At 35.8% G+C, this 71546-nt stretch overlaps 5 protein-coding genes and 1 long non-coding RNA gene across 7 annotated transcripts; all 6 read left to right on the top strand.

Annotated features, from left to right (window-relative positions):
* The first annotated feature begins 7423 nt into the window (after positions 1-7423).
* On the top strand, positions 7424-9797 carry LOC147548599 (peptide-N4-(N-acetyl-beta-glucosaminyl)asparagine amidase A-like). Its single transcript, XM_086666764.1, has one exon. It carries the CDS (start codon positions 7740-7742, stop codon positions 9648-9650), a length of 1911 nt encoding a protein of 636 aa, XP_086522890.1. The 5' UTR covers positions 7424-7739; the 3' UTR covers positions 9651-9797.
* Positions 9798-17040: 7243 nt separating this feature from the next.
* LOC147548598 (shaggy-related protein kinase eta-like) lies at positions 17041-21106 on the top strand. The gene is made up of 12 exons (XM_086666707.1): positions 17041-17299; positions 17695-17778; positions 17867-17926; positions 18020-18325; positions 18408-18482; positions 18563-18619; positions 19111-19251; positions 19345-19395; positions 19479-19574; positions 19976-20059; positions 20171-20272; positions 20707-21106. Exons 1-12 carry the CDS (start codon positions 17210-17212, stop codon positions 20764-20766), a joined length of 1206 nt encoding a protein of 401 aa, XP_086522833.1. The 5' UTR covers positions 17041-17209; the 3' UTR covers positions 20767-21106.
* A 3493-nt stretch (positions 21107-24599) lies between these two features.
* On the top strand, positions 24600-25127 carry LOC147548597 (uncharacterized). Its single transcript, XM_086668082.1, has one exon. It carries the CDS (start codon positions 24600-24602, stop codon positions 25125-25127), a length of 528 nt encoding a protein of 175 aa, XP_086524208.1.
* Positions 25128-37122: 11995 nt separating this feature from the next.
* On the top strand, positions 37123-41603 carry LOC147548596 (shaggy-related protein kinase eta-like). 2 transcript variants are annotated; one of them, XR_015237067.1, is made up of 13 exons: positions 37123-37733; positions 38115-38198; positions 38287-38346; positions 38440-38745; positions 38828-38902; positions 38983-39039; positions 39628-39768; positions 39862-39912; positions 39996-40091; positions 40494-40577; positions 40689-40790; positions 41206-41453; positions 41574-41603. XR_015237067.1 is itself a non-coding variant. In XM_086666705.1 (13 exons), exons 2-13 carry the CDS (start codon positions 37644-37646, stop codon positions 41260-41262), a joined length of 1203 nt encoding a protein of 400 aa, XP_086522831.1. In that variant the 5' UTR covers positions 37441-37591; positions 37629-37643; the 3' UTR covers positions 41263-41603. The 2 variants fall into 2 exon arrangements, 1 of the variants encoding a protein (XP_086522831.1); XM_086666705.1 differs by having other exon boundaries at positions 37441-37591; positions 37629-37733; positions 41206-41603.
* An 8994-nt stretch (positions 41604-50597) lies between these two features.
* Positions 50598-51732, top strand: LOC147548595 (uncharacterized). Its single transcript, XM_086668080.1, has 3 exons — positions 50598-50867; positions 50962-51187; positions 51284-51732. The coding sequence occupies exons 1-3, from the start codon at positions 50628-50630 to the stop codon at positions 51730-51732; spliced, it is 915 nt and encodes a 304-aa protein (XP_086524206.1). The 5' UTR covers positions 50598-50627.
* A 12490-nt stretch (positions 51733-64222) lies between these two features.
* On the top strand, positions 64223-65101 carry LOC147548594 (uncharacterized). Its single transcript, XR_015238927.1, has 3 exons — positions 64223-64329; positions 64441-64533; positions 64725-65101. It is a non-coding gene; the product is annotated as an uncharacterized LOC147548594 (long non-coding RNA).
* The last annotated feature ends 6445 nt before the right edge of the window (positions 65102-71546 follow it).

Below are 71546 nucleotides of genomic sequence, written 5' to 3'. Positions count from 1 at the left end.
GAATTCTTTAGTTAAGTTTCTTTCTTGTTTGTACACATTTATGTAAAGTTTCCTAAGTATTGTATATTATTTCAACTATAAATGCAGATAAAGGTTCTCGATTTTCTGTACCGAAACCATTCAGTCATCTTTGTTATGGTATCAGAGCTATTAACACTTCAACGAGTTATTAGTCGATCCTTCCCGCTAGTCTCTTGCCAGCATCCTTGATTTTTTTTTTCGGTATTTTTTGTTGTCCCGATTCCAAATCGGATCTCCTCACTGTTGTCGGCATCTCTTATTGGTGTTTACTCTTCTCGGATTTCTTTATCAACATGAATCTCATCGTACCACATACACCTGGTTCTTTGTCAACTGGTTCCTCGCTCTCAATCCCTCACCTCAGCTCAATGATTTGCTGAAGCTGATATCGGATAACTACCTCTTATCGAAGCCTCATATTCTCTCACTCTTGGAGAGTCAACATCTTTTGCATCATCTTGATGGTTCTATTTCTCCCCCTCCACTTACTGTTCAACAACAGGATGGGTCGTTTGTTGTAAATCCGGCATATGAATCTTGGAAAAGTATGGACAAACTAGTTGACACTATTATTTGTAGCTCCTTATCTTCTGAAGTCATGACAGAAATCATGGGTCTCACTCGATCTTCTGATGTCTGGGATCAGTTAACTATTGTCTATGCAAATTCTGGTGTCACACTGGTACTTCATCTAAAGGAGGAAATTAGGTCTCTTTGGCGTGGTAACTCTACCATTTAGGATTATGCTCAAAGATTTCGAGTTCTTCTCGAATCTTTGGAAGCGGTAGGTGTACCAATAGGAGATGACGAAAAAGTATTTTGGTTCCTTAAGGGGCTAAACTCTGACTACAAGTCTTTTGCCTCATCGGTTCTAACTAAACCTCATTTGCCGACTTTTCGTGATCTTCTCCAGATGGTGCTATCACACGATGTTATTACCAAGTCGTTTGATACCACGGTTGCTCCTCACGAGGGAGCTTATTATTCTTCTTCGTATCGACCCCCTCCACGCTGAAGCAATAATCATCAGGATATTGGAAATCAACCAATATGGGTATGTCAATGGTGTAAGAAGATTGGCCATACAGCTGCTCGTTGTTTCAAGTTGACAAAGCAAAATAGAGGTTGTCCTAATGACAATCGCAACTCTAGCCGAGGGGCTTCATCAAATCGTACTCGTGCTTCCTCTCCAACTCATAACCATGATGCTCACACGGTTGTGGACTCTCCTAATGATGATGTTACTACTGCCCTCACTGCTATGACTATAACAGATCCTCATGACCCTTCATGGTATGCTGACAGTGGCGCCTCCACTCACATGTCCTCATCTTCTGGTATGTTTTCTAGTTTAGTTCCTTATCATGGTAATCATCACGTTATTATAAGTGATGGTTCCTCATTGCCTATTTCTCAAAAAGGTTCTCTCATTCTTCATACTTCTCATGGTCGTCTAACTTTACCGAATGTTATTCTTGTCCCTCAACTCAAAAGGAATTTGTTATCTATTAGTCGTATCACTGATGACATAGATTGCCTCCTCACTTTTTCTAAACATGGTTTCACCATTTTTCAGGAGACGGAAGGGTTCTAGCAACCGAAAGTAGGCATGGAAACTTATACACTCTCGATCAACCTCAGTCTGCCCTTTTCTCCTCTACTACGGTGTTTCTTAAAGCTCCTCTAGATATTTGGCATTATCGTCTTGGTAACGTTTCATCCAAAGATTTAGATTTACTTAATAAGAATCGTTTAGTTGAATTTTCTACTAGTCAGACGTCATCATCTTCCAACTCTTGTCTTATGAGCAAGAGTCATCGCATTCTTTTCGATTTAAATCATAAATGAGCAGATTCTCCCTTATTTTTAGTTCATATTGATTTATGGGGACCCTCTCTCGTTGTCTCTTCATCTGGTTTTAAGTAATATGTTTTGTTCGTTGATGACTATAGTAGATTTTTGTGCTTATTCTATCTCCGTATGAAGTCTGCTTTTTTATTCCGTCTTTCTCACTTTTAAAAACTTAGTAGAAAACTACTTCACAACTAAACTAAAAGTTTTGCAAATGGATGGAGGAGTTGAAATTCAAAGTTTCGAGTTTTTATCTCTTTTGACTCAATATGGACTTGAAAGCCGTATTTCATGTCCTTATACTCCTTCTCAGAATGCGCGCGTCGAGCGTTAGCATCGCCACGTAACCGAGACGGGACTGAGTCTTCTTTTTCATAGTAGTGTCCCTAGTAGTTACAGGGTGGAAGCATTTCAAACTACCACCCACCTCATCAACTGCATGTCTCCTCCGATGCTTAATGACCCCTCTCCGTACTCCGTACTCTATAGTCAGGTACCCTCTTATTCTATGCTGCGGTCTTTCGATTTTCTTTGTTTTCCTTATTTATGACCTTATGCTCCCAACAAATTGTCTCCTCGTAGTCTGCCTTGTGTTTTTGTAGGGTACAGTTCTCATAACAAAGGATTCAAGTTTTTTGATCGTACAACCAATCGCATCTATATCTCTCGTCACGTCGTCTTTGATGAATCAATTTTTCCCTTCAAGGTTTTCAGTATATCCTCTTCTTCAGAGGATTTGGTAACTTTTCTTGATCCTTCTTCTTCTCCAATACCATCGACTGACTCACACTCATCTTGTGTAAATTGTTTAGCTGACTCATTTTCTGGCCCAACCTCAGCCTTCCCGCTTAACTCGGACCCTTCGGGATCCCCTCTCTCTCATGTCTTGATTTCCTTGGATGCACATGTATCTGACTCCTCCTTTCATTCTAGCTCTAACGGATCCACTCTTCCTGTTTCATCAACCTCTTCTTCATCATCCCCAGTCAGTATTTCACCCATGGATAGTCCTAGCACTGTTCGGTCTTCGTAGTTCGGCTCAGTTTCATCATCATCAGTGGACTCACCGCCATCTTTTGGTCCTCAAGGCTTTCGTTCCTTGGCAGAGATTATGGCGGCTACGACACCAATTGGGACACCTTCCTCCTTGCCAAGGTATCCGCCTCCCCCTTGAGACCCTAATATTTTTGAATTACCTGCCTCAGTTTTTTTGCAGCTCTCTCTGTTTTGAGGAACCTCGTAGTTACAAGACTGATTTTGTATCTCCTCATTGGTGTAATGCTATGAATGAGGAAATGGCTGCCTTACATAAATAAAATACATGGTCTCTTATCCCACAACATCCTTCCATGAATGTCGTTGGCTCCAAATGGGTTTTTCGTACTAAGTTGAAACCAAATGGCTCCGTTGCTCGTTATAAGGCTTGATTGATTGCTCAAGGCTTCAATCAACAACCTGGATTGGATTTTGATGAGACTTTTAGTCCCATTATGAAGCCTACTACAATTCGGATTTTATTGTTTATGGCAGTGGCATGTAATTTGGGTACGTTACAGTTAGATGTCAAAATGCCTTCTTGAATGGAGATCTTCGGGAGGAGGTTTTTATGGCTCAACCACCAGGTTTTGAACATCCTTCTAAATCAGATTATGTGTGTCGTCTGAATAAATCGCTTTATGGCCTCAAACAAGCTCCACGTGCATGATATTAGCGGTTTAGCACCTTTCTTCTTACTCTTGGCTTTGTGGTAAGCAAATCAGACAGTTCTCTCTTTATTCTTTCAAAATCTTCTAGTAATATTTTTCTTCTATTATATGTGAATTCAAAAGTTATTACTGCTATTTTTGATAAGTTAAGTATGGAGTTTGAGATGAAGAATTTGGGGGGTCTTCATTACTTTCTTGGGATTTAGGCAACACCTACTACTAAGGGTCTTATACTCACTCAGTCCAAGTATGCATCTAATATACTGTCTACTCTTAATTTGGAAGAGGTTAAGCCTTCATCGACTCCTATGGTCGCCGGTCATCATCTCTCAAGTGAGGGAGTTTTGTTACCTGATCCTACTCTCTATCGCAAGATCGTTGGCTCTCTTCAGTAGCTCACTCTGACCAGACCAGATTTGGCTTACTCTGTTAATGTTGCATGTCAGTTTGTGCACGCTCGAACTGTTGATCACTTTCAGGCAGTCAAATGCATTCTTCGCTATGTCAAAGGCACATTTCATCTTGCCTTACATATTAATCGAGACTCTGCCTGTGATACGTTATTTTCTTATGCTGATTCTGATTATGCTAGATGCCCTGACACTCGCCGTTCTACCACAGGTTTCTCTATTTTTCTGGGTTCAAATTTAACTACATGGAGTGCCAGAAAGAAACCAACAGTGTCTCGATCCAGTTCTGAGGCAGAGTACCGTGCCTTAGCTACTGTTGATGTTGATCTCACATGGATTAGTTTTATTCTTCAAGAACTTGGAGTTAATTTGTCTCAACCAGCCTTAATTTATTGTGACAACAAGAATGCAATTTTAATTACTTCGAATCCAGTGTTTCATAGGCGCACAAAGCACATTGAGTTAGATTATCACTTTGTGCGTAAGAAGGTAGCTGCTAGCTCCCTACATGTCAAGTTCATTCCATCTCACTCTCAACTTGCCGATATTCTCACTAAAAGTTTGCCCGACTGCGATTTCTTGAATTGTGTGCCAAATTGAACCTTCGACTTCACCCGACGTTCAATTCAATTTGCGGGAGGGTATTAGGAAGAAAGATCACACCGACCTCACAAGATCGGTGGATTCATTACAATTGGAAAGAGAATCAACTCTTTCCAATGATGCCCAATATGGCTAGAATTCTTTAGTTAAGTTTATTTTTTGTTTGTACACATTTATGTAAAGTTTCCTAAGTATTGTATATTATTTCAACTATAAATACAGATACAGGTTCTCGATTTTCTGTACCGAAACCATTCAGTCATCTTTGTTAGATAGAAGCTGTGGTGGTTACCAGAGGATTAAGAAGGAAGAGAAACACTGATTTTTCTTTTTTCAAATACTAGTCGTTGTCAACGATTGGTTGTTGGCCATAAAGAAATAGATTATACTTAGAGACTAGTCATTTAGGGGTGTAGTGAATGAGGGTTCTCATGAATTCTAGAGACCCCACAAACGTACCGAGCATTCAATTCCAACATTTGAGAGTCACCGAATTTCCAGGTTATTCAAATATGTACATTTGAGACTCACCAAATATCCAGGGCCTTGAAGTGAGAGACAAAAAATTAAGCCACGAACTCTCGCGAATTCGGACTGCAACATAAATGTGTCGTCTAGAGACTAACGAGCAACTATGCGAGGCTTTTTTTTATCACACATGATCTGTACATAATAATACAAGTTGAAATGATAATGTGTTTAATTAATATATTTATATATATCTATATAATAAAACAGAAGGGAAAACGATGACGGGGACAAACATCCTTATTTAATAAGAGATATTGTCTAGAAGCCCTTCCCAAAATTTAAGATATAGTCCTTTGTAGAAATAAAGTAACCTATCTAAAAAAATCTTTCTTAGAAATAAAATATCTAATTTGAGAAAAAAAGGAAACAAAAGATATTGCAAGGGTTAAAAAAAGAAATTGAAATCTCTCTTATAAAATAACTAATTTAAGAAAAAATGAAATAAAAGAAATAAATAATAAGTATAATACCAAAAAATTATGATTTCCACTATATAGAAATAATAAATATTGAAAGTCGTTAAATTTAATTGATACGACTGATATGATATGATTTCAATATCATATGTATTGAAAGTCGTTAAATACATATGATATGATATGATTAACAACAAAAGATTTAGTATTTAAAGTTTGTTTTTTTGCTCAAAAATCTATTACGATTATATAATAACTAGGGTATATCCCGTGCCCTAGGGCACGGACACTTGAGAGAGTAAATTAGTTATTATTTTATTGAGAGAGATTTTTATTAGTTATTATTTTTTTGTATTATTTTTTTTGTTTAATTTCTCTTAGATTAGTTATTATTTTATTCAGAGAGATAAATTTTAATTTTTTTTTTTAACCCTTGAAATTTATTTTGTTTCTTTTTTCTTAAATTAGAATTTTTATTTCTAAGAAGGAAATGATTATTGTTTTTTAAATAGGTAACTTTATTTCTACGAAGGACTATATCTTAAATTTTGGGAAGGGTATACCTCGTGCCCTAGGGCACGAACAGTCGTATCAATTAAATTTAACGACTTTCAATAGTTATTATTGCTATATAGTGGAAATCATAATTTTTTGGTATTATACTTATTATTTATTTCTTTTATTTCATTTTTTCTTAAATTAGTTATTTTATAAGAGATTTCAATTTCTTTTTTTAACCCTTGCAATATCTTTTGTTTCCTTTTTTTCTCAAATTAGATATTTTATTTCTAAGAAAGATTTTTTAGATAAGTTACTTTATTTCTACAAAGGACTATATCTTAAATTTTGGGAAGGGCTTCTAGACAATATCTCTTATTAAATAAGGATGTTTGTCCCAGTCATCGTTTTCCCTTTTGTTTTATAATATAGATATATTATTGTTAAAATGGTAATATATTTTTATAGTATATAATAATAAGATATATTTTCTTTTTGGCCTCCTAATTGTGACCACCTTCTTGGTTGGCTCTATATATTTCGTAATACAAAATTGGTCCCCTTTTATTAACACCATCAATTCACTTTAATGGTCATTTTTTTGTTTCTATAATTGTCTTTCTTGTAAAAGTGATTTTGTAAATTCAAAATTGACCCTCTTTCAAACAAGGGTGGATTTAAAAAAAAAATCTAACTTTTTTAGAACAATTTAAGGGACCAAAATGGAATTCCTGTTAAGAAATTTTAAAAACATGAAAGACACCTAATCTCTCCCTCTCTCTCCTCCGATTTATCACGTTTCTCCTGCACATCGTCACTTGCCACCTCATCATCTTCTCCGGCGGGGGTCGCTGACCGGTCAAATTTTAGAAAAATAACCGTTAATCTTATTTATGTTCATTTTTTTAAAATATTTTTAAATTATATCTCTCGATTAAATTTTTAATTTTTAGTTTCAAACCAATTCCTAGTTGAAAAGTAGAATTAAAATTCTACGCACGTATATTACACCAACACAAAACAAATTAAATTTTGGTTGAAATTTTTTGAGTTTTTTATCTTGCCCCTCAACACTAATTAGTAATTCAGTTTACCCCCTTCAGTAATTAGTAATTAAGTTTATCCCCTTGAAATCAGAATTTTTGGCAAAACTATTATGGACATGTTTGGCATAAGATAATAGAATCATAAGTACATAATGTACAAACAAAATCAATATGTTAATCATATTACCGATCAAATCAAACCATAAAATAAGGAGGAATAATTACGAGGAGTTATATTGAAGGATAATTGCTTTTGATAGTCACATTTATTTCGCGTATGCTAAACACTATCTTTGTGTTTATGTCAAAAATAGCAAATCTAAGAGGTTAAGCTCGGGTGAATTCAATTACGCATTACTGATGGGTAAACTCAATTACCAATTAGTGACAATGGAGAAAGCTTAAAAAAACCCAAAATATTTCAAACAAAATATCCCATGGGATTAAAAAATTTTGAAGGTCTAGAAGGGAGCCCTGATTTGGGAAGGTAATGATTGCTCTAATTAAAAATTAGTATAAATTAGATTTTGTGTGAATCAACCATTCCTCTTTTTGGAACATTTGTCACTGTTCCTATTATACTATGGAATAAAAACAAGAAAACAGAATTCATCTCCTTTTAAAGCTAAGGTTATATTTTGCTCAAAACTATCTCTCATGGCTTCTTCTTATTATTCTTCTTCTTCTCTCTTTCTTCTTGTCCTTATCTACTTTCTCTCTCTTCTTTGCAATTCTCTCCATACCCATGCAAATCTACACAAAGCAAAACTCTTCACAGATTCATTGATCTTCTCTCAAGACTTGAACAACCAAGAAGAGAAAACCCCAATTACAACTTACTTTGAAGTAACCAAACCCATAAAAGTTCCAAAAACAAAACCCTGTTCTTCTCTTGTTCTTCAACATGATTTTGGTTATACATATGGAAAACCACCTGTTCTTGCTAATTATAAACCTCCTTCAAATTGCCCATCTCAAAATTTCTCCAAAATTGTTCTTGAATGGAAAGCAACTAGTAAGGGAAGACAATTTGATAGAATTTTTGGGGTTTGGTTAGGTGGTGTTGAAATTCTTAGAAGTTGTACAGCTGAACCTAGATCTACTGGAATTGTTTGGACTGTTCAAAAAGATATAACTAGGTATTCTTCACTTCTTAGAAATCCACAACTTTTAGCTGTTTATTTGGGTAATCTTATTGATTCAACTTATACAGGTATTTATCATGTTAATTTAACTTTTCATTTTTATCCATATGAACAACAATCTCATAATAATCTTCATCATCATCCTGAAATTGAATTCCCCCCAGCTGATTTAGTCCTACCCATTTCTAGAAATCTTCCTCTGAATGATGGGTTGTGGTTTTTGGTTAATAATTCAACTGAAATTCAGTCAAAACACTTCAAAATACCTCAAAATGCTTACAGAGCTGTGCTTGAGGTTTATGTTTCTTTTCATTCTAGTGATGAATTTTGGTATGGGAATCCACCAAATGAGTATATAATTGCAAAGAATCTTACTAATACACCAGGAAATGGACCTTTTAGAGAAGTTGTTGTTAGTTTAGATGGTGATGGTGTTGCTGCTGTTTGGCCTTTCACTGTGATTTATACTGGAGGAGTTAATCCCCTTCTTTGGAGACCCATTACAGGAATTGGGTCGTTCGATCTACCTTCATATGATATCGAAGTTACACCATTTTTAGGGAAGATTTTGGATGGAAATGATCATGAATTAGGGTTTGGTGTTACAAATGCATTGGATGTGTGGTACATTGATGCAAACTTACATGTTTGGTTGGATGATAAGAGCGAGAAAACTACCGGAAACTTGATAAACTATGGGTTCCCATCTCCTAAAATCTCTGTGATTTCCAAAGAGAAAGGTGTTAGTCAGTCTTTTCTTACTACAGCAACTCGGTCCATATCTTCATCTGGTTGGGTGAATTCATCTCATGGGAATATAACTACTCGTTCGTTTCAAAATTTCCATTTTACAAACTATATGAAGCTTATTGGGAGTACAGATTCTCAGATTGTGAATCAGAAAATAGTTTCCGATTATCATGTCCATGCCAAGCTCCCATCAAAACATTCATATTCGATTGAACGACATCAAAATTTTCCGTTGTATTTACATACTGAAACTGTTGATCAAGGCAATGGCAGTAGCTTAATGACAGCAAACATCTCATTGGGATTCAATGAGAAGGGCTTAAGACATTTATCAGGGTCTGGTGCAGATTTAAGTATCCTGGAGAACTTGCAAAATGGACAAGGTTCTATATTGGTGCAGGAGAATTTAGTAAAAAGTGGAATAGGAAGTACTCAACAATTATACAATTATCGTCGTAGTTCTAATGACTGTTATAAGTGGAATGTGAGTAGTACAAACTATACTATCCTTTATAACATTGTAGGAGATACCTGCGAAAAGGATAAACACTCTATATCAAGTTATGGAGTCAATATATCAAAGCCATATTCTGCACGGAGGGCGTATTTGGAATATGATTTTGCTGCCGGAATTAACAGTCAAGAATTGAGTGGAGAAACAAATTCGGACTAGTTTTTCTTTCTCGACGTTTGTTGTCTCGGAGGCCAAGAGGGACTGAGGGACAAACATAGTGGTTGCTCCTAATAACCATATATGTATTGATGGTCACATTCATATTTAGTCTCATCAATTTATAAAAGGATCTTCATTATTTTAAAATATTAGAGGTTTGTTAAACCCAATCTTGCCAAGGCAAATCCGAGTGTGGTTTAAGGCAATGTGTGCTTAAGAGGTAATGCCTCAACCATTGTTTAACCCATCGACGGCAAGTGCCATTAGATAGCCACCTGCCCGATTCGACCAACGACCTGAACTGATTTTCTCTCTTTCTCTCTCTTTCCTTCTTCATCTTTGCTTCCTTCTTCATCTTCTTCTTTCTTATTGTTCTTCCTTCTTCTTCTTTCCTTCTTCTCTCTCATCTCTCTATTCGCCGTCGAAGGGCTTGAAGGTTCAATACCTCACCCAGACTTTAAATTCATTTCCTTAAATTACAAAAACACTTTAATGACTTGAGCGTCACAGTGGGTTCTAAGTTTTTAGCATGTATTGTGTCATCAATCACACAAGGAGAGTTCATCATCTGACCATCACCAAAAACATAACGATATCATCAAAGGCTTATTTTGTTGTGTTGGTTTTAGCTTGCAAATTTTGTATTGAAAAACTTTGAAAAAGATTTTGGAATATCTAAAAGAATAGTTAGAGCTACTTTGTTTAGAAAGATCTACCAATAATCTATTTCTTCTGTAAAATCTGTTATGTACAATAGGTAACTATGTGGACAGGGCCGGTTCTGAATTTTTGGTGGCCCGAAGTGAACTGAGATTACGAAGCCCTTTAAAAAAATATAAATGTGGTATGCCATCCAAGTAAAACTTTGATCGACGCTTCGAGAAACAAGAAAATCTTTTAGGGCACTAAATTATGAAAGAATGTTGTGGATTTTGTCTCATTTTCTAGGACAACAAAACTTTTTTTTCTTCTTCTTCTCCTCTAATCCTCCAGCCACCATTTCCAACCACGACCATCATTTATCTTTCCTCTCTTCTCTCTCTTCTTCTCTCTCTGAACTTTTTTTTTTAAAACAATCTCTCCTCTCCCCCTAGATCTGCTCTGGTTCACTTGATCTAGAGAGAGGAGAGATACTATTTTTTTTTATGTTTGAAGGTCGTCGGCAGGAAAATTGGTCGGCCGCCGAACTTTCGCCGGCGAAGACGATGAGGTGGCGAGAAAGTGAGGTGGCAGAGAGAGGTAATGAGATGGAGGAGAGAGAAATGATGACTGGTTAACAGAGTCATAACGGTAACTCAAAAAGGAGGTCATTTAAGTATTTTTGATAAAGTAGGAGGCTAGGCAGGAAGCTGGTCACAAAGTTGGAGGCTATTTGGGAAATAACCCTATTAGCTTTTAGAGACCAATTTCAAACTAAAGGTTATATAAGAATCTACCGACAACTCAATGAATGAAAAATAGTGAAAAATATTACTTTTTAGGGACCAATTTTCATATGGTATGTTAACACGATATATATGAGTTGGCTCGCTACATAGTTGGAAGCTTAAGGAGCTACCGATTAAGGGCAAGTAAAGTTTTCTCTTTGTTTAATCATTTCTTTAGGCCGCGGCTTTGAGGAATAAAAAAAAAAATCTCTGGAGAATAAAAATTCTCTACAAAATTGGTCAACCGAGATTGACTTTTTTTCATATCTATTTGTTGTTATAGGGCTCCCAATTTTAGAGTTAAACAAAACTAAATTTTTAGAAGATCCTATAAACGAATTTAGAAAGAACTTTTATGAATTTAAGCAAAATCTTTCTAGGGTTCTAAACCCTAAACTCTTTCCAAGTTTCTTCTTTTCTACATCTTATTTTTCAAAGCTTTGTTTTCTTCTAATCACTAAACCCTAAAAACATAGGAGAATAACCTAATATGTTTAGAAGTGAACATGTTTTAGGGTTTCAAAATTAATTGATTTTTAGGGTTTATAATGTGTTTATCTTGGGGAGGATTAATGGAGGAAGAAACTTGCTTTGGACATCCCATAGAAGATGTATTAAGAACTTCAAAATATTTTGTTTAATGATTTCTAAAATTTAGAATATTTTTTTCCTCTTTATCTCTTTAACTTTATTGTTGATTTTAGAGAAATAAGGTTAGTATGTATTTGAGATGTGGGGAAGATGAGTAAGAGAAGTGATAGAGAAGGAAAAAAGATAAGATGAATAAGTTTTTTCTCCGGAGAAGAAGAAAGAAGAGGGGAAGAAGAAAGAGGTGTAAGTTATAAAAAAATTGTGTTCCCCATAAAAAATTATTCCCTAGAGATTTCATAAAAAACATGGATTCCCCGAAAAATTTATTCCCCGGAGATTTTTATTTATTCTCCAAAGCCGCGGCCTTTCTTTAACCCTCCTGGTACATTGTAGTGGGAGTTCAATTTTTTTTAATAAATCTGTTGCACTAATGTTCTTATAATACTTTATGTTTTCTTTTCATTACAGTACTTGTTAGGGTATAGTGTGAAATTAAAAGGACAAAATTGGCACGTAACAAGAAAGAATCAAACAACAAAGGGAATAGCGATTTCAACAAAAAAAAAAAAGGGAATAGCTTTGCCCTCGTAGCCGTACAGGTAACTAATTTGCTTGAATTAATGAATCGTGTGGGTCCCACGTTGTGGGTTTCCCAATCCCGTAAATTGTGGCCCTTTTTTTTTTATGAGATAATTGTGGCCCATTTGATAAACAAAAGTTGAGTTGGGGGCCCTTAACTGATAATGTAATAGGTTTGGCCCGTGGTTGATGCTCGAGAAAATATTAGAGGTTGGGGGCCCTTAAATTTGGTGAACCAAAGCGAGGTTTTGCTCACATTGGGCCCAGGATCGGGCATGTATGTGGAAGTTATCCTAGTGACTATCTCTTGATCTTGAGAAGAATAGACATATATTATTCTCTTTATTTTTTTCTTTTGTTATTAAACTAGCTAGTTTTATTGATGTTGATTTTTAGGTAGTCATTAGATTCGAGATAGAACTAGAGATTGCAAGAGAGATAAATTAAAAACAAATTTCCTTGTCGTGGTTTCTCCCTTCTTCTTTGTTCATCACAAAAATATATTGCACTCAGTTATAAAGAGATATGCAACTACGAAAAAAAATGTTAATAAAGAGTATATGAGGTATCTTAGATTAATGTCCCACATCGAATATAATAATATTAGTGTTCTCTTATAGAGTCTATATAAAGGCTTCAAGTGTAATAGCTAAGATATCAATCCCAATCAACGTTATTTTCCCTCTCATATTATGTATCTATCATGGTATCAGAACATTATTACTCTAACGAGTTCGATCCTAGGGTTTCCGACTAACTGGCGGTGGTAGCTCCGTCAATGGCTACCATCCGCCAGAATATTATCGGTTTAGTTATCTAATTTACTTTTTGTATCCAAATAAATTAGAATTTTTTTGTAGTCAAGTTTAGTTTCAAAATTTTTTTATTCTTTATGTAAGTCTTCAACAATGTATGATTTTCACCATTAAAAGCTTGAAGGTTTGAAGATCAATGTCTAACTCTTAGATCTATTTATCCCTACTTGTTAATAGTAGGATATGAAGATTTAAAAGAGTAAAGAAAACAACTTTTTTGGTTCAACTTTAATGGTGGCCTTCGATCTTTTCAAACCCACAATGTCAAAAACCAAACTCTACCCCATGAGCTTCTTCTTCTTCTTCTTCTTCTTCTTCTTCTTCTTCTTGGTGGTTGTTTTTCACAAAATGTTATTCTTCTTCTTCAAGAAAACTCAAAATCAACAATAGAACCATTTTCAAACTCAGATTCTTCTAATGGCTTCTTTCTCTTTTCATTCTCTACTTCCCCTTTGTCTGATCCATCACTCTATCATCTCACTATTTATGTAATTTCTTTACTTTCTCCCTCTTAAAAAAACCTCTCTGTGTTCATCTCTGAAATTTAACATTCTTCTTCATCTTTATTGTTCTCTCTCTCTATCTCTCTCTCTCTCTCTCTCTGTAGAAAAGAAAAGAACAGAAAAGATGCATTACGAGAGTGAATCATGGGGTTCTTCTCATATAGACCCCTTGGAGAGAATTGAAAGAGTTGCATCTGGAAGTGTTGTAGTTATCTTTAACATTAGTTCTTGTTGTATGTGTCAAGCCATTTAATCAAACTATTTGCCCTTTAACTTCAGTACAATAGTTTGCCCTAGTTAAACCTTATGATTCTCTTCCAACTTCAAATTGACAAAACATCTTTCTCCCTCTCTCTCTAATTTGTTGAAACAGATCGATTTCTAAAAATCGAGTTTGATTTCTAAGACTTGGTAAAGAGAAATCAATTTCAAATTTATAAAATCTTCTTTTCTTCTTATTCTCAGAAAAAGATCTTTCTTTCTTTCACTCTCTCAGCTTCTCTCTCTAGGCTTTTTAGTTTGAGTTTCTCTCTCTATAAATTATTATAAAATTGGGGTTAGTGGACAAAAAGAAGATGATTAAAGTAGACAAAGAAGAAAGAATGGGGAAGGAGATTTAGGGTTCAACTTTCAAATTTATTTTAGTCTGTGGGTGCTTGTAAAATTTTCAAATGACCAAGTTTAAAGTTGCTGGGCCGGGCCTTTTTCCCGGTGTGATCTTAAGTTCATGGAATCTGTTGTGCTTAACGTGTTATTATGCTGTGTGGTGGTGTGCTAAAAAAAAGAACAACTTCTCTTTGCCACATCTCTCCACTATTTTTCAAGCCCAGGTGGCCTAAGCTATTAAGCTTTTCTCTTTCAATTCTTTTCTCTCTCAAGCCCAAGTGGGCCAAGCTATGAAGCTTTTTATCTCAAGCCCAAGTGGGCCAAGCTATTAAGCTTGTCTCTTTTCAACTCTTTCTCTCTCAAACACAAGTGGGCCAAGCTACTAAACTTTTCTTTTTTAATTCTTCTCTCAAGCTCAAGTGGGTCAAGCTAATAGGCTTCTCTTTTTCAAATCTTTCTCTTTCAAGCCCAAGTGGGTCAAGCTGTTAAGCTTTACTCTCTCAAGCCCAAGTGGGCCAAACACTCAACGTTTTTTTTCATCTTTCTTTCTCATTCTCAAGTGGGTCTAGCTATCAATGCTTCTTCTTTCTTTTTCAAGCCCAAGTAGGCAAAACTACCACTATTCTACACTTATTTCTCTCAAGCACCATAACAAGCACATATCAAAGCAACACAAACATTATCAGTGAAAGAAATTGAAGCATCATAAGGTGGTATCCACACAAACTTATGGCCTTCCACACTTGCAAGTCCCATTAGTTTGAGGGAGAGTTCATGGAAGATGCCAAATCACCATTGACTAATGAAGTACAAGGAAAGAACAAAAGTTGTTTTGCATTTAGGTAATTTTATTTTGTTTGTAGATGTTATTATATTGAGTACAGATTTATTGTAGCAAACCATTGTACTTATCGATATCTTGATAAGTACATTAGTTTGAGGGGGAATGTTAGAGAATAGAGAGTATATGAGGTATCTTAAATGAATAGTCCCACATTGGATAGACTAATATTAATGTTCTCTTATAGAGCCTACATAAAGTCTTTAAGTGTAATAGTTAAGATATCAATCTCAATCAAACACTATTTTCCCTCTCATATTATTTATCTATCAAAAGGAAACAAAAAGTGCGAGATCAAGAGAAAGAGAAAGAGATGGAGTTGCAAGAAATATGGAGAAGAAGAATGAAACGTGAGAGAGAAAATGAAGATGAGATAGTGGATTAGTCAGAGATTATCGAGAGATACATTATTAAGAGCATCTCCAATGTAAGACTCAATTAGAAAAAACTCAGAAGTGCCACCTAAGATTTTTTTAGTTTTTATGATGAATGAGAGATAATGAATTGGTCAAAGATTAATGAAAGAGAGAGAGATGGAGATAATGAATTGGTCTGAGATTAATGAGAGATACATGTAGGACTAGTTGAATTTTTTTTATTAAAGATTCTCTGAGAGAAAAAGAATTAAGGAGAACCAAATCTACAATTAATGAAGACATAATTATGTAGAGTGAATTAATTAACATAAAGATAATTAAGGTGAAATTTAAGAAAATTAGGAGAGAGAAATCTGAAACCTTTGTGAATCTAATAGGGAGAGAGATAGTGTTATATATAATCAAGAAGTGATTTTAGGGGAAAAATCAATACGGAGATGAATAAGAGTTTTGGTGTTATTTAAGATATCGTATAAAATAAAGTATTAGATTTTGGATAATTTTTACCCAACTTTTACAAGAAAACATGAAAAACTTCTTGGAGATTAATTTGTATCGGCGGCATGGGATGAGTTTGATTTTTTTGAGCATAATTGTCGATGTTATTTTCATCAAATCATCAAGCAATTTGAGGTTTAGCATGGTTGAATCCCTTTAGTTGTCGTTTGAATTTAAACTTTTAGGGATTTTCAACGTTTTTTGTTTAAAGCAAATTTATGTTGTTGTTTGAAATTAACTTTTTAGGATTTTCAAATTGCTTTATGTCAAACTTAAAAGTTTTTGTAAAACGTTTTGCATGCCTTTGCAGACGGTTTGTAAACATTTGCAACAACTTTACAATAGTTTGCAAGTTGTTTGCAAGTCTTTGAAAGAACTTCCAAAAGCTTTTGCAAGAAATTACAAAATTGTTTGCAAGAACTTGTAAGAGCCTTGCAACAGCTTTGCAGACTGCTTGTTAGAACTTGCAAACAGTGTTTGTTAGAGCTTGCAAACTGTTTGCAAGCTTTTGCAAGAGCTTGTAAAATGTTCGCGAGAGTTTTGCAAACGTTTGCAAGCAGTTTGAATCAAAACATCATTAGAATGTTATATTTTCGATCTTTGTATCTTAGGTTTGCAAGTCAATATAACCTTGTTTACAACATTACAAACTTTCTATCACAAATAATTTACAAGCAATGCAAACAATTGCAACTACTATCGCAAAGTATCACAAACCATCCCAAAACCTACTGCGAAGAATGACAAAAGTTTACAAACAATCATAAAACCTACTCCAATGCATCACAAAGGTTCTCAAAACATTGCAAAGGATTTGTGAACTTCTTTTTGTTGAAATAAGGATTCGTGAACTTGAACTGAATTTCGGTTAGGTTATCTTCCTTTACCCTACCTTCAATGTTAATGGACGAACAAATTTATTTTAGGATTCTGAATCATTTTCAAACTTAAATGAAGAACAACAACCCATAATCTGATCTATATTAGACAATTGAAATCAACAATCTCGCATGTATTAGAAACTCAATTAAAATTGAGAATCAACAATCTCTTCGACTTCATTCATTTTTTAGTACAAAAAAAAGAGGATCGGACTCTCAAGGTTATTTTTGTCTTTCTCAAATAAATTCAATCGTTAGTCGTGTGATAAACCAAGAACCGTTAGCTATTACAGAAATGTGATGGGTAATATAAATAGACAGAAACCCAAATTTTCTGAAGAGATTTGCGGAAGAGCGACTGACTAGAGAGAGAAAGTGAATACGAAAGTGTGAAGTGAGAGAAACTAGAGAGAGAGAGAGAGAAAGAGACTGTAATACGACATGGCCTCGTCACCGGAGGGGTCTCATTCACCGGAGGAAGTAAATGTTGGTGCTGGTGAACCTCGTCCTCCTGGAATGAACGCCGATGCGGTATACCTCCATCTTTTTAATCTTGATTTCAAGTTTTGGCTGTTCTTTGTTGTTCTTCTTGATTATTATTTTATTTCTTCGACTTCCGACTTTGTATGATCTTCACTGATGCTCTGTTAACTATTGCTATGTGTTTCGCTGTTCTTTGATGTTCTTTTGGCTACTTATTGATTCTTGATAAGTTCTCTTTTAGGTTTTCTTGATCATTTTTATTGATTCTTTCTTGTTGCTTACATTTCAAGGGTTTTCTAATTTTAGTTCTTGAGGTTTACAATTGTATTTGATTCTCTCTTTCTTCATAGTTATTGCAATTGATCTGTAAAATTTAAACATTCAATGGTTTCTTGATAGAGATTTCACCAATTTAAGCTTTGGGTTTGGTCCTTTTGTTACAGGATATAGAAGGCCCATTTTTCGAGGGGACGGAACTTGACACTATTACTACAATGATTTGGGGAAACAATGGTGAACACAGGCAGGTAATACCATTGAATGCTGTTTTTGTTGAATTCTCTTTACGTTTGAGTAGTAAAACTTAGGGTTTCTTACATACGTTCTTCCCCGCAGACGATTACTTACGTGGTGAACCGTTTTCTGGGATGTGGAGCCTCTGGAAGAGTCTATCGGGTATAGTTCTAGTAGTTTGAGGAGTCGTCTGACAGTGTTGTCATGATCCACTAGCTTCTCTGATATGTTTCTTCATATTTATTCTTCAATCAGGCGAGAATCGTAGAAACTCAAGAAGTTGTGGCTTTAAAGAAGGTCAACCTAAATATATATTGGCACCCCCATCAGATAGGTGCTGAAAGACTGTATAATAGGCGTGAACTGGAAATGATGCGTCTGATGAATCACCAAAATGTGGTATCCTTGAAGCGCTGTTTCTCTTCCATATCTACTACAAATGAAATTTCTATCATTTTTGTCATGGAATATGTCCCCTGGACTTTGAATGGGGTTCTAAATAGTTACAAAACTTCGACTCGGAGACTGCCACTCATCTATGTGAAGCTTTATATGTATCAGGTAGGTTGTGTTTTCTACATAATCCATTTGTGGTGCAGTTTTCTTTAAGTTTTGAGAAGTAAAAAATGTTCTTCTTTTCCAGATTTTCAGGGGTCTAGCTTATATTCACAATGTCCATGGAGTTACTCACAGGGATCTGAAGACTCGCAATATTCTGGTAGGTGTTCATCTGACAATTTTGTTTTGAATAAAGGAGATACATCCATTTCTTAATCTATAACGGACTCCGTTTTCCAGGTTAACTTTCGTACACACCAAGTCAAACTTTGTGATTTTGGAAGTGCAACAATTCTGGTATGTTAATTCCTTTGTTTTCACTAGTTTCTCCTTCCTCCTTCAAGTACTTGAGTGTGAGCCGCTCTCAAATAACATAGTTGCATATCCAAGTGATTTATTACGGGATACTATTGACTTTAAAATTAGATAAGACTGTTGTAGGAATTTGGACTATAAGGCTGAGTAAGAGTTATTTGTTATTCTGGCCATTCAGAATTGTTTCAGTATATAGTTATGGCACAATTAATCTAAAGCTTTACTTGTTTAAATACCTAATGTGACGAGGGCGTAATTTTAAAAGCATGGATGTTGTAGCTTGTTATATAATTATTCATCTTACTCTCAAAAGTGGACTACTGCACGTGTTTAATTATTCAAGTTGTAAGTGATGACACCCTTTTATAGTGCTTTTACTTAAGAAAAGTAGGGGAAAAAACACCCTTTTACTCTTTATTTGTTTACTTTAAAAGCAACTTTGTGATTCTAACTTAAGAAGTAACTGATATTAGGTCGGGGGGCAACCACACACATCATACATTTGCACACGTTCCGAGCGTGCTCCAGAACTCGTATTTGGTGCAACGCAATATACATCATCCGTTGATATGTGGTCGGCTGGTTGTGTTCTTGGTGAGCTTCTTTCAGGCGAGGTCAGCACTTGTGGATATATTACATCTTTGGCAGTATGAATTTGAGTCTTTGGGTCTATTTGTGATAATCTTCTTTCGATTGCAAACTCTTAGCCTTTGTTTCTTGGAACAAATCGTTGGGACCAGCAAGAAGAGATCATCAAGGTATAATACTGGTTTAGGTTGATTTTACTGTGAATTATGTGCTATGAAACTATTTATTGACCTTAATAGTTTTTCCCTTTCAGGTAATGGGTACGCCGACTCGAGAGGAAATGCGTCGTATGAATCCAAATAATACAGATTTTGAATTTCCACCGATCAACCCACAACCTTGGCACAAGGTATACATTTCGTACCTTTATATTTCTTTGATGTGTTCAACTCCGGTCTCTATTCAGTTATCGTAATGCATTTTTCGGTTTAGAGGGTTCCTAGTTTCCAAGAAGACAGTTGGGTACAAACTGGGTAAATCACAGCTTTAGTGTTTTTCACTGCAGTTTATACTCCAGCCTCTAATCAGACATCTTTGTTGCATCTCACTAATTTCACTTAAGCATTTATCCCATTTAAATCACCGTTAAGTTCTGTTTTTCCATCTCGAGTCTCGACCTCTTGTTTTTTTGAAAGATAACCCCTAAAAGTTGATATCTAGTTCCAACTGGTAGATCACAGATAAGCCATAAATATTGGCACCATTTTTGAACTGAAGTATGCAATGAATTTTGGAAGTTTTCTTATGCAGATTTTCCACAGTAGAATGCCTCAAGAAGCCATTGATCTTATTTCACAACTGCTTCAATATTCACCAAATCTTCGATGCACCGCGGTCAGCTTTACTTGTTCTATTCATGAACATCTTTTTGGCATTAGTTTTGATTGAAATCCATTTGCGAACTCTTTTTGCATTTTCTGTCTGACTACCAATCTATTACTGCAGCTAGAAGCGTGTGCCCATCCATTCTTTGATGAGCTCCGGCAACCCAATGCAAGTTTACCACGTGGTCAACCTTTTCCTCCATTATTCAATTTTACACAAGAAGTATGCCCTCTGCACCTGCTGCATCTGTACTTATTGTCGTACTAATTTGAGCTACCGGATAAATTTGCATCTTTAAACTATTAACTTGAAATATTTTAGGAAGAATTACAAAACAAAGGGCCTAATTGTTTGCATCCTATATTAACTATTTTAGACTCTAGAGATGGATTAGGTCCAAAGATGTAATTTTCCAATACAGAAGATAAATCATGAAATGGTGAATGTGATTGTGATTAAAGTAGGCCTCGAGTTGTATACTATTGTCAGGAGATGAGGTTTATATACCTGGCTGTATAAAACTTAAGATTCCTCTTTTAAGTTTTATTTTGTTGTCTTCTCGTATATTTTTTGCCTAATCTTATCTTGCAAAAGTGTTGTTTTTGGTTTTTGTTTATCGATCATCTTTCTTATGTGTTCTCTTCTGATTGCTGCAGTTAGCTGGAGCTTCCCCAGAGCTCATCAGGAAGCTGATACCCGAACATGTAAGACAGTAAGAGGGCAGTCCGATCTGAATATCTAGCACATCACAAACACATAAATTGTGACAATGAAGCTAGATATATACAAGAGTCATATGGAATTTGGTGCTTTTGTACATTTATCTGTTCATAAAGATAATTAGGTCTCGGTTGTAAACATCACAAAGCTGGGAGTAGTATAGAGGAAGGGTTGCACAACAACAGCAGGATTTTATTTTTTCGTTTCAATATAATTAGGTCCAACCTCATATACATGTATATTCGGATATCTTCCATGAAAAACACAACTTTTATACATGTTGATTCCTTTATCAAGGGAAAACAGAAGTCTAAAGATAGTTTTTGTTTGTTAAAATTCTGATATTTGGCACGTAGGACATGAGCTAATGTTTTTTTTTTTCCATCTTTAATGCACAAGTTTTTCCATACTAGGGATAACCTGTGCCCATAGGGCACGGCCTGTTTGTCCGTGGTGATTGATCACTTAAACTTTGAACTCGAATTAATATAGCATCCAATTGAAATCTCTGTACACTCAGGTAAAATTTGTGGAGTTGCATTGATTTGACAAAGAATAACCAATGAATGGTATTGAGTTTAAAAAGAAATGATAGTGTCCAGCATGCCTGCAAAAATAATAAATTTGAATGAAAATAGTAATCACCTTTTCCCCAACAACTAACTAAATATAATAGGTCGCCAATATGCGGACAACCAAATTATTTATATGGACAAAACATTGGGTGTATAAATAATTACTAGCTTTTGATAAGGGGACAAAAGAAATTTCATTCTCCTTCTCCAAACAACAACCGCCCCTTCTCCCAAAACCACATTCTCTAGCCACTACCACCTTCTCTAGCCACTACCACTTAAAGTTTCAAAAATTCAGAAAAATGAAGAAGATAAAGAAACCCATTTAGATCAAAGAACATTATCAGATGTTTTGAGTTATGAAGTTATTGTGGTGATTTGTAATTTTTATCTTATTTAAGGTTTCTTGAGTCTAGAATGAAATCTTCACAATTTCAGTCTCATTTTTAGGGTTTTCTTTGCTTTTCTATTTTCTCTTCTACTACTTCAGGATCAAATGGATAAATATTTTACATTTTCTATCATGTCCGACTCAATATTCAAAATCAAATTGGGAAAATCCCCACATTTCATTTTGTTCTCACCAATTAATTAGCAACTTAACCATCTTCCCATTCTTTGTTTTTAAAGAGAGAGAAAGTGGATGAAGATCACATAAACATTTTCTTAAGATTAGAGATGGATATAGGCATAAAGAGGACTTAAAGAAAAAGATTAGTTTAGTGAGAGAGAGAGATAGAGAGAGAGAGAGAGGGAATAGACTGATCATGGAGAACGAGAAAGAAGAACAAAAACATGAACTAACAGTCGAAGGCTGGAAGCCAAGAATACCGGCGGGCGGCGGTGGGCATGCCTTGCAGCCTTGGAGATAGAAAGCAAGAGAGAGTCAAAAAATACCCGAGGTGGGCATGCCCTGGAGATGGAAAGCAAGAGAGGGAGAGTTGGTTTAATTTTAGGTTGTTCCCGCTAAAAATCATTGTTTACATTTTCCATCTAATATAGGTTGTCCACCTAAAAAATTTGGTTGTCCATATATTGGTCACCATATAATATAATAGCAAATTTTGACATAAAGGTGTACTTAAGAGAGAATATAACGGACTTTAAAGGAAGGGAGAATTGACGGCTACCCTCCTTTCTTCTTTCAATCCAATTGGGATACAGTCAGCGCTGATATTCATCAGTTAATTCAGAATTTCTTTCTCTCAGCTGTTCTCCCGGTTGAAGCTAATCATACCCATATTTGTCTAATCTCAAAAACTACAACACCGCAGACTCCGGCGGACTTCAGGCCTATTAGTCTTTTGAACACTACTTACAAGATCATCACTAGAATTTTAGCTGATAGGTTCAAAGAAACCCTTATTGATATTGTAACTGCGGTCCAAGCAGCCTACCTTCCGGGTAGGCAAATAACGGATAATATTATTATAGGTCAGGAAATTATACAGTCCATGAAAAAGTTGAAAGGTAAGGCAGGATACTTCGGTTTGAAGCTAGATATGTCCAAAGCGTTTGATCGAATAGAATGGAATTTCTTATATGATATTATGAGAAAACTAGGATACTCGGAACAGTGGATTAAAATGATCAATACTTGCATCTCAACCTCCTCAATGGCTGTTCTTATTAATTGACACCCCGGACGCACTTTTTACCCGACCAGAGGGATTCGGCAAGGAGACCCTTTGTCCCCTTTCCTTTTTATTTTTGCAATGGAAGGCTTAAGTAGATTACTAGTGGCTAACCAGGATATAGGAACTTTTCAAGGATTCCCAACCAATAATACGGACTTGACCATTTCCCATCTACTGTTTGCTGATGATTGCATCATCTTTGGTCAGAACTCCTTAGATAATATTCATATTCTTAAGAGCATCATGAAAACCTTTTGCGAGTCTTCCGGTCAAATGATTAACTATAAGAAGTCTAATATTTTCTACTCTAAGAACTCACACCCGAAATTTAAGCGTATGATTATGCGATCTTTGAAAGTCAAATATGCATCTACTTCGGATAAATACTTGGGGGCTCATCTTTTCATAGGAGCCAACAAGCGAGTAGCCTTCCAAGATCTTCTTCAGAAGATTAAGAATAAATTAGAGAAATGGAACTTCTCATTCCTTTCTCAAGCTGGGCGCACAATTGTTATTTCAACAATAGCTGCAGCTGTACCCCGATACCAAATGCAATGCTTTGCCTTACCGAAAGGCATCAGCAAAAGCATAACGACGATTCATAAGTCGTTTTGGTGGGGTAAGTCTAGAGGCATATGTACGAAATCGTGGTCGTCCATTTGCCTTCCCAAAGTATTGGGAGGTCTAGGTATTCATCGCACTGAGTTAGATAACACAGCTATGCTCAGTAAATTAGCCTGGAGGCTTAAAACTGAACCTAAAGCTATGTGGGTAAGATTTCTGAAAGCCAAATATTTCCCGAGAACGGAGTCTCCAGGTCCCATCAAAGCACATCACTCCTGGCTTTGGAAGACCATTAATAAATATACTCTTCAAATTGATGAGTTAACTACCTGGGAAGTTCACAATGGCAATCACATCAACATTTGGTCGGACAACTGGATTCCTGACAATATCATCCCGCCCAATATAGCAAATAACACACATATTACGAAAGTGGCACAGCTTATTAATAATAATAGCTGGGATGACAATACCCTTAATAACATATTTGATCAAAACACTATTAATCTTATAAAATCTATTCCTATTTGCACGGAAGGTGACGATCAGAGGATATGGAAACTGACTAAATCCGGAAAATTTACAGTGAAATCAATGTATAACTATTTATGTACGATTATGAATTCCCCCATAAATGTTAATCCGAATTGGAAATTCATATGGAATCTCCATAATGTGCCTAGAGTCCAAATATTCATATGGAAAATTTGTACTAATGCTCTCCCAGTTCGGGAGAGAATTGGTAAGTTTATAAATAACAACCTTATATGCCCTAATTGTAATGCGATCGAAACCATAGATCATGCGCTATTACATTGCCCTTTGTCTAAGAACATATGGTTCCATTTTAACATTATCTCAAAGAAAATTGTGAATGTTAGAGACTGGATTTTTTCTTGGGAACATACCCCTATATTTAAAGATGCAGCTTATCAGAACCTACTATCCACAATTTTGTGGGTAATATGGAAAACTAGATGTGATCATTGTTTCCAATATGAAATTATCGACCTATCCCAAATCATTAAAATGATCATTAAATTCCCCAAGAATATGATACCTAATATTAAGAACTGTAAACCTGTACAAATTAAATGGACCCCTCCGGAAAAAACATGGATGAAAATTAATGTAGACGCTTCTTTTATCAAGGTGAATGAAATGACAGGTGTTAGCTTAATCGTACATGATGCGGAAGCAAAATTCATTGCAGCTCAAACATCTATATCCAGATGCAGGAATAGTGAGGAAGGGGAAGCCGTTGCTATCCTTAATGGTCTTGTATGGGCAGCAGAACATGATTATAAAGACATTATCATCGAGAGTGATAACATTAATCTTATTACCCATCTTCAGAATCCCAAGCATGAAGTCCATTGGCAATCTCGAGTTCATCTCAAGAAAATTCGCGATGGGAAAAATCAATTTAATAGAGTTAAATTTAATTACATCAACAGGAAAATGAATATGCCAGCTGATAAGCTTGCGAAACGTGCGAGGAAAAAGTATAAACCGGAAACTTGGAACAGAATTCCTTTCTTTCTTACTGCTATGTACTGTAATAATACGTTGGTTTATTAATTCAATCTGAACACCTTAACAAAAAAAAAAGGAAGGGAGAATGAATGGGGGACTCCCTCAAACATTCTCCCAAGTGTACTCTCCCTCACAAGACAAGGTCATTTTAGTCTTTTCAATCTGACAAAACTGTGAAAAGACCAAAAGGCCCTTATCATTGTGAGGGGAAGTACACCTGGGAGCATGCCCAGGGAATCCCCCTATCATCATTAGGAGGGAAGAAAGTATAAATAACTCAAAAAATGGCAATGGGGAAAGTATAAATAACTCTAGATAAATAGGAGTTGGGTAAAAAGATAGTAGGGTCACTTACTTTGTTCGCCTAGAGACTTAATTTGAGAAAGAATAACCAATGAATGGTATTGAATTTAAAAAAAAATGATAGTGTCCAGCATGCCTGCAAAAATAATAAATTTGAATGAAAATAGTGATCACCTTTTCCCCAACAACTAACTAAATATAATAGGTCGCCAATATGCGGACTACCAAATTATTTATATGGACAAAAACATTGGGTGTAGAAATAATTACTAGCTTTTGATAAGGGGACAAAAGAAATTTCATTCTCCTTCTCCAAACAACAAACGCCCCTTCTCCCAAAACCACCTTCTCTAGCCACTACCACCTTCTCTAGCCACTACCACTTAAAGTTTCAAAAATTCCGAAAAATGAAGAAGATAAAGAAACCCATTTAGATCAAAGAACATTATCAGATGTTTTAAGTTATGAAGTTATTGTGGTGATTTGTAGTTTTTATCTTATTTAGGGTTTCTTGAGTCTAGAATGAAATCTTCACAATTTCAGTCTCATTTTTAGGGTTTTCTTTGCTTTTCTGTTTTCTCTTCTATTACTTCAGGATCAAATGGATAAATATTTTACATTTTCTATCATGTCAGACTCAATATTCCAAATCAAATTGGGGAAATCCCCACATTTCATTTTGTTCTCACCAATTAATTAGCAACTTAACCATCTTCCCTTTCTTTATTTTTAGGGTTATTTCCCTAATGGCCCCCTACTTTGTGACCAGCTTCCCGCCTGGCCCCCTACTTTACAAGAAATACCCATATGGCCCCCTTCCGTTATAACACCGTTACTCTCTCTCTTCTATTTCTTTTCTCTCTCCTCCAACATGTTTTCTCTCTCTGCCACCTCGTTAAAACCTGCCAACTCATCATCTTCTCCGGGAAAGGTCGCCGGCCGACCAATTTCCGGCCGGCGACCTTTAAACCTAAAAAAAAAAAAAAATTTTTTTTTTTTTCATCTCTCCTCTCTCTCTCTCTCTAAAAAAAAAAAAAAAAATTTTTTTTTTCACCTCCCTCTCTCTCTCTAAACTCCGGCGAAGGGGGTTACCCTTCGCCGGAGGACCTTTAAGGTCTGCCGGAACAGACCATGAAGGTCTGTTCCGGCAGACCTTGATCTGCTCGAGCAGACCTTGATCTGCTCGAGCAGACCTTCATGGTCTGTTCGAACAGACCTTTAAGATCTGCTCGAGCAGATCTGGAAGGTCTGCCGGAACAGACCTTCATGGTTTGTTCCGGCAGACCTTAAAGGTCCTCCGGCGAAGGGTAACCCCCTTCGCCGGAGTTTAGAGAGAGAGAGGGAGGTGAAAAAAAAAAAAATTTTTTAGAGAGAGAGAGAGAGAGAGGAGAGATGAAAAAAAAAAAAAAAATTTTTTTTTTTTTTTAGGTTTAAAGGTCGCCGGCCGGAAATTGGTCGGCCGACGACCTTTCCCGGAGAAGATGATGAGTTGGCAGGTTTTAACGAGGTGGCAGAGAGAGAAAACATGTTGGAGGAGAGAGAAAAGAAATGGAAGAGAGAGAGTAAAGGTGTTATAACGGAAGGGGGCCATATGGGTATTTCTTGTAAAGTAGGGGGCCAGGCGGGAAGCTGGTCACAAAGTAGGGGGCCATTAGGGAAATAACCCTTATTTTTACAGAGAGAGAAAGTGGATGAAGATCACATAAACATTTTCTTAAGATTAGAGATGGATATAGGCATAAAGAGGACTTAAAGAAAAAGATTAGTTTAGTGAGAGAGAGAGGGGGAATAGACTGATCATGGAGAACGAGAAAGAAGAACAAAAACATGAACCAACAGTCGAAGGCTGGAAGCCAAGAATACCGGCGGGCGGCGGTGGGCATGCCTTGCAGCCTTGGAGATAGAAAGCAAGAGAGAGAGTCAAAAAATACCCGAGGTGGGCATGCCTTGGAGATGGAAAGCAAGAGAGGGAGAGTTGGTTTAATTTTAGGTTGTCCCCGCTAAAAATCATTGTTTACATTTTCCACCTAATATAGGTTGTCCACCTAAAAAATTTGGTTGTCCATATATTGGTCACCATATAATATAATAGCAAATTTGACATAAAGGTGTACTTAAGAGAGAATATAACGGACTTTAATGGAAGGGAAAATGAATGGGGGAAGTACACCTGGGAGTATACCCAGGGAGTCCCCCTATCATCATTAGGAGGGAAGAAAGTATAAATAACTCCAAAAATGGCAATGGGGAAAGTATAAATAACTCTAGATAAATAGGAGTTGGGTAAAAAGATAGTAGGGTCACTTACTTTGTTCGCCTAGAGACTTTTGATTTCCGTGAGGAAAATAATTAATTTCATTGCATATCCTAATCCACTGATGATTACGGATAATATAAAAAAAAGGATGAGCCATCTGATTTTGGTCTTTGGTATAGGAAGAGCAATGTTTAGTAAAGACAACGTATTAGATAAGGAGAGCAAGTCTTTTAGGTTAGACAGAGGAAACCACTATTTTCCAAAATATCACAAAATTAAATATTAGTCCCTCCATATAACTATGTCCGGTCAAAACTCAAAACTAAGAGCCTAAAATTGTTTGGGTCCTATATTAACTATTTTAGACTCCAGAGACAGATTAGGTCCAAAGATGTAATTTCCCAATAGTGAAGATAAAGTTTACTTAGAGCATCTCCAATGCAAAACTCAAAAATATCTCTATTCATCCTGTGTCAAGTTCCAATTGAGAGTCTCACTCCTAAGTGGCGACAATAGAGATCTTCAATTGTTTTTTCTGTCTCCAATGCAAGACTCTAAACTTGTCTTATTTACTTATGTGGCGTAGCTATTTTTGTAAATAAATAATTTGTTATTTAGAAAATATAGAAGACTCGAATTCTATTGGTTAAAAATCAAATATTGATGAGTTAGACAATTAGAGATATCTCAAGAGGATACTCTATTTCTAGAGTGTCCTATTGAGATATCTCTATTCCACCCTCGACACGTCATCTTAGAGATCCAAATAGAGTGTTGCATTGGAGAGAGTTTTTAAGAACAAACTCTAAATATCATATGTGGCACTCAGAGTTTCTAAGATTGAGTGTCGCATTGGAGATGCTCTTACCACTGGCCGTATAAAACTTAAGATTCTTCTTTTAAGTTTTATTTTATTGTCTTCTCGTATATCTTTAGCCTAATCTTATCTTGCAAAAGTGTTGCTATTGGTTTTTGTTTATCAATTCTCTATTTTAATTTCTTCTCTTCTGATTGCTGCAGTTTGCTGGAGCTTCCCCAGAGCTCATCAGCAAGTTGATACCCCAACATGTAAATATCTGAATCTAGCACATCACAGGCACATAAATTGTGGCAATGAACTAGTAACCCAAAGCTAGATGTATACAAGAGTCATATGGAATTTGGTCCTTCTGTACATTTATCTGTTCATAAAGACAATTAGGTCTTAGTTGTAAACATCAGGAAGGGTTGCAAAATAACAAATGGATTTTATTTTTTCGTTTCAAGATAAGAGAGAAAAAAAATCTAAGGGCCAAAAAAAGCCCGGAAATACCAAACCCAGCCCAACCCGAAATATTGTCTAAAAATAAACCCAAAATATGAAGTTACCTTCCTATCCTCATAAGACAAATCCCTACCTGTTATGTTCTTCAAACATTTCCCGCTCATTCCAATCCAACCCGAAATTCGTGTGTCATTGCGTCACCCCCCCCCCCCCCCCCCCACACACACACACCGTCTAACTTGAACTGACGTTAAAACCCTAAAAATCTCTCTCTCTCTCTCTCTTAATCAACACACAAACACTTTCAGACTCCACTTTATCAACTCAAACGTTTTCACCTATTTCTCTCTCTACATTTCTACCTCTTCTTGAAGCATCTTCTTCTTCTCCTTTTGCAATCGAGCCCTGTTGCTGTTTCAAAGCATCTTCTAGTCTCCATCTTCTTCGTCTCTGTTCATTATCTAGGGTTGTGACTTTTTTTTTTAATCAAAAGGTGCGTTTTCTTTAAACGAATCACTAGGGTTGTGAGTTTCTGAGGGATTCATCCGTTTGTTAGGTATAAAATAACCATTAGGGCCTCTTATTCGTTAAGACCTTTTTAGTAGAATTTCAAAGTCCTGTACCTTTAAAGATCTCAAAAATTTTAAGAGTTTTAAGAGCTTTTTTATTAAAACTTTGAAGGGACCATAACTTTTATGTTCTAAACTATTAAGTACTGGGACATTTTTTTAAAAGTTTTGAAGTTTTTAAAAAGTCTGGACCTTTTTTGTTAGATCGATCTTTGAAGGGTCCATTTTAAATTTAAGTCGTTCAAACACGAGAAAAATCATCTCTCTCTCCTTGTATACACATTTCCATTTTTATCTCTCTCTCTCTATTTCCTTCTTATGTGAAAATCGAATGTTTTGAATTTTTGGGTCCGTAAAACATCATAATTACTATTAAAATTCAATGAAAAAGAAAAAAGAAAAAGTCAAATGTTCGACATAACTATATAACTCTCTCGTTCCACATTCTTTCAGCAATATTATCTCCTAAATTACCAGCTTGTTGTCATTGTTGTTCTTGAGTTTGAATCTCTTCATTATAATCTTCACCCTGGGTATATTCTTCAATTTCTTCTTCATCTAGAGCAAATGTGTATGAACTACATTCTCTTCGAATAAAGTTGTGCAATCCTGCACATGCTAAAACCAATTGTGCTTGTGATTTAAATGGAAATGAGGGAGTAGTTTTAAAAATTTTGAATCTCGCTTTAAGTATTCCGAATATTCTTTCTATCGCGGTTCTTAAAGAAGAATGTTGATGATTAAATAATTCTTCTTTAGTTTCTGGACGTCGAGTACTCCCTAACTCTCTTAAATGGTATCAAACTCCTCGATATGGTGTCAAAAACTGAGGACGATTAGGATATCCGGCATCTGCCAAATAAAATTTACCTACAACAAAAAATAATTAGATGTACAATATATAGTCATATATCATATAAAAATATTAAAATGAATTTTGATAAGAATAACAATTATCTTACCACGCGGAACTTTAAATCCACCATTTTCCTCTAAAGCATCTTTTAGTACTCGTGCATCATTTGCTGATCCTTCCCATCCACTACGAACATATGGAAATTGCAAATCAAAGGTGCACGCCGCCAGAACATTTTGTGATATAATTCCTTTTCTATTACGGTATGGAATCGAATTTTTTACTGGTACCATAGCTGGAATATATGTACCATCAATAACCCCCACACAATCCTAAGTTTCAAATATAACATGATTTATATAGCTGAATTAAGAGTACAATATAAAATAAATTTACTTTCGACTAGATTAACTTTTTTCATTACCGGAAAGTAAGGATTGAAGCGGTCATCTGTTAAGATCTTCATTGAGGTGATTGTTGGAGTCTTCGTCATTAATTCGGGAGCTAATAAGGTCATCGCCTTCAACACCTTATTGAAATTTATGCTTGTACAAAATTTAGATCTATCAAATCTTTCTCGAGTAACTGAATAACTATTATTCTGACCAACCGTTTAAAGAAACACCCTAAGCATCTCTTCCACAGTACATAACGAGTATCCACTAAAGAAACTCCTCCTTTAAAATTCGACACAACTTGAGAAATGGATCTAGATACATTCTGTAAATCTCACGAAACTCATCGGGGGAATCATTTAATTTTTGTTGCATATAAATAAACGCTTTACTAGTGATTGACTTTCTTTGAGCATTTGGCATACTTACATGTATATAGTAACTGCAAGAGGGTGCAATTGCACGGATAATAATGTCATTGTTACTGACAATTTGCTCTACATGTTCCTCACCTTCAAAATCATCTTCAGAATCCATTTGAAAAAATCATAATAAATAGAGATATATATATAAATTAAATACGCTAAAAAAATTTTAACATAATACTTACTTCCAGGATTTAGATCATTATAAATAACATAACAGAAAAGATAAAGTAAATAGTCTCAATAAAACGATATTGTCTTTGCACTAACATGAATAAAACATAGTATATAAAGTCTTTGAAGCATAAATAAAACAAACTGAAATAAATCTTAAACCCTAAATTCTGAAGTCTCATTTATCAAGCTCAGATAATATCCAATCTTTTCGTTCATCTAGATTCATCATGGCAAACATCATTTTCTGCTCCGGTGTTTTTAAAGCTTTGCTCCTTCCATTTTGATTGAGTAGTCCAAACCAAGAATATCATAAAGTGCTTTACACCAATCGTTTGGACTCTTCGTAGTCTAAAAAAGTTCTTCAAGACTCGAAGCCATTCTTTCACCAACATCATCATATTGAGTCCTTGCTCGTTTTCGTTGGACAGGTAATTTGCTCCTACTAGGTTGACTCGGTCTACAAGTAGTGTCATCAGTTGGAGGGTCATAAGACTGGTCATAGTTAAATTCGCTAGGAAAAGGGTCCAAGTCAACATCGAAGTTGTCGACATTAATCCCATGTAACCCGTCCACTGATGCTTCACAAGCATTTCCTCCAACAGCTAAAGACCCTGAAAATATCATGCACCAATCTTAGTATTCTGGATATTTTTTATTCCGGTAATCTTTAGTGTTAGGGTGTTTCTGCAATAAACTACGTGGATTAATACTTTATTAAGAAATTTAGTACAATTAGTTAAATATAATTTGATGCTTAATTACCTTCAAGTATTCATCCCAAACTTCTTGTGGAGCGGTAATGTTACCGGTATTTGCATCCCAACCAAACTCAGAGCACGATTTCATTAATTCTCTAAGTTGTTTCTACTTACCTCTCCATTTCTTAATTTTGCTACTCACATGTTCTGAAGTTTTATTACAGTTACATTTTTTATTTAGAGCTAGAATTATAACTTGGTCATAGTACGTCTTCGACAATGCACCATCTTTACCGTATTTACCGTTGTTCATGGCTTCAACAATAAGTTGAAGTAACACCTCATTTTCATCTAGGGTCCATTTCATATACTTTTTCGCTGTCTGTAAACTCATCTAACAAAAACAAATTGAACGTACACAAAATTTATTTAAAAATTAATCTAGAATTATATTAATCTCATACAAAATATGGAATAATAAATTCATATAAATTAATCTTAAAAATATAAAATAATATTTATGATATAACAATACATGTGGGAATCAAAAATTGTAATTTTTTAATGCTACATAGCAACCTGATGTTTCACCTATACAAATTAGAAATCAAAAACTAGTTCCCTTCACTATTTCGGTAAGTAACCAAAAGCTACTGACTTATACACATTGGATTTCATAAAAAAAAAGAAAGACATATACACATTGCAAACCCTTTCAACAAAAACTATATACACATAAATCAAACCATACAAATAGTAATTATTTAGTGTACTGACCGTTTTTTGGATATGTACTACACATTTTTGTACTGGGAATTTTCTTGTGTACCGGGAATTGTTCTGTGTGCTGGCCATTTGGTTATGTACTAGACTTTTTTGTTCTGGGAATATTCTTGTGTACAAGGAATTGTCCTGTGTACAAGCCATTTGGTTATGTACTAGACATTTTTGTAGTGAGAATTTTCTTGTGTACCGAGAGTTGTTCTGTGTACTCTCCATTTGGTTATGTACTAGACATTTTTGTGCTGGGAATTTTCTTGTGCATCGGGAATTGTTTTGTGTACTGGCCGTTTGGTTCAGTACTGGACACTTTTGAACTGGGAATTTTCTTCTGTACCAGGAATGGTTCTGTGCACTGGCCATTTGGTTATGTACTTTGATGTTTTTAGACATGAAGAAGATAAAATGTGAAACAAATAAGAATGATGAAGAAGAAAAATAAGAACATAAAACTGTTAGAGAGAGAAAGACAGAAAATTGATGTTTTTAGAGATTGAAAGAGATGAAGAAGATAAAATGTGAAACAAAATAAGAATGATGAACATCCAAAAATAAGAACATAAAACTTTTAGAGAGAGAAAGAACAGAAAATTTATGTTTTTAGAGATTGAAAGAGATGAAGAAGATAAAATGTGAAACAAAATGAGAATGATGAAGAAGATTTTTGGATGTATAAATAAGAAGAAAGGAGTTGAATCAAAATATTATGGGTGGGATCCAAAAAAAATTAGCTAAAATTTCGTTCAAAAAAGGCGCCATTTATGAATTTTCAAAAAATCTGAATGTTTCTCTAACATCACGTCATGTACGGGGAATTAATTGCTTCGCTGTCATCCGTCAGATTGTCAGAAAATACGGAAATTTCCCGTGGAGGGATAAAAGAGGGATAAATAATTTAAAACCCAGAAAATTGTGAGCTGTCCTGACAATTTGGACTGGGTTCTTATTTTTATTTTGGGCTGGGGGTAATGCTTATTTACCCTCCATTTTTTGGGCCTCTCACTAAAAAAATCCTTATTACTTTGGAAATCATAAGATAACTTTTCAAACCTATAATTACTGTATTGGTAGTGAGAGAAAATTGGTAATTGGAAAAAAGTGGTAGTGAGAGAAACATGTATACATTGGTAGTTGGGAAAAAGGTGAAAGAATGGTTACCTTGCACCTTCTTCAACAGAAGGGGGGGCAAAGAAAGAATATGGAACAACAGCCGACAAGGAAGACAGGAGGTTACTCGGTTACACGGCAAGAGTTTACTATGTTTTGTTTTATATGGAGAGATAAAAGGGTTTGGTTGGTTATTTTAACCCAATATTTTTACGTACACTCATTATAGAAAGAATTTGGTAGATCCACCTCAATTGGTAAAACTTTGAATTCAGGTAATTTGTGAGTAAATTTGTCTCCAAAAGATCTTGGGTCGGATTTTGGACTAAAAGTTTTTAATTTTGCATAAAAATTGAATAAAAAAAGATATGTACCAATAACACTAAACTTCGAAATTCTTAAAAAAAGGTCGAAACCAACAACACTAAACTTTGAAGTTCTTAAAAAAAGGTCTGAACCAATAACGTTAAACTTCAAAGCTCTTAAAGACCTTTGAAGATCTTACAAAAGTTCTGAACGAATGACCCCCACTTAGGGTTCTTCAATTGTTTTACAGAAGCTAATTTGGGGTTTTGTTTGTAAGTCAAGTTTTTTGGGTTTGGTTTGTTGATGAAATCTATGGTTTGTTTTAAACATTTTGGGTTTTGTTTCAAAAATTTAGGGTTTTGTTGCAAAAATTTAGGGGTTTGTTGATGATTTTTTGGTGTTTTACTTGATTATTGCAGTGATGTTCTTCGTTAAGCATTTGGGGGTGGTGGGTTTGAAAACATTTACAGTTATGTTGTTGACATTTTGGATTCTGTTTAAAACATTTAGTGTTTTGGTTATGATTTTTGGGTTTTTTGGTTAAAAAGCATTTGTTCTTCGTTAAGCATTTGGGAGGGGTGAAGTTTTGAAAACTTTTACAGTTATATTGAAGACATTTAGTCTTTTTCTTAAAGCATTACATTCAAGAACTAAACATTTTATTCTTTGTAGACGAATTACAACAATGGGCAAAGCAGGAACCAAAAACAAAGCAGCATCAACACTAGAAGAAACCTTTCAACGATCTAGCCCTAGAAAGAGGCTAGTGAAGAAACTAGCGAAGGGCCTGCAAAAAAAAAAAAGAAAAAAAAGGCAAAAGCATATTACAGGTGACACCATCACAGACGAAGGTAACAAAATTTGTTTGCACTAGTAAAAGTGCCATAAGCATTTTATTTGTCACATGAACTAAGCAAAATATGATCACACAATCGATAATGTTCTGGACATTCTTAAGAATGTCATCAACAATGTTGGCACTGTTTTGGATGAATAAGAAATCTACAAAATAAGAGTTAACCAAGTAAGGATCCACTCATTCAACATTTATTAGAATGTTTGGAACAATATATAAAATTCATAGACAAAAAGAAGAGTTTCCAAGATAAATAAGCAACATATGCAAACATTCCAATTAATGTTGGAGGCATAGGGAAGAATGTCAACTACAATTGGGCTCGACATGTCGCACTGCTGTGATAAGATGGTTGGTTGCACCTACGCCAGATTCTTTTTCTCCTCGTAACCTCTCCGGAACTCTGCAACCGAGTTGTACGTGGTCTGCCGGGTGTCCTTTTAAGTAATGGAGGAAGAGTCTTGGTTAATGGATCAAAAGTATACGGTTCGTCAAAATTTAGAACGGGGTAGACACAATGCTGGTATGTGTTTCTGTAAGCCTCCACCGTCCAGACAGGATCATAAAAACAAGTACTATTGGGAGTCTGATTGATGCATAGCATCGCATGTTGGGACGGAAGGAAATCAACTTGCCAACGCCGACAAGACCATGTCAAAGTACCAAGATTGACGGAATGACGTGGAGTGGAATAAACTTAAAAAATAAGTGGGTCTGCCTCAACGTATCTCCACGTCTCACCAACTTTGTATTTCGCATCATGTTCCTCATTAATGGAGGGGCAAAGAAATGTACTTCATCCAATAACGACGTCTCTGTGCTTGCTCATCTTGTTCATAATCTTCCGTCGAATATCATCCAACAGTGTTGCAATAGGGATGACAGGGGCTTTCTTTATCATATTGTTGAAGCTTTCAGACAGTTAAGATGATATGACGCCGTACTTGGCATTAAAACGTAAACATTTATTATGATGTTGCAATATAAATTATGGTGTTCAGCACATTTAAAGGAATGTCAACAACAAAACTATTTTAACATTGACAATAACGTGACTGGCGCGTCCCGTTACGTATTCTCAAGTTTAGATTACACCGTAAGTGCCAAGAACAGAGTGACTGATGAGCGGTGGGAAAAACATGAAGGATATATCCTTTCGGTCTGAAGGAGATGTCCTTCCGAAGGAGTGTCCTTCGACCAAGATGGCAATGCGATCAATTTGTCAGCTAGGATAACGATGACCATACGGTGAAGATCATCCAGTCCGGTCCAATTAGGGGTCGTAATGCTTTGCTAGAAGTCAACTACGATCGTCGGATTAATTCGGTGATTCGCGGCTAACATAGACCGGATCCTACAACGGGTTACACATAAGAGTGGTAACTTGATCGGAGAGACTTGACTAGACGGGAACAGGCTATAGATGGATTGAATCCAACTAGAAAGGCCGAAAAGGTTCGAATGGAGATTCGGAACAAGATAGAAAGAACCGGGCTTTAAAGGGGTGTCCGGAGTAAGGCTTTTTGGGCCGGCCATGGGCCGGCCATATAAAGCCCATAGTGGGCTGCTAGGGCGCATAACGTAAGGCGACAACTCTTAGGGTGCATAAAATGGCTAATATTCATTTAAATTTTGCTCGATAACACAAAGAATCGTCGTTACACACTGCTTTATTGCCATCTGGCGATAACCCAAGTCGAATCATCCAACACTAGTATATTACAGAGTAGTTTTTGGGTAAGTGCCTCTTCACACTCAGAAAAAAAAAAGACAAAAATTACATTTGTCACAAAAAAAATTTCTTTACCTCCTCTGGAGATGTCGACAATGGCACCAATGTCGAGAAGTTGGCCAGTGTCGAAACCTTCATCGTTCTTCTTCTCTCACTTTCATCTTCTTCCACCTCTCTTCACATCTCCTTCATCACTTATCTTTGAAAAGTTGAAAGAAAACTAAATCTCCAACAAATCCGAAAGCTTTCTTTTACTTTTAGTTTTTCTTTTTCTTTTTACTGTATTTAGGTTTAGGTTTAGGTTATCTTCCTCTAGCTTACCTTCATTGTTAATGGACGAACAAATTTATTTTAGGGTTCTGAATCATTTTCAAACTCTTAAATGAAGAACAACAACCCATAAGAAATTTTGAAGATCAAAATCTCAATATCTGATCTATAATAGAGAATTAAAATCAACAATCTCGCCTGTATTAGAAACTCAATTAAATGAGAATCAACAATCTCTTCGACTTCATTCATTTTTTAGTACAAAAAAAAGAGGATCGGGACTCTCAAGGTTATTTTTGTCTTTTCTCAAATAAATTCCATCGTTTGTCGTGTGATAAACCAAGAAACGTTAGCTATTACATTGAAACACACAACCGAATTTTGGACTACCTGTAGTGAGATCATTAACAGAAATGTGTTGGGTAATATAAATAGACAGAAACCCAAATTTTCTCAAGAGATTTGCGGAAGAGCGACTGATTAGAGACTAGAGAGAGAAAGTGAATACGAAAGTGTGAAGTGAAAGAAACTAGAGAGAGAGAGAGAGAGAGAGACTGTAATACGACATGGCCTCGTCATCGGAGGGGTCTCATTCACCGGAGGAAGTAAATGTTGGTGCTGTTGAACCTCGTCCTCCTGGAATGAACGCCGATGCGGTATACCTCCATCTTTTCAATCTTGATTTCAAGTTTTGGCTGTTCTTTGTTGTTCTTCTTGATTATTATTTTATTTCTTCGACTTCCGACTTTATATGATCTTAGCTGATGCTCTGTTAACTATTGCTATGTGTTTCGCTCTTCTTTGATGTTCTTTTGGCTACTTATTGATTCTTGATAAGTTCTCTTTTAGGTTTTCTTGATCATTTTTATTGATTCTTTCTTGTTGCTTACATTTCAAGGGTTTTCTAATTTTAGTTCTTGAGGTTTACAATTGTATTTGATTCTCTCTTTCTTCATAGTTATTGCAATTGATCTGTAAAATTTAAACATTCAATGATTTCACCAATTTAAGATTTCGGTTTGGTCCTTTTGTTACAGGATATAGAAGGCCCATTTTTCGAGGGGCAGGATTTTAACAAGATTACTACAGTGATTTGGGGAAACAATGGTGAACGCAAGCAGGTAATACCATTGAATGCTGTTTTTGTTGAATTCTCTTTACGTTTGAGTAGTAAAACTTAGGGTTTCTTACATACGTTCTTCCCCGCAGACGATTACTTACGTGGCGAACCGTTTTCTGGGACGTGGAGCCTGTGGAAAAGTCTTTCGGGTATAGTTCTAGTAGTTTGAGGAGTCGTCTGACAGTGTTGTCATGATCCACTACCTTCTCTGATATGTTTCTTCATATTTATTCTTCAATCAGGCGAGAATCGTAGAAACTCAAGAGGTTGTGGCTTTAAAGAAGGTCAACCAAAATATATATTGGCACCCCCATCAGATAGGTGGTGAAAGACTGTATAAAAGGCGTGAACTGGAGATGATGCGTCTGATGAATCACCAAAATGTGGTATCCTTGAAGCGCTGTTTCTCTTCCATATCTACTACAAATGAAATTTCTATCATTTTTGTCATGGAATATGTCCCCTGGACTTTGAATGGGGTTCTAAATAGTTACAAAACTGCGACTCGGAGACTGCCACTCATCTATGTGAAGCTTTATATGTATCAGGTAGGTTGTGTTTTCTACATAATCCATTTGTGGTGCAGTTTTCTTTAAGTTTTGAGAAGTAAAAAATGTTTTTCTTTTCTAGATTTTCAGGGGTCTAGCTTATATTCACAATGTCCATGGAGTTACTCACAGGGATCTGAAGACTCGCAATATTCTGGTAGGTGTTCATCTGACAATTTTGTTTTGAATAAAGGAGATACAGCCATTTCTTAATCTATAACGGACTCCGTTTTCCAGGTTAACCCTCTTACTCACCAAGTCAAACTTTGTGATTTTGGAAGTGCAACAATTCTGGTATGTTAATTCCTTTGTTTTCACTAGTTTCTCCTTCCTCCTTCAAGTACTTGAGTGTGAGCCGCTCTCAAATAACATAGTTGCATATCCAAGTGATTTATTACGGGAAACTAAAAATTTTCAGTGATGACTCATAATGTAAAGCTTAAAGGTTGTTTCAGTGAAAAACTAAAGTTTTTTGAGCCCGATACTATTGACTTTAAAATTAGATAAGACTGTTGTAGGAATTTGGACTATAAGGCTGAGTAAGAGTTATTTGTTATTCTGGCCATTCAGAATTGTTTCAGTATTTAGTTATGGCACAAATAATCTAAAGCTTTACTTGTTTAAATACCTAATGTGACGAGGCCACGAGGGCGTAATTTTAAAAGCATGGATGTTGTACTTGTTATATAACTGTCTATAGGTTTCATCTTACTCTCAAAAGTGGACTACTGCACGTGTTTAATTATTCAAGTTGTAAGTGATGACACCCTTTTATAGTGCTTTTACTTAAGAAAAGTAGGGGAAAAAAACACCCTTTTACTCTTTATTTGTTTACTTTAAAAGCAACTTTGTGATTCTAACTTAAGAAGTAACTGCTATTAGGTCGGGGGGGAACCACACACATCATACATTTGCACACGTTCCGAGCGTGCTCCAGAACTCGTATTTGGTGCAACGCAATATACATCATCCGTTGATATGTGGTCGGCTGGTTGTGTTCTTGGTGAGCTTCTTTTAGGCGAGGTCAGCACTTGTGGATATATTACATCTTTGGCAGTATGAATTTGAGTCTTTGGGTCTATTTGTGATAATCTTCTTTCGATTGCAAACTCTTAGCCTTTGTTTCTTGGAACAAATCGTTGGGGCCAGCATAAAGAGATCATCAAGGTATAATACTGGTTTAGGTTGATTTTACTGTGAATTATGTGCTATGAAACTATTTATTGACCTTAATAGTTTTTCCCTTTCAGGTAATGGGTACGCCGACTCAAGAGGAAATGCGTCGTATGAATCCAAATAATACAGATTTTGAATTTCCACCGATCAACGCACAACCTTGGCACAAGGTATACATTTCGTACCTTTATATTTCTTTAATGTGTTCAACTCCGGTCTCTATTCAGTTATCGTAATGCATTTTTCGGTTTAGAGGCTTCCTAGTTTCCAAGAAGACAGTTGGGTACAAACTGGGTAAATCACAGCTTTAGTGATTTTCACTGCAGTTTATACTCCAGCCTCTAATCAGACATCTTTGTTGCATCTCACTAATTTCACTTAAGCATTTATCCCATTTAAATCACCGTTAAGTTCTGTTTTTCCATCTCGAGTCTCGACCTCTTGTTTTTTTTGAAAGATAACCCCTAAAAGTTGACATCTAGTTCCAACTGGTAGATCACAGATAAGCCATAAATATTGGCACCATTTTTGAACTGAAGTAAGCAATGACTTTTGGAAGTTTTCTTATGCAGATTTTCCACAGTAGAATGCCTCAAGAAGCCATTGATCTTATTTCACAACTGCTTCAATATTCACCAAATCTTCGATGCACCGCGGTCAGCTTTACTTGTTCTATTCATGAACATTTTTTTGGCATTAGTTTTGATTGAAATCCATTTGCGAACTCTTTTTGCATTTTCTGTCTGACTACCAATCTATTACTGCAGCTAGAAGCGTGTGCCCATCCATTCTTTGATGAGCTCCGGCAACCCAATGCAAGTTTACCACGTGGTCAACCTTTTCCTCCATTATTCAATTTTACACAAGAAGTATGCCCTCTGCGCCTGCTACATCTGTACTTATTGTCGTACTAATTTGAGCTACCGGATAAATTTGCATCTTTAAACTATTAACTTGAAATATTTTAGGAAGAATTACAAATCGAAGGGCCTAAAATTGTTTGCATCCTATATTAACTATTTTAGACTCTAGAGATGGATTAGGTCCAAAGATGTAATTTCCCAATACAGAAGATAAATCATGAAATGGTGATTATGATTAAACTTACTATTCTTAGAAGATAAGGTTTACATACCTGGCTGTATAAAACTTAAGATTCCTCTTTTAAGTTTTATTTTGTTGTCTTCTCCTATATTTTTAGCCTAATCTTATCTTGCAAAAGTGTTGTCATTGGTTTTTGTTTATCGATCATCTTTTTTATGTATTCTCTTCTGATTGCTGCAGTTAGCTGGAGCTTCCCCAGAGCTCATCAGGAAGCTGATACCCGAACATGTAAGATAGTAAGAGGGCAGTCCGATCTGAATATCTAGCACATCACAAACACATAAATTGTGACAATGAAGCTAGATATATACAAGAGTCATATGGAATTTGGTGCTTTTGTACATTTATCTGTTCATAAAGATAAGTAGGTCTCGGTTGTAAACATCACAAAGCTGGGAGTAGTATAGAGGAAGGGTTGCACAACAACAGCAGGATTTTATTTTTTCGTTTCAATATAATTAGGTCCAACCTCATATACATGTATATTCGGATATCTTCCATGGAAAACAACTTTTATACATGTTGATTCCTTTATCAAGGGAAAACAGAAGTCTAAAGATAGTTTTTGTTTGTTAAAATTCTGATATTTGGCACGTAGGACATGAGCTAATGTTTTTTTTCCATCTTTAATGCACAAGTTTTTCCATACTAGGGATAACCTGTGCCCATAGGGCACGACCTGTTTGTCCGTGGTGATTGATCACTTAAACTTTGAACTCGAATTAATATAGCATCCAATTGAAATCACTGTACACTCAGAGTAAAATTTGTGGAGTTGCATTAATTTGAGAAAGAATAACCAATGAATGGTATTGAATTTTAAAACGAATGATAGTGTTCAGCATGCCTGCAAAAATAATAAATTTGAATGAAAATAGTGATCACCTTTTCCCCAACAACTAATTAAATATAATAGGTCGCCAATATGCGGACAACCAAATTATTTATATAGACAAAAACATTGGGTGTATAAATAATTACTAGCTTTCGATAAGGGGACAAAAGAAATTTCATTCTCCTTCTCCAAACAACAACCGCCCCTTCTCCCAAAACCACCTTCTCTAGCCACTACCACCTTCTCTAGCCACTACCACTTAAAGTTTCAAAAATTCAGAAAAATGAAGAAGATAAAGAAATCCATTTAGATCAAAGAACATTATCAGATGTTTTGAGTTATGAAGTTATTGTGGTGATTTGTAATTTTTATCTTATTTAGGGTTTCTTGAGTCTAGAATGAAATCTTCACAATTTCAGTCTCATTTTTAGGGTTTTCTTTGCTTTTCTATTTTCTCTTCTATTACTTCAGGATCAAATGGATAAATATTTTACATTTTCTATCATGTCAGACTCAATATTCCAAATCAAATTGGGGAAATCTCCACATTTCATTTTGTTCTCACCAATTAATTAGCAACTTAACCATCTTCCCTTTCTTTATTTTTAGAGAGAGAGAAAGTGGATGAAGATCACATAAACATTTTCTTAAGATTAGAGACAGATATAGACATAAAGAGGACTTAAAGAAAAAGATTAGTTTAGTGAGAGAGAGAGATAGAGAGAGGGGGAATAGACTGATCATGGAGAACGAGAAAGAAGAACAAAAACATGAACTAACAGTCGAAGGCTGGAAGCCAAGAATACCGGAGGGTGGCGGTGGGCATGCCTTGCAGCCTTGGAGATAGAAAGCAAGAGAGAGAGAGTCAAAAAATACCCGAGGTGTGCATGCCCTGGAGATGGAAAGCAAGAGAGGGAGAGTTGGTTTATTTTAGGTTGTCCCCGCTAAAAATCATTGTTTACATTTTCCACCTAATATAGCTTGTCCACCTAAAAAATTTGGTTGTCCATATATTGGTTACCATATAATATAATAGCAAATTTTGACACAAAGGTGTACTTAACAGAGAATATAACGGACTTTAATGGAAGGGAAAATGAATGGGGGACTCCCTCAAACATTCTCCCAAGTGTACTCCCCCTCACAAGACAAGGCCATTTTGGTCTTTTCAATCAGACAAAACTGTGAAAAGACCAAAAGGCCATTGTCATTGTGAGGGGGAGTACACCTGGGAGTATGTTAAGAATACAATTGAGGGGTTTTCTCGATGAGAAACCCAGAAGAAACTGATTTCAATTTATAGACAATTCTTGGTAGTACAATATAGAAACTTTACAAAGATAAAATTATTACAAGGAAACTATATGTAGTATAATAGTAACTATTCAAATTAGTATATTCTTCATATCTAGATTATAGCAAATACTATAATAGAGAATAGAGAATATTTCAAGTTTGTATATTCTCCTTATTAAGAGTGATTGTAATTGATTCAATCACCATCAAGATTTTCTGTGATTGAATCACTCAAATCTTTCCTATTAACACGCCCCCTCGATCCAAGCGGGCATGGGCACACAGTTAGCTTGGAGCGCAAGAGAGAAAATCTGTCCTTGCTAAGTGGTTTAGTGAAGATGTCAGCAATTTGATCTTTAGAAGAGACAAATCAAACATCAAGTAATTTTCCGGCGACTCTTTCTCGAACGAAATGATAGTCAATTTCAATATGCTTCGTTCGACCATGGAAGACGGGATTCATAGCAAGATAGGTTGCTCCAATGTTATCACACCATAAGACAGGTGGGGTGCTAATAGGTGCTCGAAGTTCCTTTAGAAGAGATTCAATCCACATAAGTTCAGCAGTAGCAATAGCTAGCCCTCGATATTCAGCTTCAGTGCTAGATTTAGAGACAGTCTTTTGCTTCTTGGCACTCCAAGAGATGATGTTATTACCTAAGAAAACACAATAGCCACTAGTCAATCGACGATCAGCGGGGTCACCCGCCCAATCAGCATCAGTATATGCTGAAAAAGATAACTGCAATGATGGTGTTGGTTGGAGAAGAATACCATATGTAGAGGTTTGATGGAGATAACGAAGAATACGCTTGACCATAGCAAAATGAGCCTCAGTTGGTTCATGCATAAATTGACAAACTTTATGATGTGGCGTTAAAATACCACATTGAGATCACTTAACTTGGATGAGTTAGTTCGTTTCGGGTTTTATTTCTAATAATTTATGTGTTTTTCTTGTTAGGAAGCTTATTTGGAGTTTGGCATTACATTCGGAATAAAACGAAGCAATTCGTCACATTTTCGTCTCATGTGGAAGAGATCGGAAGGAGAGGGAACCAGGGGTATTTTGGTCATTTTGTGAAATTTAGAGGTTAAATGGAAAGTGGAGCCAATGGTGAGTCCGACGGCGAAGACGGAAGTCTAATCGGAGTTCGGACGAAGAAATAACGGAAGAAATAAGTTTGAGGGTACTTTTGTCTTTTCTGGAAATTAGAGGATGTAGAGAAAATTATGGAGGCACACCCTTGACTTCTAAATGAGCAGCCCAAAAGTTCAGCCCAAAAGTTCACAAGAGAAAGGACAATTTTTATGAGCACCCCTAATTTGGCCCAAGTCAAAGAAGTTGGACCATTAAGAAAAGGTGGGGGTCTTTAGAATGAAAAAAAGAAAATCAGACTTGGGGGGTTTTTATGATCAAAGAGCTAGGGTTTTAGAGCTTCTTCTCCATTAGGAATTAGGGTTTAGGAGAGGAAGGCTAGAGAGAGAAGGGACGGAGGCTGCCGGCCAAGTTCTCTTGGCCGGCACGGTTCGGGTTTCCGGCAAGGGACAACATCTCTGTATTGACAACCAGTCGCCAGCAAGAACACCAGCTCGGGATTAAAGGGACAGCAACAGCTCGGTCACTTGAAGAACATCTCGCGAACAGCAGCAGCTCGCGGAAATCTTCTTACGGCAACTCGTCTGCGGCAAGGAGCAGCTCGGGTATCACCCTTCAAGGGACGAACAGCAGCAGCAACCCTAGGCCGATTTTCTACTCTGGCCGGATTTATTTGATGTTATTCCGGCCATTATTTTGGCCGGAAAGATTAGGGATTTTGTTATTGAGTCTCTTGCCTTGATTACCTTGCTATTTGATTTTGATTTGGGTTAAAAACTCCAGAGAGAGAAAGCTTCACCAAGCTTTCATGGTGGATTTGGTTTGAGAGGAAGAAGATGACACTCTGTTAAGGGGAGGTCAAGTTCTGCTGAGAGGACACCTATTATACACTGTTAAGGGGACCCCTGCATTCTGTTACAGGGAGATCGACAGCACTTGAACACTTATATTTCCCGTCGATCTTAGTCTCGCGCCTCATCGGAATAGGGAGATTCTCACCTTAACTCATGTCTTTCTTTATTTTCTTCCCATTTATTATTTGCATCGCCATGTCTAGCTAACTTTTGTATTCGGATACTCGTGATACATGTTTTGATGTGACAAATGAGTTTTAATGATGAAATCTTCCGGGTTTTTAGACCGTTCATGGACTAGAATCTGAGTTATACAAAGAGTTCGTTGACCAATCCAAGTAAATGGGTGAAGTTAACTAACTTTTCATGCTTATTGATTATTAGTAATAGTCACTATCGACTTTGTGGATCGAAGTATCCCTCTCATTCGATTCTTGCTCGACTCTTCCCGAATCTCTCACCTTTAGTTTAGTTAGTCTTATTTGTTTATTTATTTGAAATCAATCCAAAAACTCAACTGATTATCTTTTCGTTTTTAGTCTGAGTTAGTGACTGACACTTAAACCGGTGGGTTAGACTTTCTCGATATTCGTATTACCTTCCTATCTTCGTGGATCGATCCCGGTCTTACCGGGTTATTACTTGACGCCCGTATACTTGCGGGTGGAGACCTTTTAGGGTAACCTTTTAGGCCCATCACTTTATTAACGTCGTAAGCTAATTCGGGTCGAGTGAATGTAAGATATTGCAAGCCCCCAACCAAACTGCGATAGATAGTGGGATCAGTTAGTCTTGGACTCCTTGTTGATTCAATGAGAGCATTAGAGTTGATAGGGGTCCCAACAGGATTGGCTCCTTGCATATTTGCCCTTATTAGTAAATCTTCTATGTATCGCTTTTGAGAAAGAAAAAGACCGTTAGGAACACGAGTAACTTCAATACCCAAAAAGAACGACAGATCATCGAGATCCTTTATGGCAAACTCCTTCTGAAGAAGAGAAACAATATTTGAAATACAAAGAGAGGTTGAGGCCGTCAAAATAATATCATCAACATAAACTAATAGATAAACAATCCCTTCAGAAGATCGTCGAATGAAAAGAGATGTATCTGATTTTGAAATAAGAAATCCAATACTTTGAAGAAAAACACTTAGGCGGTGATACCAAGCCCGAGGAGCCTGTTTAAGGCCATAAAGTGAGCGATGGAGTTTGCACACATGGTTGGGATAACGGAAGTCAATATATCCCGGTGGTTGCTTCATATAGACCTCCTCTTCTAAAAATCCATGTAAGAAGGCATTTTGGACATCAAGTTGATGAATATGCCATTTGTAAGTGAGAGCCAAAGTAAGAGTAATGCGAATTGTGCACGGTTTAACAACTGGGCTGAAAACCTCACCATAATCTATACCTTCTTGTTGGTTGAAGCCCTTTGCGACTAAACGAGCTTTATGGCGCTCAATAGACCCATCTACCTTTCGTTTAATCCGATAAACCCATTTACAACCTACCAGATTAATATTCAATGGAGGGGGAACCAAAGACCAAGTACCATTTCTCATAAGTGCATTAATTTCTTTATCCATCGCATGTCTCCAAGCTGAATCTAAATTAGCCTGTGTAAAACATGTGGGCTCAAACAAATCATCAGTGACTAAAGCATGTTTTGAGGCCATAAGAACCTTAGGCTTACAAATACCAGACTTACCACGGGTAACCATAGAATGGTCATTCCTGACAACAGGTTCATCGGGTAAAGGGATAATAGGATTGGGTGGTTGTAAAGATGGAGGTTGTGGGCGAGTTCTACGAGAACGTGGACCAGTGGGAACGGGAGGAAGTTGGGTACGTAAGTCTAATATGGGTTGGGCATGGGTTGTGAGCTGACTAGTTACAGTTGGGAGTGGGGCAGCGGTATGGTCTAAAGGGGGGTGAGTGGTAGGGTTAGACGTGATAGGTATGAAAGTGGTGCTTACCTGTGAAGAATGCAACGGAGGAGTAGATCTGATCGAGGATTGAAATGGGAAAGAGCTTTCGTCAAATACCACATGTCGAGAGATATAAAGCCTGCCACTAGGTATATGAAAACACTTGTACCCTTTATGGGACGAACAATAACCAAGAAAAACACAAGGTGATGATCGAGGTTCAAGTTTATGAGATCGATAAGCTCGAAGATGTGGAAAACATAAACAACCAAATGTTTTTAAAGCAAGGTAATCAGGAATCGTAACATTAGAAGTAGGCAAACTAATTTGGAGATTTGAATTGGTTGTATGTGAAAAGGTAGATTGATTATTGGTTCCAACATTGGAATCGGTTGGCTCTAAGGATACCATGTTAAGAATACAATTGAGGGGTTTTCTCGATGAGAAACCCAGAAGAAACTGATTTCAATTTATAGACAATTCTTGGTAGTACAATATAGAAACTTTACAAAGATAAAATAATTACAAGGTAACTATATGTAGTATAATGGTAACTATTCAAATTAGTATATTCTTCATATCTAGATTATAGCAAATACTATAATAGAGAATAGAGAATATTTCAAGTTTGTATATTCTCCTTATTAAGAGTGATTGTAATTGATTCAATCACCATCAAGATTTTCAGTGATTGAATCACTCAAATCTTTCCTATTAACAGAGTATGCCCAGGGAGTCCCCCTATCATCATTAGGAGGGAAGAAAGTATAAATAACTCCAAAAATGGCAATGGGAGAAAGTATAAATAACTCTAGATAAATAGGAGTTGGGTGAAAAGATAGTAGGGTCACTTACTTTGGTCCCCTAGAGACTTTTGATTTCCGTGAGGAAAATAATTAATTTCATTTCATATCCTAATCCACTGATGATTACGGATAAAATAAAAAAAGGATGAGCCATCTGATTTTGGTCTTTGGTATAGGAAGAGCAATGTTTAGTAAAGACAACGTATTAGATAAGGAGAGCAAGTCTTTTAGGTTAGGCAGAGGTAACCACTATTTTCCAAAATATCACAAAATTAAATATTAGTCCCTCCATATAACTATGTCCGGTCAAAACTCAAAACTAGGGCCTAAAATTGTTTGGGTCCTATATTAACTATTTTAGACTCCAGAGACAGATTAGGTCCAAAGATGTAATTTCCCAATAGTGAAGATAAAGTTTACTTAGAGCATCTCCAATGCAAAACTCAAAAATATCTCTATTCATCATGTGTCAAGTTCCAATTGAGAGTCTCACTCCTAAGTGGCGACAATAGAGATCTTCAATTTTTTTTTGTCTCCAATGCAAAACTCTAAACTTGTCTTATTTACTTATGTGGCGTAGCTATTTTGATAAATAAATAATTCGTTATTTAGAAAATCTAGAACACTCGAATTCTATTGGTTAAAAATCAAATATTGATGAGTTAGACAATTAGAGATATCTCAAGAGGATACTCTATTTCTAGAGTGTCCTATTGAGATATCTCTATTCCACCCTCGACACATCATCTTAGAGATCCAAATAGAGTGTTGCATTGGAGAGAGTTTTTAAGAACAAACTTTAAAAATCATATGTGGCACTCAGAGTTTCTAAGATTGAGTGTCGCATTGGAGATGCTCTTACCACTGGTTGTATAAAACTTAAGATTCTTCTTTTAAGTTTTATTTTATTGTCTTCTCGTATATCTTTAGCCTAATCTTATCTTGCAAAAGTGTTGCTATTGGTTTTTGTTTATCAATTCTCTTTTTTAATTTCTTCTCTTCTGATTGCTGCAGTTAGCTGGAGCTTCCCCAGAGCTCATCAGCAAGTTGATACCCCAACATGTAAATATCTGAATCTAGCACATCACAGGCACATAAATTGTGGCAATGAACTAGTAACCCAAAGCTAGATGTATACAAGAGTCATATGGAATTTGGTCCTTCTGTACATTTATCTGTTCATAAAGACAATTAGGTCTTAGTTGTAAACATCAGGAAGGGTTGCAAAACAACAAATGAATTTTATTTTTTCGTTTCAAGATAAGAGAGAAAAAAATTTAAGGCCCAAAAAAAGCCCGGAAATACCAAACCCAGCCCAACCCGGAACCTTGTCTAAAAATAAACCCAAAATATGAAGTTACCTTCCTATCCTCATAAGACAAATCCCTACCTGTTATGTCCTTCAAACATTTCCCGCTCATTCCAATCCAACCCGAAATTCGTGTGTCATTGCGTCACCCCCCCCCCTTCCACACACACACCGTCTAACTTGAACTGACGTTAAAACCCTAAAAATCTCTCTCTCTCTCTCTTAATCAACACACAAACACTTTCAGACTCCACTTTATCAACTCAAACGTTTTCACCTATTTCTCTCTCTACATTTCTACCTCTTCTTGAAGCATCTTCTTCTCCTTTTGCAATCGAACCCTGTTGTTGTTTCAAAGCATCTTCTTCGTCTCTGTTCGTTATCTAGGGTTGTGACTTTTTTTTAATCAAAAGATGCGTTTTCTTTAAACGAATCATTAGGGTTGTGAGTTTCTGAGGGATTCATCCGTTCCTTAGGTATAAAATAACCATTAGGGCCTCTTATTCGTTAAGACCTTTTTAGTGGGGGTTATTCGTTCGGAGCTTTCGTGAGATCTTAAGATCTTTGAAGTTTGGTGTTATTGATTTAGACCTTTTTTTAAGATCTTTGGAGATCGGTGTTATTGGTTCAAGTCTTTTTTTAAGAACTTTGAAGTTTAGCGTTATTGGTTTAGACCTTATTTTGGGAACTTCGAATTTTAGTGTTATTGGTTTGGATTTTTTTTTAAGAACTTTAAAATTCCGCGTTATTCATTTTTTAGAAAAAAATTTAGAACTTTTAGCAAAAGATCCGACCCAAGCACTTTTGGAGACAAATTTATAGTAATTTTGTCAAATCCAAAGTTTCACCAGTTTAGGTGGATCTTTGAAATTCTTTCTATTCGGGTGTACATGAAAATATTGGGTTAAAATAGACAAAAATAAAAAACTTCTTTCTAATAATTTATATAAATAACCAATAGACCATATGAAACCCTACTTTTTCTTCTCCTACGGTTGTATTTCCACCACCTTTTTCCTTCTTGTCTCTCTCCTTGCTAATCTTAAGGTAAGAATTTATTGCTAGAAACTTTTACTATTAAGTAGTTGTACATTGATTTAAAAACAAAGCAATATTCAATGTGTATGTACGTGTCAAAGCAAAACAAAGAAGAATGATTAGGGTTTATAGGGTTTATAGGCAAAGACCAATGATTAGGGTTTATAGGCAAAGACCAATGATAGGGTTATAGGGTTATAGGGAATTGATTTGACTAGTAACAACATAATTTTCTAACCCCGTGGCTTAATCCCCATCATCTTATTATGAAAGAAATCAGCTGCTATTAGATCCACAAGTGCCATATATATCAATACCCCACCTGATATTAATATCCCTTCCATTATCAATGAATTAGGGTTTCCATCATCATACCCAGTCACTGAGTATACATTCTTCAAGTTATGTCGAATTTTAAAAGAGAAGTTTTTTTTAATGGGTACTCGTTATGTTAGTGTGGAAGAGATGCTTGGGATGTTTCTTTTAACGGTTGGTCAGAATAATAGTTATTCAGTAACTCGAGAAAGATTTGATAGATCTAAATTTTGTACAAGCATAAACTTCAATAAAGTGTTGAGAGCGTTAACCTTATTAGCTCCGGAATTAATGGTGAAAACTCCAACGACCACCTCAATGAAGATCCTAACAGATGATCGCTTCAATCGTTACTTTCTGGTAATCAAATAAATTTCTTTTGGATTAAAGTTAATTTAATTTTATATTATACTCTTAAGTTAACTTTATCAATCATGTTATGTTTGAAACATAGGATTGTGTCGGAGCGATTGATGGTACACATATTCCGGCCATGGTACCAATAAAAAATTCGGTTGCATATCGTAATAGAAAAGGAATTATATCACAAAATGTTTTGGCGGCGTGCACCTTTGATTTGCAATTCATATATGTTCGTAGTGGATGGGAAGGATCAGCAAATAATGCAAGAGTACTAAAAGATGCTTTAGAGGGAAGCGGTGGATTTAAAGTGCCGCGTGGTAAGATAATTTTTATTTTTACCGAAATTCATTTTAATATATTTTGATTTGATGATATATGAATATATATTTTTCATTTAAATATTTCTGTTGTAGGTAAATATTATTTGGCAGATGCCGGATATCCTAATCGTCCTCAATTTTTGACACCATATCGAGGAGTTCGATACCATTTAAGGGAGTTTGGGAGTACTAGACGTCCAGAAACTAAAGAGGAATTATTTAATCATCGTCATTCTTCTTTAAGAACCGCGATAGAAAGAATATTCGGTGTATTTAAAGCGAGATTCAAAATTTTCAAAACTGCTCCATCCTTTCCGTTTAAATCACAAGCACGATTAGTTTTAGCATGTGCAGGATTACATAACTTTATTCGAAGAGAATGCAGTTCAGACGAATTTGCTCCAGATGAAGAAGAAACCGATGAGTGTATCCCGGATGAAGATTATGATGAAGAGATTCAAACTCAAGAACAACAAAGACAACAAGCTGGTGATTGGAGAGATAGTATTGCTGAAAGAATGTGGAATGACAGAGTCATATAGTTATATGCCAAACATTTGACTTTTTTTTTATCGTCGAATTTTAGTAGTTATTATCACGTTTTACGGACAAAAAAACTCAAAATATTTCATTTTTTTTCTATTACATTTCGTTTTGCATAACAATAATGAGAAAGAAATAAGTATATAGAATAATATCTTTTGTTTTAATGTTAACCATTTGTTTGAAAGACTTAGATTTAAAATTGATCCTCCAAAATTCTAACAAAATAGGTCTTAGAACTTAAAGTTCTACTAAAAATGTTACAGAACTTAATGATCCAGGAATTTCAGTGTCCCAGATAAAATTTTTTTATAAAATTTTTTCACAACTTAAAAGTTCCTGGACCTTCAAAATTTTAATAAATTTTTGTCCCGAAACTTTTGAGATCTTCGAAGATCCGGACTTTAAGTTTCTAGTAAAAAGATCTTAACGATTAGTAGAACTTCAAAGTCCTGTACCTTTAAAGATCTCAAAAATTTTAAGAGCTTTTTTATTAAAACTTTGAAGGGACCATAACTTTTATGTTCTAAACTATTAAGTACTGGGACATTTTTTTTAAAAGTTTTGAAGTTTTTAAAAAGTCTGGACCTTTTTTGTTAGATCTTTGAAGGGTCCATTTTAAATTTAAGTCGTTCAAACACGAGAAAAATCATCTCTCTCTCCTTGTATACACATTTCCATTTTTATCTCTCTCTCTCTCTCTATTTCCTTCTTATGTGAAAATCAAATGTTTTGAATTTTTTGGTCCGTAAAACATCATAATTACTATTAAAATTCAATGAAAAAGAAAAAAGAAAAAGTCAAATGTTCGACATAACTATATAACTCTCTCGTTCCACATTCTTTCAGCAATATTATCTCTCAAATTACCAGCTTGTTGTCATTGTTGTTCTTGAGTTTGAATCTCTACATTATAATCTTCACCCATGGTATATTCTTCAATTTCTTCTTCATCTAGAGCAAATGTGTATGAACTACATTCTCTTCGAATAAAGTTGTGCAATCCTGCACATGCTAAAACCAATTGTGCTTGTGATTTAAATGGAAATGAGGGTGTAGTTTTAAAAATTTTGAATCTCGCTTTAAGTATTTCGAATATTCTTTCTATCGCGGTTCTTAAAGAAGAATGTTGATGATTAATAATTCTTCTTTAGTTTCTGGACGTCGAGTACTCCCAAACTCTCTTAAATGGTATCAAACTCCTCGATATGGTGTCAAAAACTGTGGACGATTAGGATATCCGACATCTGCCAAATAAAATTTACCTACAACAAAAAATAATTAGATGTACAATATATAGTCATATATCATCTAAAAATATTAAAATGAATTTTGATAAGAATAACAATTATCTTACCAAGCGGAACTTTAAATCCACCATTTTCCTCTAAAGCATCTTTTAGTACTCATGCATCATTTGTTGATCCTTCCCATCCACTACGAACATATGGAAATTGCAAATCAAAGGTGCACGCCGCCAGAACATTTTGTGATATAATTTCTTTTCTATTACGGTATGGAATCGAATTTTTTACTGGTACCATAGCTGGAATATATGTACCATCAATAGCTCCCACACAATCCTAAGTTTCAAATATAACATGATTTATATAGCTGAATTAAGAGTAAAATATAAAATAAATTTACTTTCGACTAGATTAACTTTTTTCATTACCGGAAAGTAAGGATTGAAGCGGTCATTTGTTAAGATCTTCATTGAGGTGATTGTTGGAGTCTTCGTCATTAGTTAGGGAGCTATTAAGGTCAACGCCTTCAACACCTTATTGAAATTTATGCTTGTACAAAATTTAGATCTATCAAATCTTTCTCGAGTAATTGAATAACTATTATTCTGACCAACCGTTGAAAGAAACACCCCAAGCATCTCTTCCACAGTAACATAACGAGTATCCACTAAAAAAATTCCTCCTTTAAAATTCGACACAACTTGAGAAATGGATCTAGATAAATTCTATAAATCTCACGAAACTCATCGGGGGAATCATTTAATTTTTGTTGCATATAAATAAACGCTTTACTAGTGTTTGACTTTCTTTGAGCATTTGGCATACTTACATGTATACATTATTTGCAAGAGGGTGCAATTGCACGGATAATAATGTCATTGTTACTGACAATTTGCTCTACATGTTCCTCACCTTCGAAATCATCTTCAGAATCCATTTGAAAAAATCCTAATAAATAGAGATATATATATAAATTAAATACGTTAAAAAAATTATAACATAACACTTACTTCCATGATTTAGATCATTATAAATAACATAACAGAAAAGATAAAGTAAATAGTCTCAATAAAACGATATTGTCTTTGCACTAACATGAGTAAAACATAGTATAAAGTCTTTGGAGCATAAATAAAACAAACTGAAATAAATCTTAAACCCTGAATTCTGAAGTCTCATTTATCAAGCTCAGATAATATCTAATCTTTACGTTCATCTAGATTCATCATGGCAAACATCATTTTCTGCTCCGGTGTTTTTAAGAGCTTTGCTCCTTCCATTTTCATTGAGTAGTCCAAACCAAGAATATCATAAATTGCTTTACACCAATCGTTTGGACTCTTCGTAGTCTAACAAGTTCTTCAAGACTCAAAGTCATTCTTTCACCAACATCATCATATTGAGTTCTTGCTCGTTTTCGTTGGACAGGTAATTTGCTCCTACTAGGTTGACTCGGTCTACAAGTATTGTCATCAGTTGGAGGGTCATAAGACTGGTCATAGTTAAATTCGCTAGGAAAAGGGTCCGAGTCAACATCGAAGTTGTCGACATTAATCCCATGTAACCCGTCCACTGATGCTTCACAAGCATTTCCCCCAATAGCTAAAGACCCTGAAAATATCATGCACCAATCTTAGTATTCTGGATATTTTTCATTCCGGTAATCTATAGTGTTAGGGTGTTTCTGCAATAAACTACGTGGATTAATACTTTATTAAGAAATTTAGTACAATTAGTTAAATATAATTTGATGCTTAATTACCTTAAAGTATTCATCCCAAACTTCTTGTGGAGCGGTAATGTTACCGGTATTTGCATCCCAACCAAACTCAGAGCATGATTTCATTAATTCTCTAAGTTGTTTATACTTACCTCTCCATTTCTTAATATTGCTACTCACATGTTCTGAAGTTTTATTACAGTTACATTTTTTATTTAGAGCTGAAATTATAACTTGGTCATAGTACGTCTTCGACAATGCACCATCTTTACCGTATTTACCGTTGTTCATGGCTTCAACAATAAGTTGAAGTAACACCTCATTTTCATCTAGGGTCCATTTCATTTACTTTTTCGCTGTCTGTAAACTCATCTAACAAAAACAAATTGAACGTACACAAATTTTATTTAAAAATTAATCTAGAATTATATTAATCTCATACAAAATATGGAACAATAAATTCATATAAATTAATTTTGAAAATATAAAATAATATTTATGATATAACAATACATGTGGGAATCAAAAATTGTAATTTTTTAATGCTACATAGCAACCTGATGTTTCACCTATACACATTAGAAATCAAAAACTAGTTCCCTTCACTGTTTCGGTAAGTAACCAAAAGCTACTGACATATACACATTGGATTTCATAAAAAAAAAAAATAAGACATATACACATTGCAAACCCTTTCAACAAAAACTATATGGGTTTTTTGAGCTTACCCCCTCCTCACTAATTGGTAATTGAGTTCACCCCCCTCAATAATGGGTAATTGATCTTACCCCCTTAGGCTTACTATTAGTGACACAAATACAAAAGCTATGTTTGGCGTACGTGAAATAATTGCCACTACTAAGAACGACTATTCTTCAATATAATTCATATTAGGGATTCCACCTCATTTTATTGTTTCGTTTGGTCAGGAATACGATTAGTAAAGATTGTTTTGTTTATATATTATTTACTTTCTGATTTTATTATCACATACCAAACATATCCTTAGTAGTTTTAACAAAAAATCTAAATTCAAGGGGGTAAGGTCAATTACCAATTACTGAAGGGGGTAAGCTCAATTACCAATTAATTGTGAGGGGGTAAGCTCAAAAAACCCAAACTATATACACATAAATCAAACCATACAAATACATTGGAAACCAAACCTATTATTACTTTGGAAATCATAAGATAACTTTTCAAACCTATAATTACTGTATTGGTAGTGAGAGAAAATTGGTAATTGGAAAAAAGTGGTAGTGAGAGAAACATGTATACATTGGTAGTTGGGAAAAAGGTGAAAGTATAGTTACCTTGCACCTTCTTCAACAGAAGGGGGGGGGGGGCAGAGAAAGAATGTGGAACAACAACCGACAAGGAAGACAGGAGGTTACTCGGTTTCACGGCAAGAGTTTAGTATGTTTTGTTTTATATGGAGAGATAAAAGGGTTTGGTTGGTTATTTTAACCCAATATTTTTACGTACACTCATAATAGAAAGAATTTGGAAGATCCACCTCAATTGGTAAAACTTTGAATTCAGGTAATTTGTGAGTAAATTTGTCTCCAAAAGATCTTGGGTCGGATTTTGGACTAAAAGTTTTTAATTTTGCATAAAAATTGAATAACGCTAAACTTTAAAGTTCTAAAAAAAAGATATGTACCAATAACACTAAACTTCGAAATTCTTAAAAAAAGGTCGAAATCAACAACACTAAACTTTGAAGTTCTTAATGAACCAATAACGTTAAACTTCAAAGCTCTAAAGACCTTTGAAGATCTTACAAAAGTTCTGAACGAATGACCCCCACTTAGGGTTCTTCAATTGTTTTACAGAAGCTAATTTGGGGTTTTGTTTGTAAGTCAAGTTTTTTGGGTATGGTTTGTTGATGAAATCTATGGTTTGTTTTAAACATTTTGGGTTTTGTTTCAAAAATTTAGGGTTTTGTTGCAAAAATTTAGGGGTTTGTTGATGATTTTTTGGTGTTTTACTTGATTATTGCAGTGATGTTTTTCGTTAAGCATTTGGGGGTGGTGGGTTTGAAAACATTTACAATTATGTTGTTGACATTTTGGATTCTGTTTAAAACATTTAGTGTTTTGGTTATGATTTTTGGGAGTTTTATTGGTTAAAAAGCATTTGTTCTTCGTTAAACATTTGGAAGGGGTGAAGTTTTGAAAACTTTTACAGTTATATTGAACACATTTAGTCCTTTTCTTAAAGCATTACATTCAAGAACTAAACATTTTATTCTTTGTAGACGATTTACAACGATGGGCAAAGCAGGAACCAAAAACAAAGCAGCATCAACACTAGAAGAAACCTTTCAACGATCTAGCCCTAGAAAGAGGCTAGTGAAGAAACTAGCGAAGGGCCTGCTGCAAAAAAAAAAGGCAAAAGCATATTACAGGTGACACCATCACAGACGAAGGTAACAAAATTTGTTTGCACTAGTAAAAGTGCCATAAGCATTTTATTTGTCACATAAACTAAGCAAAATATGAACACGCAATCGATAATGTTCTGGACATTCTTAAGAATGTCATCAACAATGTTGGCACTGTTTTGGATTAATAAGAAATCTATAAAATAAGAGTTAACCAAGTAAGGATCCACTCATTAAACATTTATTAGAATGTTTGGAACAATATATAAAATTCATAGACAAAAAGAAGAGTTTCCAAGATAAATAAGGAACATACGCAAACATTCCAATTAATGTTGGAGACATAGGGAAGAATGTCAACTACAATTGGGCTCGACATGTCGCACTGTTGTGATAAGATGGTTGGTTGCACCTACGCCAGATTCTTTTTCTCCTCGTAACCTCTCCGGAACTCTGCAACCGTGTTGTACGTGGTCTGCCGGGTGTCCTTTTAAGTAATGGAGGAAGAGTCTTGGTTAATGGATCAAAAGTATACGGTTCGTCAAAATTTGGAACGGGGTAGACACAATGTTGGTATGTGTTTCTGTAAGCCTCCACCGTCCAGACATGATCATAAAAACAAGTACTATTGGGAGTCTGATTGATGCATAGCATTGCATGTTGGGACGGAAGGAAATCAACTTGCCAACGCCGACAAGAGCATGTTAGAGTACCAAGATTGACGGAATGACGTGGAGTGGAATAAACTTAAAAAATAAGTGGGTCTGCCTCAACGTATCTCCACGTCTCACCAACTTTGTATTTGACATCATGTTCCTCATTAATGGAGGGGCAAAGAAATGTATTTCATCCAATAGCGACGTCTCTGCGCTTGCTCATCTTGTTCATAATCTTCCGTCGAATGGCATCAAACAGTGTTGCAATAGGGATGACAGGGGCTTTCTTTACCATATTGTTGAAGCTTTCAGACAGTTAAGATGATATGGCGCCGTACTTGGAATTAAAACGTAAACATTTATTATAGTGTTGCAATATAAATTATGGTGTTCAGCACATTTAAAGGAATGTCAAGAAACAAACTATTTTAACATTGACAATAACGTGACTGGCCGCCCCGTTACGTATTCTCAAGTTTAGATTACACCGTAAGTGCCAAGAACAGAGTGAGTGATGAGCGGTGGGAAAAACATGAAGGATATATCCGTTCGGTCTGAAAGAGATGTCCTTCCGAAGGAGTGTCCTTCGACCAAGATGGCAATGTGATCAATTTGTCAGCTAGGATAACGATGACCATACGGTGAAGATCATCCAGTCCGGTCCAATTAGGGGTCGTAATGCTTTGCTAGAAGCCAACTACGATCGTCGGATTAATTCGGTGATTCGCGGCTAACATAGACCGGATCCTACAACGGGTTACACATAAGAGTGGTAACTTGATCGGAGAGACTTGACTAGACGGGAACAGGCTATAGATGGATTGAATCCAACTAGAAAGGCCGAAAAGGTTCGAATGGAGATTCGGAACAAGATAGAAAGAACCGGGATTAAAAGGGTGTCCGGAGTAAGGCTTTTTGGCCCGACCATATAAAGCCCATAGTGGGCTGCCATGGCCGGCCACACTTAAAGGGATAGCAGTGTATTTTGGTAATTATCTTTTCTGTGACCCGAAAATAGAAAGACCTAATCTGAATATGATTCTAATTAGGGTTTCTCTATATATAGGGTCATTAGAGAACAGAAAAGGTGTGGATTTTTTCTGGAAGAAAGGTATACAGCTCTCTCTCTCTCTCTCTCTCTCTCTCAATATACAACTAGTGGAGAGAGAGGAATATAGAGAAAAAGCTCTCGTTCTATCAATCTAGTCAAGAAGAAGAGTTTTTCTCAACCTTCTAGTAAGTCCTAGCAGTCTGAAAGGAAGGGAGATCAAATCAACACACTCGGTGTCTCAAGTAGAGGAGCGAAAATTGGAGCTCTCGATCTTTACACGCGATTAGAAAGGTTCGTGAGAAAAACGCGATAGAAGTATTTTTCTTATTCTAGTTTATTGATTAGTTCATGCTTATGATTCTGGGTATTCTAGTGTTAACATATGATGTTTGGGATTCCGCTTAGAACACTAGATAGGTGTATTAGATACACACAAAATCCTACAAAATATTCTTCACGCCTTTTAGAATTCCACCATGTCTATACGAAATAAAGGTGTACCTTTTTAGCGGATCCACCACCAATTTCAGATTTTCCAGAAACCAATCTCAATTATCGTCATTCTCAATATCCACAACTACGTATGCAATGGGGAAAAGATCTATTACGGAAACATTCCAGTAAATGTTATCGACATGTTATATAATGTTTGCAGGAAAATAATAATGTTAACGTAAGATGTGCAAATGCAAATATACCGTCGTTTCCATCCTTGGTAAGCAGCTAAGATGCAACTATTAAAAGGAGTTTTCGCGAATGTTCCATCAATATAAATTACAGGACGACAATGTTGAAAGCCAAGGATAGATGCATGGAGGGCAATAAAAACTCGAACAAATCTATTCGTAGTGGGATCGATTTGCAAATCTATTCGTCTGTGAGGATTAGTTGTTGCCAAAGCATCTAGGTACGACTTAAGTTTTGAATATGAATCACCCTCCTCCCAAATACTTTATCCATTTCCACCTTCTTACCACTGAAAGAAAAATATTAGCTCAACTCAACAACGTAGTCATTCCGAAACTTCTCTTTAACTTCAGCTGTACTCCAATTAGGATGTTATCTAATGTCTTGATCGATAAGACTACCAACAAGTTTACTAGACAACTTGGGATCCGAAGGTTTGAGAATAACATCCGAAGAATCATGTTTCGGTTCGTACTCTTTCAACAAAAACGCAGATTTACATCCCAATGGTGCCACGACATGGACTCTCCAATTGCATCCAGGTTTTGAGCAAATGGTAGTCACACGGTCTGGTTCATTCTTGATAAATTTGTAGTAATTATTTGTGGCAATGATATATCGACCAAGACCGTGTCGAAAAGCTTTCACACCACCGGAGAATATTTGCTCAATGTCAATAAATATGTCGCCCCATGATTCACAGACTAACTTCTTATCAATATTTTAAATCTTGTTTTACTAATTGGCAGAATAAATTTGAGTCTTTGGGTCTACTTGTGATAATAATCTTCTCTCAATTGCAAACTCTTAGCCTTTGTTTCCTGGAAGAAATAGTAGAGATCAGCTTATTGAGATCATCAAGGTATAATACTGGTTTAAGTTGATTTTACTGCGAATTATGTGATGAAAGTATCGTACTACATTTTTCGATTAGAGGCTTCAGACTTTTCAAGAAGACTATGGGGTACAACCTGGGCAAATCACAGCTTTAGTGATTTTCACTATAGGAGTGGGCGATACATCTGGGCAAATCACCGGCCTTTATTGAGGCATCTTTGTTGCATCTTTGTTGCAATGCTGATTGAATTGTCTCACCTGTTGCAGCTCATTACGATTGTGAGATATGACAAATGGATGTCAAAACCGCCTTCCTGGACGGAAAATTGGAAGAGGATGTGTACATGACACAACCTGAAGGTTTTGAGGACTCTAAAAATGCTGGAAAAGTGTGCAAGCTTCAAAGGTCCATCTACGGGTTGAAGCAAGCAAGTAGGAGCTGGAATCTTCAGTTCGAAGAGAAAATCAAAGAGTTTGACTTTCTGAAGAACGAAGAAGAATCTTGTGTATACAAGAAGGTTAGTGGGAGCAACCTAGTTTTCTTGGTCCTGTATGTAGATGACATACTGATCGTTGGAAATAACATTCCTATGCTTAACTCCGTGAAAGAGTGGCTTAGGAAGTGTTTTTCAATAAAAGACCTAGGAGATGCAGAATATATTTTGGGCATCAAGATCTATAGAGATAGATCAAGGAAGATGATTGGACTCAGTCAAGAAACTTATATCGATAAGATTTTTGGGAGATTCCAAATGGAAGACTCTAAGAGAGGATTTCTACCCATGACACATGGTACGACGCTAAGAAAGACTCAGTGTCCTCGAGATCCTGATGAGCTAGCATACATGAAGAAGGTGCCTTATGCTTCGGCAATAGGATCAATCATGTACGCCATGGTCTCCACTCGCCCAAACGTCTCCTATGCTCTGAGCATGTGTCATCGTTACCAATCTAATCCAGGTGAGAGACACTAGACCGCACCCAAGAATATCCTGAAGTACTTGAGAAGGACAAAGGATCACTTCTTGGTTTATGGCGGGAAAGATGAACTAATTGCGGAAGGCCATGTGGATGCGAGCTTCCAAACAGACAGAGATGATTTCCGATCGCAGTCGAGTTACGTCTTTTGTCTAAACGGAGGAGCAGTAAGCTAGAAAAGCTCAAAGCAGACTACTGTAGCAGACTCTACCACAGAAGTAGAATACCTAGCCGCTTCGGAAGCAGACAAGGAAGGAGTTTGGATCAAGAAGTTTATCTCCGAACTTGGTGTCGTTCCTAGCATAGAAAAAGGGGTAACTCTATATTGTGACAGCAATGGAGCTATTGCCCAATCTAAGGAACCAAGAGCAGACCAAAAGTCCAAACATATCCAAAGGAAGTACAACGTGATTAGGGAAATCACTGAGCGAACCCACTGCCTCAGCCCAAGTATGAGAGTCATAGAAGGGGCATAGGTATAAAGCACATCGAAGAATGGCTTTAGGTTGTAATTGGATTAATAAAAGGAGTTTTATGTAATCAATTAGCTACATTCAATAAAAGAAATAAATAAATTATTTCTGTCATTAAATAATGGTTTAGTGTTTAATTGACAGTCCAAAATAATGAAGCATTCCAAGTAGGTTTATCAGATGCGTGATCTGGTAAATGAAACCCTACTAAGTGAAGATGGAATAGATTCATTATTAAGTCCATAGTCCAGGTCATTGCATGGACAACAATGACTCATGAAGACTAGCATGGGAGATTGACTAATAGCGCAGTTTCATGGGTTATAGGAATATAATATTTAAGTCAATTACATGGGTGTATGATTGGGGAATATACACTGGATAACCCAAACATGAGAGTTCTCAAGAGCTGAAAAACGTCATGAACGCTCATAGGCAAGATTGGAGAGATTCCTTAAACATGAGTACTCCACTCATCTTATGTAAGGAATGTCGAACTTTGATACCGTCAAATTCCGTGCCGTAAAAGGAGGTTATAAAGACGGGTTACTGGGGGAGACAAAATAGACATGAAGTTAAGTGGTAGTACAAGAGTGAATGATGTCCTCCTATTGAGTTAGGATAAGTATCTCCAGGCCACTTGAGGAGAAGCAATTGAAAATGTGTGGCCACACTCAAATGGATTAATGGTTAATCATTTGTTTTGATAGTTGTTCTCTAGATCAAGAAAGTCTGAAAGATATAACGTATCAGATGAGATACGAAGAGACATGGGAATCAAGCATTGCACTTGTTCTAAGTACAAGTGGAAGACTTAAGGATATATCCGTTCGGTCTGAAGGAGATGTCCTTCCGAAGGAGTGTCCTTCGACCAAGATGGCAATGCGATCAATTTGTCAGCTAGGATAACGATGACCATACGGTCAAGATCATCCAGTCCGGTCCAATTAGGGGTCGTAATGCTTTGCTAGAAGCCAACTACGATCGTTGGATCAATTCGGTGATTCGCGGCTAACATAGACCGGATCCTACCACGGGTTCACATAAGAGTGGTAACTTGATCGGAAAGACTTGACTAGACGGGAACAGGATATAGATGGATTTGATCCAACTAAAAAGGCCGAAAAGGTTCGAATGGAGATTCAGAACAAGATAGAAAGAACCGGGCTTAAAAGGGGTGCCCGGAGTAAGGCTTTTTGGGCCGGCCATGTGATGGCCGACCAAGGTAAGTGGGCCGGCCATATAAAGCCCATAGTGGGCTTCCCTGGCCGGCCACACTTAAAGGGATAGCCAAAATACCCTAAAAGGGTATTTTGATAATTATCTTTTCTGTGACCCGAAAATAGAAAGACCTAATCTGAATATGATTCTAATTAGGGTGTCTCTATATATAGGGTCATTAGAGAACATAAAAGGTGTGGATTTTTCTCCGGAAGAAAAATATACAGCTCTCTCTCTCAATATACAGCTAGTGGAGAGAGAGGAATATAGAGAAAAAGCTCCCGTTCTATCAATCTAGTCAAGAAGAAGAGTTCTTCTCAACCTTCTAGTAAGTCCTAGCGGTCTAAAAGGAAGGGAGATCAAGTCAACACACTCGGTGTCTCAAGTAGAGGAGCGACAATTGGAGCTCTCGATCTTTACACGCGATTGGAAAGGTTCGTGGGAAAAACGCGATAGAGGTATTTTTCTTATTCTAGTTCATTGATTAGTTCATGCTTATGATTCTGGATATTCTAGTGTTAACATATGATGTTTGAGATTCCGCTTAGAACACTAGATACGTGTATTAGATACACACAAAATCCTACAAAACATTCTTCACGCCTTTTAGAATTCCACCATGTCTATCCGAAATAAAGGTGTACCTTTTTAGCGGATCCACCACCAATTTCAGATTTTCCAGAAACCAATCTCAATTATCGTCATTCTCAATATCCACAACTGTGTATGCAATGGGGAAAAGATCTAATAAAAGAAAGAAATAAAAAAATCAGTTTTCGTTGTTGCATAAAGGCATATTACATAAGCATTTTAGATTTCCGCAGATCAAAGCACACCCTTGGCACAAGGTATACATTTCATACCTTTGTATTTCTTTAATGTGTCCAACTCCAGTCCCTATTCAGATATCGTACTGCATTTTTCGATTAGTGGCTTCCGACTTTCCAAGAAGACAATGGGGTACAACCTGGGTAAATCACAGCTTTAGTGATTTTCACTACAGCAGTTTATAATCCGGCCTTTATTGAGGCATCTTTGTTGCATCTCACTAATTTTCATCAAAACATTTATGATTTATCCCATTTGAATCACCTTTAAATACTGTTTTTTTTAATCTCTACTTCTTGGTTTCTTGAAAGATAACCCCTAAAAGTTGATATATCTAGTTGCAACTGGTAGATCGCAGATAAGCCATAATTATCGGGACCATCTTTGTACTGAGATAGGCGATGACTTTTGTAAGTTATTTTACGCAGATGTTCCACAGAAAAGTGGCTCAGGAAGCCATTCATCTTCTTTCACAACTGCTTCAATATTCACCAAATCTCCCGTGCACGACGGTCTGCTTTACTTGTTCTACTTGTGGACATTTTCCTTGCCATTAGTTTTGGTTGAAATCAATTTCTCAACTCTTTTGCATTTTCTGTCTGACAACCAATCTATTACTGCAGCTCGAAGCGTGTGCCCATCCATTCTTTGATGAGCTCCGGCTACCCAATGCTCGTCTATGCCGTTTTCCTCCACTGTACAAATTTACACAAGAAGTATGCCCTCTGAACCTGCTGCATCTGTACTTACTGTCGTACTAATTTGAGCAATTGCATAAATTTGCAGCTTTGAAGTATTAACTTGAATTTTAGGGACAATTGCAAAACAAAGGGCCTGAAATTGGGTTTTTGCTTTCTACCTAGTTATCGATTACCTTTTTTTATGTGTTCTCTTCTGATTGCTGCAGTTAGCTGGAGCTTCTCCAAAGCTCATCAGCAGGCTGATACCGGAACATGTAAGAGCGCAGCACATCACAGGCACATAAAAGCTAAATGTATACAAGAGTCATATGGAGTTTGGTGCTTTTGTACATTTATCTGTTCATAAAGATAATTAGGTTTCAGGTGTAAACATCTGAAAGCTGGGAGTATAGTCGTATAGAAAGGTTTTTCTTTTTTGTAACGAGATAATTAGGTCTCAGCTCCAAAAGCTGGGAGTATAGAAAGGGGTTTTTTTTTTTGTTCATTTTGATGGAAGAAAAGCAACTTTTGTAGATGGCTGTTCCATTTTGATATTTCAATTACCTTTATCAAGGGAAAACAGAAGTCTAAGGTAGTGTTCCTTCGATGAAATTCTGATATGTGGCACGTTACACATTAGCTATTGTAATCTTTTATCTATCCAATTGAGTTATTTTTCGAAGAAGTCTCCATCTTTAATGCACAAGTTCTTAGATATATATAGTATGTGTAAAATTGAGATAAATATATCTCGATAAGTCGATTGTACGATGTAATTGCGTTCTTAAGTGAAAAACATTTCGGTGCAACTAGGAGTACTCCAAATCACTACGGGAACAAAATGGGGGTGTGATTATCTTTGTCTATTGAGAGGATTATAAGACGTCCTTTACCACTTGTACTCTTAAAAAGTACTCCCTCCGTCCCATTTTGTTTGGTTGTTATTCCTTTTATGGATGTCCCAAAATGTTTGGTCACTTTCCTTTTATAACATTCATTCAAATATTAAAATGATGACCCTTCCAAAACTACCCTTCAATTTCAATACCAATAAAATGTTCTAATTGGTTCCACACTTCTACCAATGTTATATTTAATGAAATATCTCAAATTAAATGAGGGTAATTTAGGAAAATGTTTCTTTTTTGTCAACAATAAATAAGGTCTCCTTAATAAGTTGGACTCCCCAAAACTACAAACAAAATGGGACGGAGGGAGTAGGAAATAATAAAAATTGGTCCATGTTTTGGGGTAAAGGAAAATTTTGGGTTATTTCCCAAATGGCCCCCAACTTTGTGACCAGCTTCCTGCCTGGTCCCCTAGATTAACAAAAATACCTATATGGCCCCCTTTTTCAGTTATCTTTAACTTTTTGTTACTCTCTCTCCTCCATCTCTTTTTCTCTCTGTCACATCATCTGTTACGCCACCTCATCATCTTCTCCGCTGAAGGTCGTTGGTTGGCCAATTTTCCGGCCGGCGACCTTCAAACATAAAAAAAAAATAAAACTTTTTTTCCTCTCTCCTCTCTCTCTCTCTCTCTCTCTCTCTCCAAAAAAAAAATTCTTTTTTTTTCTCTCTCTAGATCTGGTTCTTGAAGAACCAGATCTGGACCTTGAAGAAGGTCTGATTTCAGACCTTCTTCAAAGGTCCAGATCTAGAGAGAGAAAAAAAAATTTGGAGAGAGAGGAAAAAAGGTTTATTTATGTTTAAAGGTCGCCGGTCGGCGACCTTCACCGGAGAAGATAATGATGTGGTGTAACAGATAATGTGGCAGAGAGAGAAAAAGAGATGGAGGAGAGAGAGTAACGGAAAGTTAAAGATAACTGAAAAAGGGGGTCATATGGGTATTTTTGCAAATCTAGGGTGCCAGGCAGGAAGCTAGTCACAAAGTTGGGGGCCATTTGAGAAATAACCCGACAATTTTCTGGGGAATAAAATATTAGAGGGGGAAAACTAAAGTTATTCCTCCAAACACACCTTCCTTTTTATGCTTCTGGTCTAGTCGTTAGCCGGCAAACCTCTGAAAGTTCTTCATCTGATCTTTTCTCTCTTTCTCTCTCTATTTTGTTACAAATGAGAGAGATTTTTACAGGGTGTTACTTGTCACGAAGATATAAGAATCCACTATCATCTATATTAAAGTCCTCCGAGTATTATTCCTCTCTTTAAATTTCCATCTATTTATAGGTTTTCAATGATTTCTGCTAAATTGTTGTCCATGTTTAGTTTTCTGTATCTTTTGTATCGGGCGAGATTCAATCTTCTCATTTTTTATTTCTCTTGCTGAAATTAAGACAAATAACAATTGTTTTCCTCACGAACACATTGTTTTTCACGAAAACTATTTTTTTCACGATGCGAGCTTTTTAAAGAAAATAAATTTTTTGATGAAAACGGTTGTTGGAGATAATATTTTTTAAAAAATGGTTTCTGAAAATAACCGCTTTTGAAAAAAGAAAAACGGTTTCCGAAAAAAGAAAAAACTTCTCTAAAAAATGACTTCTGAAAAAAAAATGGTTATAAGAAGCTGCTTTAGATAAAAAACGGTTTATGAGAAAAGAACAGTTCTTGTGAAAAAAAAAAGTTTTCTAGAAGAAAAGAAAAAACACGGTTTTGGAAAAAAATCAGGGAAAAAAAGATTTCTGAGAAATTGATTTCCAAAAACACATTTCGTGAAAAAAGCGACTGTTGAAAAAAAAAATGTATTTTTAAATAAACTTTTTCTTGGTAGGGTGGGATTTTGGTCTAATACAAATTTTGGGCGCAAAGAGTCCTTAGGATTCAAGAGTCTTAGGATTTTTTGTCGCCAAACAAACCAAAGAATCTTGATTCCTACCAAATCTCATTTTTTGTAGGAATTCTGCAACCAAACACACTATTAGTTAAATTTTGGTTCCAGTGCAAAATTCGGTAGGCATGGAAATAGAAACTTCAATCGTTTCGACCTAAATATTTCGACATTTTGTTCATAGGTGACAACCCGACAACCCGATACCCAAAAAACTCCAAAGGTTTAACAGACTTAGACGGATTTTGGATGCTAGAATTTTTAAAATAACCCGTCTGATTAAACCCCAACACCCGAATGAGCAGGGAGTTTCAAAACCCGACCGTGCCACAAGATAAATGATATAAACCCAACTGTCCCGGATCGATTCTCACCCTTAATTACCTATATATTTAACAATACATTCACATACTAGAACAACTCTAGTGCAACATTTCCATAAGAAGAGAGTAATACGAGGAATAGTTTTAATATTCCAAACGTCCAGTTTAAATCATTCTGATGATGGGTAGCTTGTTTAGAAATCAAATGATCATACATAGACCCTACAGTTAATTTACCTGATTGTGTGAGAGACCATCTAATTTTATCTTGCTCATCTTCGTTAATATCAATAGCCCTGATAGAGTTGCAATTATTTTTATCAAAAATACTTTGTAGTTCCTGAATGTTCTGTTGACTATCCTGAATAAGTTGAGAGACGTTAGTGATATTAGAATTTCAAGGGTTTTGGATACGAGGAGGGGAATTTGGAATCCAGTGCTCGTTCCAAAAGTTAATTTGAGAACAATTCTGCACTTCCAAAAGAGACATGGGCTCGGTGATATAATAATGCTTACGAATGATTTTCCAAATCCAAAAGTGTCCTTGTTTAGCCGGGCAGTACTTGGTCTGCCACTGAAATCTTTGGTTTTCAGAAATTTAATCCATATCGCGTTGAATTCAGGTTTAATACGCGAGACAAGTTTACTGAGAAAAGCTTGGTTATCTAAGAATGGATTGTCAATACCTAAGCCGTCCATTTTCTAAGGAAGACATATATATATGACTACATATATATGACTAGGCTGCATATACCTCTTGATTTTCCATATTAAAATGACTTCCACGAAGTCGTGATGTTTTTACGTACGCCTTTGAGAATTGCAAAGCATTGATCCGGTATCAGAGAAAGGGAAACATTATTTTACTGTTCAATATTTTGTTAAATTTAAACGTCATAATTTCGAATCACTAAAAGTTCTAAGTTTTAAATTCTGAAAAAGAATGTCACATCTTCTTTTCTTTGTGTAACTTTTATGCCACTTGACTCCATCTTCAACCTTAAGTTCTAAATCTATACATGTGCTTACCTACCCAATTTTGAACAGTGGGGCAAAAAAATGGGTTATAGTTATTTTAAAATTTTCTATAGGAACTAAGGACATTTTCTTAGCATAAAAATATAGTTCGATAATTCTATAGCGAAATTTTATTGTTTACAAGAAGATTGATCAAATTTCTCTTTAATGGGAAAAAATGAGTCTTTTTTTAAGCCGCGACTTTGGGGAATAAAGATACACCTCAGAAGAGCAAAAATTTTCTACAAAGTTGGTCTACTGAGATTGGCTTTTTATTTTTATTTGTTACTATAGGTCTTCTAGTTTGGAGTTTAAAAAAATTAATTTTTTAAAGATCCCATAAAAGAATTTATAAGAAACTTTTATAAACTTAAACAAAATCTTTCTATAGATCTAAACCCTAAACTCCTTCCCAGTATTTCTTTTCTTCATCTTCATCTTCTTCTCCAAAGCTTTGTTTTCGTCTAATCACTAAACCTTAAAAACATGGAAAACCAACCTAATATGTTTAGAAGTGATGAAAAATATGTTTTACGACTCAAAATTAACTGATTTCTAGGGTTTGGAATGTGTTTACCTCTCTTGGAGAGGATTAATAGATGAAAAACTTGTTTTTGACATCCCATGGCAGATGTATTAAGAGCTTCAGTAGATTTTTTTTAATGATTTCTAGGGTTAGAATGTTTTTTCCTTCTTTATCTCTCTAACTTTGTTTCTGATTTTAGAGAAATTAAGGGTAAAACAAGGATAATAGGGGGTTAGAGATTTTGGGACGATAAGCAAGAGAATTACACAGAGTAGAAAAAACAAAAATATTGGCTAGAAGTTATGGAAATGAGATGAATGAATTTTTTTTTCCAGAGGAGAAGCAAGAGAAAGAAAGGACTTAGAATAAATAAATAATTATAGTTAATTTTGTAAATTGTAAAACTTTTCGACATTCCCCATAGAAAAGTGTTCCCTAGAGATTTTATAAAGAACACATGGATTCCCAGAGAATTTATTCCTCCGAGATTTTTCTTTATTCCCCAAAGCAAGAGCTTTTTTTTAAGACAAACAATGGTAAACAAACGAATCCCCTCCTCTCGTAAATTTGACTTAAATTTCTTCGAGAAATAAGTTATGAAATACCACCACACTTCGCAACTCTCACCACCATAAGTTCTTCATCATTACTTTAAATTCAAACACCATTATTGTGTGACTATTGATTATGTAATTCATCTAGCTAAATGTCTATATAAAGAGGTTTCTGACTAATGAAGAAGATGTATCAAAATATTAGTGTATCAAAGTATCAATTTACGAAACGAGAGATTCTCTACTGACATAAGCATACAATCTAGTTCTTGTGTCTATCTCTTGCTCTATATTTTCATTATCTTTCTTCTTCCCTCTTTTATTTTTCACAACATTATTAAAGTTATTGTGGTTGTCGTTTTTGGTATATTAGAAAATTGAGTTCTCCTTTATTAAAGCACCACCATTGATTTCTTCAAACATATATATATATATATATATATATATATATATATATATATATATATATATACATATATATTTTATGAAGCCCATAAAAGATAAAAGAAGGAAGAATTATTTTCTAATTGACCCTCAGGTTTGTGACTATAAATAGGGAGCCAACCCAATTTTGTCTGTTGCAGCAAATCCAACAGGCACGAGGACTCCCCACATGACGGTAAGAACCCGAACGATCATGTGGGGATAAGCCCTCGGTCGACTCTACATTAAGAGTTGACTTAAAACTTGCCCAGGCATCCCTGGTTGGACGCAAGGGGTCGAGGCCCAAAATTTGAATTTTGGACCTTAGCCACCTTGGTTGGAGTTGCTTACGTAAGGCGAAAACTCCTAGGGACGCATAGAATGACTAATATTCATCTTAGATTTGCTCGAATTTTGGCCCTCAGACCCTTGAGTTGGAGTTGCTCTTACGTAAGGCGACAACTCCAAGGGCGCATAAAATGGCTAATATTCATTTAAATTTTGCTCGATAACACAAAGAATCGTCGTTACACACTGCTTTATTGCCATCTGGCGATAACCCAAGTCGAATCATCCAACACTAGTATATTACAGAGTAGTTTTTGGGTAAGTGCCTCTTCACACTCAGAAAAAAAAAAAAAAGACAAAAATTACATTTGTCACAAAAAAATTTCTTTACCTCCTCTGGAGATGTCGACAATGGCACCAATGTCGAGAAGTTGGCCAGTGTCGAAACCTTCATCGTTCTTCTTCTCTCACTTTCATCTTCTTCCACATCTCCTTCATCACTTATCTTTGAAAAGTTGAAAAAAAACTAAATCTCCAACAAATCCGAAAGCTTTCTTTTAGTTTTAGTTTTTCTTTTTCTTTTTATCTCTATAGGGAATGAGGTGAGAGAATGCAGATGAAGAGAGAGAGATCTTAAAATCAAGATGGTGGAAGGAACATCTGAGTTCAGAGATGATAACAAACAGTCGGGCCAGGAGCTTGTCAACACCAAGAGTCCTCAAAATTTCGCCAGGAGATTAGGGAGGGGGGAGAGAAAAAAATTGGATGACCAAAGTTATTTTGGTCTTTTTCTACGTGCACGAACCAGTGAACCACACACCACACAGAACAGAGCAACCTTAACTGAACACTAGAAAAGGTACCCGATAATCGGAAATCAGTGGGGGTAGGGTACCCGTAAATTATTATAAGCAATCCCAAAACCCTAAAACTATAAAACAAGAGAAAAAACTTCAGTCTAGCTCTCATCAGTAAAACTGATAATCACATTGCAATACCACACCAAGTGGATGAACTCACTCTCCATTCTTATCCAATCATCATAACTACTTCCAGTAGTTTAATAGTAGTTTCTCATAATGAAATACAGCATTTCAATGGTAATATTCATCAGAAAGGTGCAAAGAT

This window comes from Eschscholzia californica, unplaced genomic scaffold, assembly GCF_041429995.1.
Source record: "Eschscholzia californica isolate CP2 unplaced genomic scaffold, dmEscCali1.0.p SCAF_3, whole genome shotgun sequence".
NCBI lineage: Eukaryota > Viridiplantae > Streptophyta > Magnoliopsida > Ranunculales > Papaveraceae > Eschscholzia > Eschscholzia californica.
Note: the sequence above shows the minus strand (reverse complement) of the source record. Positions and strands in the feature narration are given on the sequence as shown.

Excerpts from the sequence above, each read along its gene's own strand:
- LOC147548599 (XM_086666764.1), top strand. The coding sequence starts at position 7,740 with ATGGCTTCTTCTTATTATTCTTCTTCTTCTCTCTTTCTTCTTGTCCTT.
- LOC147548598 (XM_086666707.1), top strand. The coding sequence starts at position 17,210 with ATGGCCTCGTCACCGGAGGGGTCTCATTCACCGGAGGAAGTAAATGTT. Across the intron at positions 17,300-17,694 it reads CTGGAATGAACGCCGATGCG|GATATAGAAGGCCCATTTTT; the intron begins GTATACCTCCAT and ends CTTTTGTTACAG. Across the intron at positions 19,575-19,975 it reads ACCCACAACCTTGGCACAAG|ATTTTCCACAGTAGAATGCC; the intron begins GTATACATTTCG and ends TTTCTTATGCAG.
- LOC147548597 (XM_086668082.1), top strand. The coding sequence starts at position 24,600 with ATGATACCTAATATTAAGAACTGTAAACCTGTACAAATTAAATGGACC.
- LOC147548596 (XM_086666705.1), top strand. The coding sequence starts at position 37,644 with ATGGCCTCGTCATCGGAGGGGTCTCATTCACCGGAGGAAGTAAATGTT. Across the intron at positions 38,347-38,439 it reads CCTGTGGAAAAGTCTTTCGG|GCGAGAATCGTAGAAACTCA; the intron begins GTATAGTTCTAG and ends TTCTTCAATCAG. Across the intron at positions 40,578-40,688 it reads CAAATCTTCGATGCACCGCG|CTAGAAGCGTGTGCCCATCC; the intron begins GTCAGCTTTACT and ends CTATTACTGCAG.
- LOC147548595 (XM_086668080.1), top strand. The coding sequence starts at position 50,628 with ATGGGTACTCGTTATGTTAGTGTGGAAGAGATGCTTGGGATGTTTCTT. Across the intron at positions 50,868-50,961 it reads GCTTCAATCGTTACTTTCTG|GATTGTGTCGGAGCGATTGA; the intron begins GTAATCAAATAA and ends TTTGAAACATAG. Across the intron at positions 51,188-51,283 it reads TGGATTTAAAGTGCCGCGTG|GTAAATATTATTTGGCAGAT; the intron begins GTAAGATAATTT and ends TTTCTGTTGTAG.